Below are 72089 nucleotides of genomic sequence, written 5' to 3' on the forward strand. Positions count from 1 at the left end.
ATTAGGGTTTTGCATGCGCACATAGGAAAGTTCTTATGGCTAAAACCCATCAATCATAACATGAAATGCGACGAAGTGCACGATCAAGCCTTCACCTTTCTGCGATCATCTGAAGTACCTGAAACACAACAAAAAATGGTCAGCCCAGAGCTTAGTGAATGTTACCCAAAATACCACCACATAACATACAGACACCAACAAGCATAAATGAGCCTTCAACCTGACTGGACCGCCTGACAGGGCCTTCTGCCTATCTGGCCCGCTCTCAAGAATTCAGCATGACTGGAATGCCTCATAGGGCCTGTAGCCTATTTGAACCGCTCGTTGGGCCGTCGGCCCGACTAGACCGCCTCAAAGGCTTGTAGTCTATTCGACCCGCCGTGGGACTCTTGGCCTTCAGCACAAAGCAGGACTGTCTCAACCCTACCACACACACATGTCAACATATACATAACTCATAAGCATATAATCAATCAACAAACAAACACAGATCAATAAGCATAACATCATCCTATCTACCAGGATACCCATCTAACAGATCGTAACAACATAATAGCATCCTAAGATAACCAAGATGACAATCCAAAAGAGTCGACATTGGTGCCTTCGACCCATAAGTATAGTGAGGAAAAACTCACCTCATAAGCAGCTGAACTGATATTATCTAACTCCAAATACCAGCTCCCGACCCAAATCCTACAAACAACATGACCAACCCATGAAAACCTCAATTACCTAAAATGCCCTCAAAGTCAAACTTGGTTAACCATGGTCAAGGTCAAGGTCAACAGTCCATGTTGACCCAACTCATCGAGTTCCTTTTATCACTTAGAGAAACGGGGAAAAAGTCCAGCCAACTCATCGAGTTATCAAGACAACTCGTCGAGTTCCTACAATATCCAGAATAACGGGAAAATTTGAGCCAACTTGCCGACTTGCCAAGACAACTCGTCGAGTTTTCCCCCACTTAACGCATTCAGTCCCTTTTTCGTTCCTTCCAATGCTCAACAATGCAGATCTGTGACACGTGAGCTGGAAAACCACGTAAAGTTGTTAGCTTTACATCCATGCATAACACAAAGAGGCTAAAACATTCAAAGAAGGCCTAACAAGGGCCTAAAGCATGAAGGGGGGCCAATAACATGATAAAGCTTGAAGCTTTAAGCCCAAAGAGACCACAAGCATCCAGATCTGAAGTGGCAACTTCAATAAACGGCCAACTCAAGAATAACCCCAATATGAGCCAAAAATAACAATAAACTTCCAAAGTGAAATATCTAAGCAATGAAAGACCAAGGCATCGAATTTATACCTCAAAATGGTGCAATAACAGAAAAGATACTAGATCAACAACCTTCCTATCAATCAAACCTCTTCAAACTCCAACTTCCTTCAAAAGATAACCAAAAACTCACTCTTTAAGCTCACACACACACACACACAAAAATGGGGAGAATGAATGAATTAGGGTTTCTTTGGACAGAGGGGCGGACAAAGAGGCCATCCAAAGGCCATAAGGTCTTTAAATAGGATGTGACACCCTAAAAATTAGGGTTTCATAAACAGTCGCCAACTTGTCAAGTTTTCCTCAACAACTCGTCAAGTTTTCCTCAACAACTCGTCGAGTTGGTTCAAAAACATGTGCAGCCAAAGAGCTTCCAACACATCGAGTTGAGGCTATCAACTCGATGAGTTCAAAAGGGAAATTATCTTTTAAGCCATAAATCTCATACATGGGAGTCGGGATGTCACATTTGATTTTGGTGTTAGATTAGTTTTAGAAATAGCTAGTAACTGTAAAAAGAGAAATTTACAAATATAGCATTTTACCTTAATTATTTTGCACTAAATAACCAACAATTAGCTTTTACTAAAAATAGCTACTGAAACTGCAAACGAGGCTAACTCGCTTTCGGTTTCATTACTCATTTGCATTTTCGTCCTAATCTATAAAAAAATATTTTTTCCCATGAAATGGTAGATAACTTATGCCATCTTAGTTTTCCTCTTGTCTTATCTTCGGTTTTGTATGTTCTTTTTTTCTGGGATGCCGAAGAATGAAACCACCGACGAGCATATCCCATATGTGATTGCTTCACCCGACTTCAGTTTTGTAATTTTTTTACTACGATTTCATACAAGTTGACTACGATTTCTGATATATTTGACTACGATTTCGTACATATTATTACTTGCACATATATAAAGAGAATATTTTTTTTAGAAAATAAAATTGTAGAGTTATTTTTTTCTCTTAACTATCGAAGTATGAGTTTTATTGAATATTTCGTTTTGGTTATTATTGACGTGAGATGAAAATTAGTTGGTTCCTAACTATCCTATGTATGACCATCGGGTTACATTCCAAGAATGTTCAATTACGGTGCAACATTTTATGAGACCACCAAATTTAGTGAATTTATGTATTTGATGAAGACTGGTTTGGAAGATAAATTAAAGGTTAGTCTTTTTTACCAACATATTGAGAAGAAATATCATTGCGCCACAATTGATGATGCTTATATTAGATAGTTGATCAAGGTAATCAATGCGATTGGAGCTAAAACTATGTATGCGTATGTGGTGGTTAATGAAGGTGATGGTGCTATCAAGTCGGCAATAGAGGAAAAATATCTAGAGCAAATACATCCAACAAAAAAGGGAGCAATAACCAAATAGATACTTTTTGTTGGGTTTTATTAGCATCATTACACTTAATAATGATTTCAAAAACAAAGAAAAATTTACCTCAGTGTACATACATCCTAAGATCTCGATTTTACTTGTTATAGCAACGAACTTTAAAACAAACTGAAAAGAAGATTACAAACCTCTTGTTTTTTCTTCGATTTAGACCTTGTGAATGCAAAACTTCCATTGGATGATGGACCTAAAGTAGAACCCTCTAATGTAGTCAGACCCAAACACCAAAAGCTAATAAGGAAAAAAACCCTTGGAAGGTTTAATCAAAAATCACTAACCCTAGGAGAGAGGTTATGATTTTTGACTTCTAGGAGAGAAAGTGGGAGAAGTAGAAGAAAATAGAGATGGAATCAACATCTAGGGTTTGACCCCTACGAGTCTATAAATCCTTAAAAGATTCGAACTCTTCAGGATAATCTTTATTTGATTCAAAACTTGTCTGATCCCTATTTGGGGCTTCTCAAAACCATCTATATCAGGCCTCCAAGAGTTTCTTGAATATTCAATTTAATCTCTCGAAGCTAATCCAGGCTCTTTAATTAATTACCAAAATAATTTCTAATTAATTTATTAATTACTTAATAAATTAATAACTTGTTTTTCTCCATTTCCTTGTTGCTAGTTAGGTTATGAGGCAACCCAAAAGTACCCTACTATTATTAGAAATATATTAAAATAGTTAATGACCTTATACACTATTTCCAAAAGTCTTCCACTTGGACAAGTCGTTAACATATAGGATTAAATATTTCACTAACAATCAGCAGAGAGTAATCATTTAATGACACCATCAAACTCTTATCAGAATCAAAATTTAGCCATTAGATAAGTGATCAACTATTCATTTGTTCTAGATATCTCTATGAACATGATACATGAACGCCGATTAATGATTTCTAAAAATTACATCTAACTTCTAAAGCGAACACATCATTTTGGTCAGGGATCAGTCGTTAACTTAAAATGTCAGTACCAAATCATTGAGGGGTCCATAGATACCACTTCCTAATTACGACAAGGAACAAATAAACTTTGACTACATAAGTTTTGTCTACTCGTATAATCATACATGGGCATACCCTTTATGACTACAAGTTATGAATGACGTTGGAGCAGCCTAATGCACAACAACTTTTGCAAAAAAAACCTGATATGCATATTGGTTCGAAGAATAAAAAATATTGTCATCTTAGAATTACTTATGACTAGATCCATAAAATAATCTCTAAGTTAGCCAAACAAATGAATGTACATAGACGGATAAACGAACGAGTTTTCTTGTTCATGTTCATTCGTTTAACAAATTAACTTCTTCATGTTCGTGAACATGCTAAACGAACATAAACGAACAATGATATAAAAAAAAAATTGAACATATATGAACATCATCGATAATATAATATAATAATCTTATAAATAACAATTAAACATATATGACCATAAATAAACTTAAATGAACGAATGTAAACGAACTACATAACTGAACGTTCATGAACACAAATGAACGAACGTAAACGAACTACACAAACTTTCATAAATAAGAAGCTAGTTAAAGGCTCTTTCCCTCTCATTTGAAGGAGATCATAATTTTGAGAGGGGTGGAGAGAACATATGGCGATTTTGATGATGGAACGAAAGATTTATAATTAAATTGAAACCATCAAAGGATTTGGAAGCTAGGGTTTAAATATGATACTTGAAGGTATCATCTCTTACTCTCATCACTTCTATATTCAAAACTAAGGGTTGGGTTGAATCCAAAATCCGAAATTGGTGATTAATTTGATGTTAGATGCTTGATTCATGGATTGATTTGTTATTAGAACTCTCATCCTTTTATTTGATGTTAGATTCTTGATTGATGGATTGATTTGTTGTTAGAACTCCCATCATTCATTGCATCAACTTCCATTTAATGAAGCTTTGGTTGAGATATAGAGCTATGGTCTCCACTATTAGAGGAAAAACTCCATGAACCATGAATTATGAGGTTTTTGATTATCAACCTATTGATTTTAATGATTAAAATCAATCATTACTGATTTAGAGTATTATTAGTGCTTTTGTAGTCGTGGAGTGAATCAACTGATACATTCTTTAATAGATCTAGATTGTGAGATGGTTTATATGGATGGAATTCCCAATTCCATTCCATGGATTCTAATGAATTAAGTTCCATGAGTTATTTAAATGTATGTATATGGTTGTTGATGAAATTATAGATAGATAAAGAGTTTAGATGAGTCATTATTGGTGATTTGATCATTAGTAACCAATAAGACCTTAGTTGGTATTATGTTTTTCATATAAGCATCCTTAATGCTTTTGTGGCCTCTAAAGTTCTTAATGATTAAGGAATCAAGATGATGAGACTTTATTGAGAATATATAATGTTAAGGACCTTTATTTGGTCCATTAAGATGTTTAGGTGAAGTTTGATGAACACTGGAAGTCACTAGTGCAAAGTACATATCATACAAGAGAAAAACTGCATTTTTGGAACCTACACTAGTGTAACATCCTCTAATTTTCAGAACCAATTAAAAATTTTCTTTACGCTTTTAAAATCATTTATTTATATTTTCAGAAAATCTCAGTAAAAAAGATCATTTTGATTACAAATGTTTGTTTCCAAAATCTTAAAACCCTAAGGATGTCATAATCAATATAGATACATATTTACGATGTAAAGACTTGATGGTCCTGAATACTATTGCAGGCTGTCTCTCAATCACTCGACATTCTAATCAAGCTCCAGTAGCTTAGTTCCTAATACATGTGATGCATATGAACTGAGTGGGTCAGGTTGAGGAAACCTAGTGAGATACATAAGGATTTCAATCCAACAATATTGATATGAATAATATTCCTTAAATATCAGACCTACAAACCAATCGTTACCATACAATAACCATTCCTATCGATCCTCACAGATCCTAGACTATCTATTTCTACTGATCCTCACATATCCTAAACCATGATTTATTAGGGAGAAGTAATCTCTCTTGATGAATCATTTAGATCTACTACACAGCTAGGGGCTTCCTTTATCGGTGTAAGTCATAAAGGCATATGGGCCGTCAGAGTATTTGATGAATATAGTTTTCCAATTCATCTACGTCTCTGAGTAATGAGCTCACACTAGCAATGTAATTCACAAGACTGTCTAGAATGATCAAGTTTTATCACCTACTTTGTGGGGTGACCAGACATACCGCTAATAGTTTCCTGATCGGGACCCACCATTTTTTGTCATCCTGTACGGAGCTACCGTACATCGACACCTGATACTATCATGGAACAGAACGTTACTCTCCGTTACTAGGTTACACACATTCTCCTAGTGAGACTACCTAATATAAAACTTAATTGAGCTAGGTATCTTCCATGAGTCTAAGTTTATCCCTAGACTAGATTACATTGTCTATAACCAACCTTAATATCAACTCTATTCTTGGGTGACACTAACCTAATTATAGTGCATTTATAATCCCTACAGACCATTAGGTATTATTATTCTTTTATCTTCTTAGCAATGCTACTTTTAATATTATTATATGATGTTATCTATTAAATCCTAACATAAAATAGAACCATATTTGGTTCATAGCACAATATATATCCTAACATATAATCCAGACAATAAGCACATAATTCACATACGACTTCCAACAAATATTGAATATTTTAATTTAATACTAGTATTAAATCATGTTCATGAAAGGGACTATGCACTCACTTGACAAAGTATATGGTGATTGGTGAATTTGGCAGAGCTTCGCCTTACACCTTTTTCCTACATACCTAAATGTACATAACACTAAGTCTTAGTCTAATTTCATACTTCATGGAACTATTATCTTAAGGGTTCGGATTTCTCAACAATCCTAAAGTCTATTTCAAGATCTAAATAAGGAATAACTAGGTAGGATCATATCGGAGGTACGGTCCGTTTGGTATACAGAGTATACTGTTTGGAAAACACACTTTAAACACCTCACTAAATCTAGTCTATCCACCACTCTCGTAATTAGATCAATCAGTATAAACACATGGAATTACTGATTAATCTTATTTATAGGTTTATAATAACAACTTATGACCATAAATATAAGTTGCATTAAAAATATAGAATGTATCTTAAATTACAGATGATTTCTTGGACAAAAGTCTGGATATTACACTAGCAGAGCTTTTACTTGCTAGCTATTACTACTTCAGGGATCGTAGGGATTCTCCGAAGGCTAAAACTAAGGTAAAATGGGCTGAAATCGAAAGCAACTCGAGGGAATGAATGGAAGAGGTGTGAGTATTGAAATGAGGGAATTGTCGCCTATTTATGGCCATTTTTGGGGTGCACGACGTGCAAAATTTCCATTTTTGGTGTACACCGCCACTACTTGTTGTTTCTTGGCGGATTCCTGGGCTGGTTGGTTTTTGGTGTACACGGCTACTGTTACGGCAACTTAGAACATGGTGGGGTCAAACTGTGGAGGTGGTGGTGGTGGTGGTATGTTGTGGGAAGGCCTGGGATTTTTCCACGGTGGCATAATTCTGCCACAAATTTGAAAATTTGGTAAGCCTTTAATAATAGGGATAAGTCAGTTATTATTGAACTAAATTTGTCTGTATTATGTTCCGAATTTTAAAGCATTTTTAAGCAACTTTATGTTGGAGAATTCATATGTTTTGAGCTCATGATTTTAGTAGCAGTGTCTTAGTGAAATCTTATGAGTTGATCCATGCTAGGTCCTTTTACAATCGCTTAGTGTATGCTTGTTATATGTAATTAAGATCGAATAGATTGTGGATTCTAATGGATCTGCCCTAAGCCCACAACTAAACAAGGAACAGGACCTAAAGTGGAACCACCATTTCTAAACTGACAGAATCTTAATTATATACAACTTTATTTCCTACACCAAGTAGTTCTAGACTCACCATAAGCAACGACATATCTTGTTTATGAATTTAGTGATAACACGCCCAATGAAATATAATACGCATGCCAATTTCATCGATATGACTTTAGTACATAGAGTTTGGAAAAATTTGACCTTGATACAGGTCTACATCACATCAATACAAGGAAAAATTTTGACAACATTACGCTCCTTTGATTAGTGCAACCACTTAATCACAAGACTGCGCATACAAACAGAGAAGAGAAGCACCAACACATACTCATAAACCTAATCTATAAAGATTTGTGGGTAGTGTGGACCCTACTCACGGCGACTAGTCCCCTGCGATCCCTGAGACAAAGTCGAGGCGTCCTGTAGTTTTGCTAATTGATGCTCAGCTATGGTCACTCTCTCTTCGAGAGCCATGTGCCTTTCCTGATACTCCCTTACCTCCGCCCGTACGGGGTTAAGGTCCTCAATAAGTCGGTCACTGGGATAATGGTCTATTTCCAAGTTTCGAGTGCGCATGTTGGTGACTTCCACAGCGGCACTCAGCTCTCGAACTCGATTCGCCATTTCCCTATTCTGATCCCCAAGGTTCGTGATTTGCTGGATCATGACTAGGAGGACCCTGTCAGTCGGTCCTCCATGGTTGTGGTCATAATAATTGCATTGATCGCCAAATGGTGATTGTTATCGCCGATGACGACTCCGCCTCTCGATTTCTGATGCCCAATGGGGCATAAGTCCGTTGTAGCCAAAACGGTTCGCAGGAACCCTGGCTATATATGGAGGGTTGATGACCGCCGACTTCTCTTCGTCTTCTTCTTCCTCTAGTTCTTCTTCAACTTATTCTTCTTTGAGTTCTTCCTCTTCGACTTATTTGGGGTCTTCATTGGGATCTTTGTCTGGTTCTTCTTCTATCCAACCACTGTTTCCCTGGTTCGAAAAGTAGGGGTCTCCTGGTAAGTGGAATCCTATCATGACGTTTGTGCGAGAATAGGGGTGTAAGAGACACATAATGAATCTATAAATATGGTGCTATAGCCACATAAAATACTCCTATAGTATTTTAAACGTTTTGTTTGATTCTTAGTGCAATTCTTGTATGGGTGATGATAGGTTGATAGACATCTTGCCCACTACGACTATCCCCTGGCATATGCTAGTTACTTCTCGGACCCAGACTTGATTACATGTCCCAAGGCAAAAACATAGTGTACAACTCTTCCATTTTTACTTTTCGAGTTTTTCCTAGATGTGACACTATACCATCATGCATGTATGTACCTATACTTTTCCTAAAAATATTGTTTTATTTTTAAAAGTATAGTTGTATATAAAATGTTTAGTCAGAGAATCTTAGTCCCATTATGTTTATAGTTTGTATATCTTATGTGGTTAGACATACTTAGTTCACTATAAACAATGCTCTGATACCAATCTGTCACACCCCCAAACCAAGGATGGCGGAAACGTACGGGGTGGAGGACTTCATGTATAGTATCACAACCACGAGTATAATAATGATCAAAGTAAATACAACCATCATAAATATAATCGAGAGAGTTACATGGTTTTAAGAGTTCATGTTTCAAAATCTATTACAATATAATGTTAAAATGGTTTGTCTAACGCCGAAGCATTCCATCCTCAAAAAGCTGGTAGTCACCTGTTTTTATTGATTACCTGACAATACAAGTAAATTTTGAAAGAGTGTCAACAATTACGTTGGTGAGTGCATAAGCTTTTGTTCATAAAGTTGAAAACCATTCTTTGTAAATGTAGTGTATGCACAAGAAAAATCTAATATTTTCCTTATAAAAATGAGTTGCATTCTTAAGACCCTAAGACCGAAATGTACAAGTATTTTTCCATACTTATAATAGTGTATGCAATTGTATATAAATAAAACCTATTTAAATGTAGAGATACTCGTAAACTATGTGTGTCGTTATTTTCCTATGTGAGTTATTATAACCATACTGATTGACATAGTAACCTGTTACGACGTTCTTCAAGCGTCGGGATGTTATGACATTTGTCACTCCAGACTTGCCGGTCTAGCTATTGCATACAGCTAAGGTGTGGGCTGTCAATCCCTATATATATATATATATATATATATATATATATATATATATATATATATATATATATATATATATACATATACAAGTATCACACTCTCCCTACAAGTGACTCTAGTTATAACTACATTATTTTAAGCAGTACTCTAAGAGTACAATAAAGTAGCGCCTCACAACCGGATTTAACGAGTTTACGTGTAGTGTAATTGAAAATCCTTTTGTAGTTGGAATATAACCTTCCTTAGTAAGTTCATAGAGTTAGTGTAACATAAACTATACGTATTATAGCTTATCATGTACGTACGTAGTAAATGAAAAACCCTTTTGTACTGAGAACTGAACCTTTCATAATGAATTGTAATGTAACGAAAAATAAACTATACTTATTATAGTTTATCCTATATGTTTTTGTAGTGAATAAAAACCCTTTTGATGGATGAGTATTTATGTTTCATAAGTGTAACTTAACAGGAAACACAACTCAATATGTAGTCATCATTGATAAACACTTTGCTACAGGAAACACAAGTCAATATGTAGTCATCATTGATACACACTTTGCTCAACAAATTACCAAGTTTTAGTAAGCTTGTAAACTGTTTGTAACTAGTTTTACTTTCTATCATTGTTTTTGTAAAAATCACAGAAAAATCATCAGGAATCGAAATCTAAATCCGTAAACTCCAAAAGTTTAGAATATTTGTCTAGTATATTCAAAATTTTATTATGACTTTTAATGGCCCCTAACTAGAGTGAAAATGATTATTTTCACTGACTGGTCTGAAATCTTTGTTGTAGTGATAGGCAGTTTTGTAAAAATCACCATAAATTGTAGAAAAATCATATGAACATGTGTAAGTAGTCATTTGAAATTTATAAACCTGAAGTATTTGCATATTGAACTATTTTAAAAGTTATGGAGTTTAAGATGGTCAAAACAGTTAGTGATTGAGCCATAATTTTTCTGTTGAAAGCTGTCATTTGAGTTTAAGTGTGTTTTGGTGTTGTAACTAGTATTCTCCCCCTTAAACCTAGAAGAAAACATGAAAAATGGGGTATAAAATCACCTTGAGTGATTTCTTGAGATGGATGGTTGAAGAAAATGGGGGGGGGGGGGGGGGGGTTCCAAGTCAAGAACACTTGGAGAATGCTTAAGGATTTGAAAATCCTAGGAACAAATATGACGATGTTTGTGTAAGAAATCCATGATTTGACTGATGGAGTTAGAATATTTAAGAGTTCTAATGAGGAACTTACCAAAAGTAGGAGAAGAACTCGTGACCTCCTGGATGTTTTTGGTTCCAGAGAAAAGAAATAAGAAAGAGAGAGAGAGTGTGTGTGTGTGTGTGTGTTTGATTTTGGATATGGCGAATGAAACTTTTTGGGAAATGTGGAGAATATAGATTTTTATGTGGATTTGGTGTAAGAAAATCTGTTGGAGTGTTGGGAAGTGTAGAAAAGGACAATGATTTGACTAGGTAAAGAGTGAATAGTGACATAAAGTGGGTATGAGGATAGCTTGATGTCATAACTTCTTGGAAAAGTCAACAAACTCATAGATAGTATCTTGTATAAAAGATATGATCTATAATAAAAAATTTCCCCAAAATAAGAATTAGATATGAGTTTATTGGGTCTAATATGTCAAAATACGAGTTTAGGTGAAAATCCCCCGTCAAAATCATCAAAAGCGGGCTTAAAACGTGAAAGTGGTCAAAAATCGGGAAAAAGAAGCGAATCTGCGAGGGTGAGAGGGTTGGTCGCAAAGGGAAGGTTTGCAGTGAGAGTTGCTGAAGCGAGAGTGGGTTCGTGCAAGGGGTCGGCTCCTAAACGAAGGCGAGGTTCGTTCCAAGAGCAAAGGTCCGAAGCGAACCTTTTCGTCAGGAGAGAACATCCTCGATTTTTGCCAAGCAAAAGTGTCCGACGCGAGAGGAGGCTTCGTTTCGGGGGCTAGGGGCGAATCTTCCCGGTTAGGCATGAAGGTCCCATCAGAAGCGAAAGTGGGGTTTGCATAAGAAGGGTTCGCCTCAGGAGGGTTCGCTTCTAGGGAGGGTCTCGCTCATATTGTGTTGTTTTTCGTATTTTCTTCCTGTTTCAAGGGATTTTCGTTTGGGAGAGATTTGGGTGAGATTTAGGGAGATATTTGGGAGAGAGAGATAGGGTGAGAGAGGTTTTGTCGGTGACCTTATTAGTGTTTGGCCCCTAAGGCAAGGTTCATAAACCCCATTGTGCCTTGTTATGAGTGTTTTACACCACAGAAAGGTGTTAATAGTGCTTTATAAAGTCATAACATCACTCACCCTAGTTAGGGTTTAGAACTTCTAAACATTTGAAACTTCCGAGTGACAACTTGTATTATGATAGAAAGTTGTACATTAGAAAACATAGAATATACCCTATCATACGAGCACTAATTGAGTTTATCGGTTTGACCCATTGACTTTTGTTCACTTTTGACTTGACCAGAATTTGATGGTTGTCACATGTACAATCAGACCTTCGCCTTCCCACAATCCTCAGAAGTAATTGAAACACATGTATCAACAACTATAAGCACGAAGCTTAGTGAGTTCCCCAAGATACCACATACAACATAACATAAATAAACAACTATAGGTTATCAACAACCCTGGGGACTATCAGCAGTCCTAGTGGGTAAAAACACGCCCTATGGGTTATCAGCAGCCCTAGAGACTATCCGAAGTCGCAGACACACATAAACAACATAATACATAATAACAATTAGACCTAGCTGGTCATCACAAATACAATTATTCTACCACACAGGTAAGAATAAGTGAGGAGACTCACCTGATACTGATGATAGATAAATCTCACACCCAAACTACCGGAACTAGACTCCGCCTAATAACATAATAATTAACCCTAATTAATAATCACAATCCATAATTCAACTCGCGGGTCTAAATCCTACAACTAAGCCCCTTAAGGGCAAGAAGACCATTTTGCTCCTCCGATTGTCCAAAACCCTAACTTTTGACCAAAGGTCAAAAGTCAACAAAAGACATTTGCCTAGCACATACGCTGGGCGTACAACTCAAATCAGCGACCAATCGGGAACGGGCCTGGCTAGGTGGGGCGTATGCAGGAGTATGCCCAACGTACTCTGCCTGATCCATACTTTACTACTTTTACATCTTAATTCGTTAAGACACATATCCTAACTTCAGATCTGACCATAATGGAATGTCTTAACCCATAAAGTCACCGACTTTAAGCCTTTGCATGTCTAGAAAGGGCCCAATACACAAAAATATAACTTTCATCACACTTTAAGTCACTTAACTCATGCATGGGCGAAGGGAAATGATCGAACAACCATTTTTATGAATCTACAAGACTTAGAACACATGAAAGGACAACTACAATGCTCTGGACTACCTTATACCCACAAAGGTCCAAGCTTTGGGACAAAGAGCTCATAAAAAACTATCTAAAGAGATCTAAGAAGAACATAAGCAAGGTATGGACTTTATATACCTTCAAAAGATGCACAAGGTGAAGTAGTTTCTGGATCCACAAGCTTGTATGCAACACCACCTTCTTCACTCGTCTTATTCTTCAACAAAAAGGCCACCAAAATCACCACCAAGCTTCAAGATCTTCACTTACAAGGAACACACTCAAGATTAGGGTTTGGAAGGGGTGGAGGTTGATTATGCGAGGTCCAAGGGTGAGTTAATGTCTTTAAATAGGGGTGAAACCCAAAAGTTTAGGGTTTAGAGGTTGGGCTAGTACGCCCGGCGTACCACATGTACACCCAGCGTACTAGCATGGTTTCCGCGATCCAGCTTCTCACGAATATGCTATGCGTACCCCCCTCACGTACGCCCATCGCACGGGCTAAAATGTGGAACTTAAACAACAAGGTACCAAATGTGCAAAGTTTGATTAGGTCAAGGGCTAAAATGAAAGTACCTTATAATCGAATGTTACCGTAGTTTCATATTGCGTTGTATTATTTCCATTATGATGAATTTTAAATAATTATAAATGTTTTACACTTTGAAGAAAATAAGATGAATGAGTTTCAAAGATCTTAAAGATGTTGCTTAAGTGTTTTAAAAATAAATCATGAATTTGAGAAGATTTCGGGGAATTCACCATGGGTCAAGGATTGAGTTAATCCCTGACTATAAATGTGGTAAAGTTCTGATATTACTCACTAGGCATTTTCAATGAGTAACCTACTACTTTTAACATGTATTCATGAAGTTCGAATAGCGACTGAAGGTTTGGGGACATGAGACATTTTGTAGGCCATTATATTGTAGTGGTAATTTGCTTATGTAATGATATTTAAATTGCTAACCTTTCTTTATAACCTTTTGCGATTCTTAAGCTATTTTGAAATGTTCTTAAAAACTTTTGGGACTAAATTTTGCAAACGATGATTTTTACTTAAAATGTATTTTTTTAATGATTTTAAACATTTAAAAATTAAAAGAATAGTGTTTCATAACTAATTTATTTTTCGTTTTTTTATTTATTTATTTAAATTATCATGTTTTACAAAGTAGTTTATAAGCTAGTTCATAAATAATTTTAGAAAAAAGTATTTGAATAGCTTTTCAATATCTTTATTAAAATATTTCAAATATACTTTTAATTATGTTTGACACACATCCAATAGATTATTTTTCGAACTTGTGTTATGTTTTAAACCAAAACATAGGTTATAAGCTAACTCATAAGTAGCTCTATAAAAATTACTTAGACTAGATTTTTAGTCTTTCATGAGATATTTTAAATACTCTAAATATATATTTAATTAATTATAGAAAACTTATTTTTTAAATGTTATTTTATATCATTTATATCTTAGATAACTTATCAATTAATTTTTATCAAATATTATTTAAGCTAATTTATAAATTATCATCTATAGTTTCAGCTAATAGTTAGTATGACAAAGATGATCTAAATGCCAATATACATTTCTATCTCTTTTAACTATTTTTTTAACCATCAATTATACATATCTCCTCATGGTTAGGGATGAACATCGAAAACGGATATCCACTTTTAGAACTGTAACCGCCTCGGAACTGTTGATTTTGGAACTAGAACCGCCTTAAGGAGTTTCGGTTCCGGTTTCTAAAGTTATGGAACCGCCTTAAGTGGTTTCGGTTTCGGTTCTCGTTTTTTCGGAATCACTACCTGCTGGGTATCCGCCGGAACCGGTTTGATTTGATTTGGATCAAACTAAATTGCGGTTTTATCGACAAAAAATAACAAAATTAATGTAATCGGGTTACGCGCTCCCGGAACTACTAGTTCCGGGACTTGTTACAAACATTTAATAAATGCCTAAAGTGGTTCCGATTACGGTTCTAACTTTCTAAGAACCGACGGTTCCGGTTCTACCCAAATAAGACGGGTATTCGCTTATCGTCATCCCTATTCATGGTACCTTGTATGGTGGATAGTCTATCATGAAAAGTGGTCGTTTATAAATTATCATTTTGTTGAAAAGATATGGAAATCAAGAGGTTGTACGTTTGTATGATTATTTCTATGTGATTCCAAAAATCTTTTTCGTATAGTTTAGAAGGAAGTTCAAAACGCTAATGTCATAATGCACTGCCACTGCAAAATGGTGATGGACACATGTGCTTCCTGCCAGCTTCCCGCAATCACCATGCACCATCCCTTTCAATTCGTCCTCTCTAGTAACACTTACACCTACTCCTTCACACACATACACTCAAACACTCACTGATCACTCTACTTTCTACAGCTACACCATCATCACCACCACCACTACAACCACCAACCACCACCACAGCTGTCATCGATCCAGCCATGAAAACTCATCAACCTAAACTTAAACCACCACCTCGACCACTCTTCTCCTGTGGCTTCTTTCGCTACTGCACTCAATCTGTAATCAGCCCCACCAATCCCACCGCACCGGTTCTCCCTCTAATTTCAGAACCTACCCCGCCGCCGCCACCACCACCGCAAACCCACTCCGAGTCTTCTTCTTCGTCTAATACTTCACAAAGCTTCACTCAATGGAGATTCTCGCACACACCCATCTCAACAACCAATTGCCTGACAGATACGTCTCCTGAAACAACACAAATACACTACCAATCACCGGCACCACCACCGCCTCCACCTCCTGTTGTTATCTCAGACCTTCAGGAGCTTTTCCATGTAGCTGAGCTTCAACTGAGCACGGGTCTTGACTCCGACAGAGTCAAAGCTATTTACATGCTTCAGCATTCTTTGGTTAACCCACGCGCTGCGGCAGAAGGCGGAGAATCGGTGTCTTGTCCGCCGGCGGTAATGAGAGGAGTGTTGGGTTGTTTGAAGGATAAACAATTGGCGAAACCGGCGACGAGGGTGTTGTTGGCGCTTTGTTTAGGGGAGTGTAATAGGCATGTGGCTGTAGAGGAAGGGGCGGTGGGGAAAGTTGTGGAGGCGTTGGTGGATTTGGACGGTGGTGCAGTGGCGGAGAGGGCATTAGCAGCGTTGGAACTTCTTTGTACGGTGGCAGAGGGGGCGGCGGAGCTGAGAGCACATGCGCTGGTAGGGCCGATGATGGTGGAGGTGATGAGGAGGATGGAAACCACCAGGGGTAGAGAGAATGCTATCGGGATATTGGCGGTGATATTCGGTGGCACCGGTAGTGGAGATGCAATGGGGTTTGCACCGCAGGAGGAGGTGGCGCGTGTGGTGATGCTGGCGATGCAAGGAGCTTGTAGTGCAAGAGGGAGACGAAAAGGGGCCCAGCTGTTGAAGATACTTCAAGAAAATGAACGGTTAGATTTGAGCCAAGAAGTGGGATGAGTGGTCCTGATTACATCTGGAATAATGAAACAAAATTAATGGTCAAAGTGAGATTTCGAGTCATGTAATTTGTTAGACCAATTATGGGAGACGACATTGTTTTTATTGTACTTTTCTTCTTTTCGAAATAAACAAATATATTAAATAATTTCAAAGTACTTGAAAGTTGAAGCCATTATTGATCTTCACTCCAAGTAGTGAATACAACGAAAATCTCTATAATGTGCACTCATACATATCTACTACATGGACATAATACATATCTACTACATGGACATAAGAAGCTACTAGGAAAACAACTATATGATAACTTAAACACTTACTAAAAAACAGTGAGCAGGCACAAAAAAAATCAGACATGTTTAGTGACACAATTTATTAAAAGGATAATGATTTGAAAGGGTAACGAACTTTCGATTTTTGTCACATTTAGTTACTAAATTTTTTTTTCGTTATTTATTTGCCATTGAATTATTGAAATTGTTCACATTTTACCCTTATAACCGACTGTTACCGGTCATAAGGGTAAAATGTTAACAATTTCAATAGTTTAGTGGCAAATAGATAATGAAAAAAAGTTTAATGACTAAATGTGAATAAAATCGAAAGTTCATTTCCCTCTAAAAAGTTCAATGATTAAATGTGAACAAACTTCCTATTGTATTATGTTTTAGCAAAATTATTTATTTTTGTTCAATTGTAGCAACATTTGTTGATGAAGAAATCTATGAAATAAAAAAACAAAATGTATCATCCGGATTTCCAAGTATCATCATTTAAGTATTTTTCTTTTGAGTTAAGAAGAGAGACTCGACGAGTTGACGTCTCAACTCGTCGAGTAAGGTCGCGACTGATGACTCGGATTAATGAATGGACTCGACGAGTCGGTGAGGCGACTCGACGAGTCCGCGCTGTTGGCAGAAACCCTAAATCTTTGGGCTCGAGCCATATTCAAAGGCACTTATGGCCTTCAGTTGCGACTACCTTTCCCATAAGTTAGAACCCTAGCGAGCTTGAGTGTGTAGAGTGAGAGGAAGAGCTATCTTGAGCTTTTTGGTGTGATAGATCTGGACCCTTCTAGGTCCAGAGAGCCGAGAATATGAAACTTTAGTAGAGTAAACCTTGGGGTTCAAAGTTAGGAAGCATTTATGGTATATATAGTTACTTTCATTTTACACATAAATATGTATTTTATATAAATTATGTGCTATGTGTGAATATTATTTGAATACTTGCTGTCTATGCTGGATGAACGATTTTATACATATTTTAAAAGATTTAAACGGTATATTTATTTTATATCTACAAATATGTTGCGGATGAAACATGGGTAGATGAAATAGCTGGTGTGTGATTAAATAAAATGATGAGAGATAGGTGATGATAGACAGCTGGTGATAATTAGGTAAATAGATGATGATAAATATGTGATGTAGGATGAAAGGAGATACCATAACCTTTACCAGCAATGTGGCGATGTAGTCATCTACCAGGGTATAGATGGCGACCACGGACTATTCTAGACAACCCAGTGGAAACACCAGCAGACCCATAACCTGTAGGTGATGAATTACGAGTTCAGGCGATGTTGTAACTACGTATTCATGTGATGATACTCTAACCCTTTACTATGAATTACGATTTCAAACGATGTTGTAACTACATATTCATGGGATGTCACAAATTTCGCATGTCAAACCAATGGTCATAATTCACATTAGTGAGAATGGTTCATTTTTTTGTAAAACCAAAATTAGATTGGAAATTTTGATTTTTTATTTTGGAAAATGTCAAACCATTGGTTTTTTATTTTGGTTTTGGTTTTTTGTTTTTTTTTTAAATATATTTTCAGGGTTTTGTTTTGTTTTGTTTTTTTTTTATTTATTTATTTCATAGATTTCTTTATCAACAAATGTTGCTACAATTTAACAAAAATAAATAATTTGCTACAACATAATACAAGAGGAGGTTTATTCACATTTAGTCATTGAACTTTTTAGAGGGAAACGAACTTTCGATTTTGTTCATATATATATATATGTATGTATGTAGAGAAAGAACACGATAAATGAAAGCTTTACATGCCTTTACAACAATAAACTTTATAATTACTCATTTCTATCAATTTTCCTCCAATTTGTTCATGTTTACTACCTTATTTTAATTTAACTTTAGATAAACCGTATTCAATTCCCCATAGACAGAGAAACATTGTATTGATTCAAAGTTGTACATTAACGTATGATTTGATAAGAATCTAACGGTGAATTTAACTCAATATAATGACAGGAACTTAGTATCAACTCAATATACTTGATCGTTGCTGTAAACTCTTTGTACATTAGTAGTTATATAACAATAAGAACATACAAATTATAATGGGTAGGTGTGTCACTTGAAATTATCAACAATACTTTACTAATTTAAGTTTTATCAAGTCTATCTGACCATTTTCTCCTTACTTGCATACGATCGGCTTCTCAACTACTTCTTTAGGTAGGAAAGACGGGGCCTCATCAAATGCCTGTGGTTTGTAATCTTTAAACTTTTCAATATCACATTTATCCATAAGTATTTTGTCAATCACCTCTAGCACAAAAGGTTTCTAATCTCTTAAATATCTTGCTTACCAAGTAAATATAGATCAAAGAGAAGAATATAAACTCAAGGTTGTTAAGATCGGGATTCTAAGTAGAATCGTTTGTGGGTTTGTAAGATCGGGATCGGATCCTAAGATCCCACAAAATAAAATATAATTTTAAAACATGAAAAGTATTTCAAACATTTAATTTTCCATTCAAAATATTCATAAGTCACAACACAAAATGATAAACGGTAAATTGATAAATGGTAAAAGACATAAAAGTGGTAAAAAAAATTTATTTGTATACATACATATATATATATATATATATATATATATATATATATATATATATATATATATATATATATATATATATATATATATATATATAAGTCCTTTATTTGTTTGTGTATCAATCAGATCCGTTTGATGGTGCGGAATCCCAATCAAACGGATGATGTCAGATCAAATAAAAGAGAATGAGAAGAAGAATAATATGAATCTCAATGTATTGATAAATAGAATGATGATCCGGATACAAGAGATTCACACACACTAACACACATTTATTCTTCTCTCTCTCTAGGCCGTACACTCCTTTTTGTTCATCAATCTACTCCTCACCCTTTACACCTATATTTATACTTGGAGAATGTGGGCCTAATGGGTTTACGGTCGTAAATGAGTTTACGGCCGTAAACAGACCATCTGACCGTAAACTTATAAACATTACATAAAAATACAATTTCCTAGAAAAGTAAAGTATAAACCATATTTTTGACCCAACAAATACACACACACACACACACATATATATATATATATATATATATATATATATATAATCATGGGAAGGTAGGATCGGATCGGATTCCGATCCTACGATTGTACCTACGATTTTATGATTCTACATGCGATCCTACCTCAAATACGACCTGACTCATTTTTTATACCTACGATCATAGGATCGTACGATCCTATGATCAAAATCGCGATTTTAACAACCATGAATAAACTATTAGGAGCAAAAATAATTACCTTTTCTCGGTTGCTTTAGCATTGCACTTTTCCCAAAGAATTCATATAAAAAAACCCTGTTTACCTCAATTTCATGAATGGATTTTATGAAATTGATTTCATGAATCAATCCATAGAATCGAATAAAGAGGAAGAGGACCGTGGTGATGGAAGGAAAAGCGACCGATTGAAGATGATGGAGAACCTGGGCAAGTTCGTCAAGTTAATATTATATATATATATATATATATATATATATATATATATATATATATATATATATATATATATATATATATATATATATATATATAAGAGGAAGAGGACCGTGGTGATGGAAGGAAAAGCATTGCACTTGTTAATTAATATTATATATATATATATATATATATATATATATATATATATATATATATATATATATATTGAAAAACATATTTCTAACGTAAATGAATAATTTTCAAATATATTCAAACTAAAGAAATATTATCACACTACATAATGAATACAATATAAAAACAAGAATAATGAAATAACAATAGAGTTGTTCAATCATTAAAAATAGTATAAACACCACATAATGAATAATGAAGTTTACATAAAAACATGGAATAAATTAATTGTTGGCACGCCCTGAACTCCAATCAGTAAACATGGTATTAACAAGAAGATCTCGACGGTCAGTCCATCCTTGTTAGGTCTCCACGGTAGAAATAATGTTGTCATGTTCGTCTCCAAATTGGGTGTGATTTGTAGGGATTTCTTGATCAAGGGGGTCTTCCGTTATGTTTGTACGTATGAAGTTATGCATCAAATAACATGCAATGATTATGTGTTGCATAAATTCTATTGGATGGTATGCATTATCACGTAAAATATCCCATCCAGGTTTAATCAATCCAAAACATCATTCTATTACGTTCATTGCTGATGAATGTCTCATGTTATATAAATCTTTAGCATTTGTAGGAGGTCGAGACCAATCGTTAAGATGGTAACGTTGCCCACGATAAGGTGTTAAAAAACCTCTACCATTTGTATAACCAACATCACAAATGTAGTATGTTCCTACAATAGATTCTACATATTTAGTTAGACTGTATTGATAATATTATGTAGCTTTATGTTTTATGTATATCATACCATGGGGTATTTTAAGACCATGTGGTCTACTAATAGCATCTTGGAGTACTCAACTATCTGCTGCGGAACCCTCCCATCTCGCTAGTACATATATGAACTGAAGATCTCTCGAACACCCTCCTAGTACGTTAGTACAAAGCTCACATTTGCGTATTCGAAAAGGTTTTCTCTTTGCTGCAGGGACTTTAACTTTGATATATGTTCCATCTAATGCCTCTAGGCAACCCTGTACATAAAACAAATTCTTTAATTAATATTGGAATTAAATAAATTTATACTAACTAATTACTAACCTTAAACCACCTCCACCTCTCATCGGTTTCGTCATCAGGTATTGGCACAGTTTTCTTGTAGAATTCTATATGTAATCGACATACCGCATCTAAAACTACCTTGAAATATCGCCTTACAGTTTCACCTGACCTTTTGAATCTTTTTACTATAATCCTATTTTTTTCGTTTTGTACAAGTACATGTAGGAACATAGCAACTTGCTCGTCAACTAACATGTTTTTGCTATTTTTCAACCCCCCCCCCCCCCCCCCCTTTTGTTCAAGCATGTCACATAGTATTGTAAATGCATTTCTATTCATTCTTATGTTAACCACACTTGTTTTTATCACTTTTATAAACCATATCGTGAATACTATCATGTCCATTATGGTAACTCATTAAGTATTTTACCCGAAATATTGTAACTTTTTCTAAATGATTCATTGCAAAATCATAGATCATCCACCAACGAATCATAACATACATTGCATAAAATGCTCTTACGGCGGATGTCCTAACAATTTGTCTATTTCTTACAATCTGTTGTTGCAAAGGTGTTTGTGTCATCTACGTATATACAAACAAGGAAGAGTTAGGACAAAAAAGCAAATAAAAAATGATGAAATATTGTACAAAAATCCTAAGAGCCAATGTTTGGAGTTGTATAACTCAGCCAAAACCAAACCAAATAAGCTATTTCTTAAGACTAAAATGTAGACAAGACAGGGGACTACAATCTGGAAAAAAAATTCGCCTCATTCCGAGTTCGTATGAAGATTTTATGATGGTTCAAAGTTGGACAAAAAATTCTTAGAAGTGCTGAAATATTATGCAATAATCTTAACAGCACCTGTTTAGGGTTGTATAACTCAGCCTAAGCTTATCTAAATAAGCTATTTTTTATTCTAAAACATATACAAGATAGTGGACTACAAACTGGGAAAAAAAATACCTCATTCCGAGTTAGTATGAAGATTTTATGACGGTTCAAAGTTGCAGAAAATATTCTAAAAAGTGTTGAAATATTATGCAGTAATCTTAATAGCACATGTTTAGGGTTGTATAACTCAGCCAAACTTAACCAAATAAGTTATTTCTTGATTCTAAAGTGTAGACAAGACAGAAGACTACTATCTAGAAAAAAAAACGTATCATTCCTAGCTAGTATGAAGATATTATGATGGTTCAAAGTTAAGAAAAAAACTAAACAATGATGAAATATTAGACAACATCTCTAACAACCCCTGTTTAAGGCTGTATAACTCAACCATATCTTAACCAATTAAGTTGTTTTTTAATACTAAAGTGTAGACAAGACAAAGGACTACAATCTAAAAAAAATGCCTCATTCCAATCTCGTATGAATATTTTTTGATGGTTCAAAGTTGGAAATGGCAATCTAAAAAATCTGAAATTGTAGTATTTTTTGTGTGGCTTTTGTACATACAACTGAAGCACAAACAGTAAGAAATGACAATCTGTCATATCATTCAACACTAAACTACAAGCTTCAAACTCCAGATTTCAATATAGCAAGATTCAAACATGTACAAAGAAGAGATTCATATAGAATTCAGAAACACAATTCTTGAACTAGAACTCAAAAACATATTTCATAGCAAGATTAACTAGAATCGTTTAGTCATACCTTGTATTGAAGAATGTGGTGAAAAAATCGACAAGAATAGGCAACCCAGAGATCGTAAGGTCGTGAGGCTGTGTGAAGTCGTGAGACTCGGTGAAATTGAATATGTAGTAGGGTAAACGAGAAGACAACATGGGCTGATTTCATGAAATTGGGATGAAATCTTTGAATAAAATCCGATTGCATTTATGTAAGAGGGTTTGAATGGGGGTAGAGATGGCAAAAAAACCCGTACCCAATGGGTACCCGAAACCCTAACCCGAGTTGACCGGATAAATCCCCGAGTTGACCGGGGATGGGGATGGTTCTACCTGTCGGGTACCCATACCCGTACCCGAAACCGGCCCCGATGGGTACCCGATATATATATATATATATATATATATATATATATATATATATATATATATATATATAGTATTAATTATGTTTTTAATTTTAATAATGCATAAGCAAATGTTCAGTAGACAAAATAAGGTTTTCTAACAATCAAACGTATAGTTTTGGGAAGAATTGTTATGTCTTTTTTTGCAAAGAATGATTTAATTTGTAACCTTGAATGTTATTGTTCATGTTTGAAGACATTCAGTGATTATAGTGTTTTATATTAGTTCGGTTAGTTTTGTTTTGTTGGTTAATATATAATTATGAATTATTTTTCATAAAAGTTCATAACTTTGTAACGGGGAAAAATCCCTGATTACCCATTGGGGATGGGGATGGGGATAGATTTCTAATCCCCGATGGGGATGGGGTTGGGTATGGGGATGGGTATGGGGATGGGAAACACGAAACCCGGTATACCCGTACCCATTGTCATCCCTAAATGGGGGTGAGATTGATTTCTCCACTTTTTTTCCGATTCTCGTCCTATGCGTGTGTTTTATTTCTCCAATTTTCTCTATTTTTAATAGTGAATTGTTTTGATGGAAAAGGAATTGATTTATTTCTCAATTCATTCCTTTTTTTTATTAACCAAACAAGGGAAAAGGAATCTATTCCTTTTCTCTGATTGTATTTCCCTGTACCAAACAGCCCCTTAGTATTGATGTTCGTTGTGATGATTATAACATCAATGTCTTCTCTGACTTGTAATAACATTAAATGGTTGTTTAATATGTTTTTTATTGGATCTAACAAGAGTTTGGGTTTGATTATGTTAGATTTTAACTCTAATGTCCCAAAACTATTAAGGTAAAAATTTTAAAAGAGTAAATTAATGAAATCGTCCCTATGTTTTGGTTAAAATTGCATGTTTGGTCCCTAACTTTTTTTTTTGCACTCGGATCGTCCCTGTGGTTTGATTTTGTTGCGTTTTTCATTCCTATGGTTTGGTAAGAATTGCATGTTTGGTCCCTAACTTTATGTATGTAAGGGACGAAAAATGCAACAAAATGAAACCACAGGAACGAAAACGCAACAAAATCAAACCATAGGGATGATCCGAGTGCAAAAAAAAAGTTAGGGACCAAACGTGCAATTTTGACCAAACCACAAGGACGATTTTAGTAATTTACTCTTTTATTTTTTTAATTCAACTATAAACACCATTTAATCATTTCAATCATTCAAAAGTATATTAGAGTAAAAATAGTTATTAGCGTACAATTCCAAAATCATAAAGCACAGAAATATGGGTGGATGAGTTGCGATCAAGTCGGGTCCTTCCCTCTCGAACCGGGAGTACCTGAAAACATTTTAAACATAACCGTAAGCACAAAGTTTAGTGATTTCTCTCAAAATACCACATACCATACATATCAAACATGCAGTAGGTCATGCCTAACAGCCATCGGGCCCCGCCCCGCATCGAGCCCCGGTCAAAATAGATCTACTTGTATCATGTGATGGGTCGGGCCCCGCCCGACATATATACAATACATACACACATGCAAGGTCATACAAACAACTAGCATACATATAACCATAATCCATGGTTCGGCATTGGTGCCTTCGACCTGCTAAGCATTGGGAGGAAACTCACCTAAATCCACTGATAACCAAATAACTGCCCGGGTCGCTAAACCGGATAATCTCGCACTAACTAACAATAAATACAACCCTAATTAATAATTAAGATAATACCCTACGAACGATTCAAATGTTCCAAAAATGGGCAAAATACCATTTTACCCCAAATAAGTACCAAGCCAATCTACAGTTGACCTAAAATCAATAGGTCAAAAAATGTCAATGGAGTCAAACAACTAAGTACGCCCAGCGTACTCAATTTATCCCCAGCGTACGCCGCCTTTGGCTAGTATGCACTGCATATGAGCTGGTTACACCCAACGTACTTCATAACACTCCAACCTTACCATTAAGTGCTTAAATGGTTAAGCTACTAAGTCTACTTCTAAAATCTAATCCTAAATAATGTCTTAACACGTAAAGTTGGAAACTTTACTACTTTGCATGTCTTAATGGGACCCAATACTTGTTTTTATCCATCTAAATCCATAATATGAACACCAACTCTTGCATGGTTCATCAAAATCCCTCAAGGTGACATTTTTGTGACTTAATGACCTCAACAAAGACCAATATGAGGCTCAAAGGTTCTGGAGTAACTTCTACTCACAAGAATCACAACCATGGGACCAAAACATGACAAATCATAACACAAATGAAACATCCCAAAAATAAGACCCAAAATTTTTTGTTTTAATATTACTAAAAATCACATCATCAAATGTCATATATACTAAGAACCATAGGATGAATAACTCAAAAGTCAAAGCAACTATGTCAAACACAAACTATATCAATCGTATCAAAATATATGAATAAAATCCCTAGGATAAAACTGAGTATGTGGTGTGTGCGATGCCATCATCTCGAGCTCTTCCCCTTACTAGCGAAAGTACCTGAAACCAAAACTAAAATTGTAATCACGAAGCTTAGTGAGCTCCCCCGAACTACCACATACCATACAATAACATATAAACACATACTGGGCCTTGTCCACTGCATCATATCGAAATCCAGAAACTGCATCGAACCAAAGTCCGAAAACTGCATCGGACCAAAATCCGGAACTAACCCGGGCCTTGCCCTCTTCATTAGACCGAAGTCTGGAAACTAACTGAACATAGCATAGCATAATCATAACTACTAGCATAAACATATATGTTGCATACTGCATAGGACCGAGGTCCGGAGCACATAACACAAAGACATGCTTGAATCACAAAGACATCAAGTACACTGATCTACTGCATCGGACCAAAGTCTGGAACTACTGCTGACTAAACGGGCCGACATTGTGTCCGTAGACCCGTTCCTACTGGAAGTAAACTCACCTAGCAACGCTAGCTGCTGAGATGCTAGATCTGAAACTGTCTGACTGCTGCTCCAGAACTCCCTGGCTACAAATCCCATAAACACTAAATCAAATACTGATAACTAATCTCAGGGTAAAATGACTATTTACCCCTAGTCAAGTCAACTTCCAGGTCAAAGTCAAGTTTCAGTTGACTAGACTCGCCGAGTTGGGCCACCAACTCGCCGAATCCCCATCAACCATTCTAATCCTCTACTCGCTTCTACTCGTCGAGTTTGGAAAAGACTCGACGAGTTCTTCTTTGATACTAACACCGAGTCTAATTTTCATCCGACTCGCCGAGTTTTATGAACAACTCGTCGAGTTCCCCTTCAACATAAGAACACACCCAGTCTTTGACTCGCTGAGTCGTATGAATAACTCGTTGAGTCCGACTGCTTCCAGATCCAAGTCTTAACTCACTGAGTCCTTACTCTACTCACTACACAGGCTCGCTACTATTGAACCGGGAAACTAAGACTCGCGACCTGACTCGTAGAGTCAGAAGGACGACTCGTCGAGTCCTTAGCATGCAGATTCCATACAGTCAATCCTAATCAACTTTAGTGCATCCAATTCGTAGATCTAAGCTTCTGGGACTATCTGAACACGTAAAGTTGCTAAATTTATGTGTATCAAAGATGCAATGAAGCAATAACACTCATACTTTGCTATTATGGAAGGTTTCTTGACTAAAACAAAGCCATGGCTGCCAAAAGGTGGTCTTCTTGAGCTTCTGGAGCTCAAGAGAGGCTAGATCTGAGATATGACTCGACCACAAGGCTTTATCACAAAGGATTTGGGGTTTTTGAGCTTAAAACCAACAATTTGGGGGCAAACTAGATTTATTAGCACAATAATCAAGATGGAAACTTCATTACCAGAAGGGATGACCAAAAAGGAGTGTATTTTAGATCTATTTCTTCTTCCTTGAGTTCTTCTACCTTCTCCTTCTTCTCCTTGCTCCAAAATGCACCCAAAAGTTCCTTCACAAGGCAAAGATCACTCACACACACTTCTAGGAGGCTAGGGTTTCGGGAATAAGTTTTTGGGAAGTGAAGGAGGCTGGTTTGGGGTTATAATGACGTTTAAATAGGGTGCAAACCCTTGAAATTAGGGTGTCATCCAGACTGGCAGACTCGCCGAGTTCGAGAATATGGACTCGTCGAGTCGCCAACTTAAACCGCGTGCAAATCCCGTCTCTACTCGACGAGTCGGGCTACTGACTCTCCGAGTACCTCTTAAGAAATGAAAATTACTTTATTTAAATCACATACCAAAAATGGGGTGTTACCAAACTAGATCTTCAAGAGAAAGACATCAAGATCAAAACTTTATACCTCCAGAAGATAGATCAGTGCGAACAAAGTCTGGATCTACAAGTTCCAAGGCAACACCTCTCCAAAGAGCTCCTTCTTCTCCAAGATGCACCAAGAATACTTCAAAGCACCCAGAAAACTCACGGATTTCACAAATGGAGGCTATGGTTTTGTATTTAGGGTTAGAGAGGATAGAGGTTGAAGATAAAAATGGTTCCCAAGAAGTTAAGGTGTTTAAATAGGGTTCAAGACCCAAAACTAGGGTTTCGGTCTGTTTATACGCATTGGCGGAGGTAGTACATGGATAAGGTAAATGCTCTGTCCCCCTCAACATTTCTAATTTATATACATTACTTCTTTCAACTTTTCCAATTTATATACATTACTCCCCTCAACCTGATTAAATTCATAAATATTACTTCGAAACAATTGCATATCCTTTATCAACATAAAATAGATTTACCTTAAAATAAAGGATTTACCATTGAAACAATTGCCTTTTGACAGCTACTCACATTTCTTATACAATTTTTACTGTGTTGCTAACACATTGATAATAAATAATAAGAAGTTGATGATATTAAGTCTTATAAAATCATATTTTATAAAACACTTATTTAATAATCTATATATTTTTGTGTTTTCTTGTCATGTAAGTAATATTTATCCGATGATAAGTTGTGATTTATTTATTTTATTTACTTTGTTAGGATGATAATTTTTTACAACTTTTTTGTGAGTTTTAACTTTATTATTGATAAAATAATTAATTATTACTTTTAGGTTTATTTTTAACTTTTCTATTGCTTTTTATCATTAAAAATTTTGATTTGGATACAGTAGGTATGCACATATTAATATTTTTTAGATTCACAATATGTATTAATTTTTACTTCAAAATTTCCTTAAAATTATATAGTATATTACATTATCTGGTTATAAAATATAGGTTAACCTTATTATGATGTAAGCCTTTTCATTGTAAAATCCTGACTCTGCCTTTTGTATAAGTTTTGAAACGTATGTTAAAAGTTATAAAAGCATTACCCAAGAGGTTTTGTAAAATGATGATGTTTTAAACAATATTTTATAAAATACATACAATAACTAAAAATGTGGTTTTAATGTTTTCTTAAAATTATAAAGTATATTACATTATCCGGTTATAAAATAGGTTAACCTTATTATGATGTAAGCCTCTTAATTGTAAAATCCTGGTTCTGCCTCTCTGTATAAGTTTTGAAACGTAAATTAAAAGTTTTAAAATCATTTACCGGAAGGTTTTGTAAAATGATGATGTTTTAAACAATATTTTATAAAATACATACAATAACTAAAGATATGGTTTTTTAATTGTCTTTTTACTTGGTGTTGGTATGACTATATTTTTGTACTTTGTAATATGATACTCTTTTTCTTTCAGCCTCCCACGGGTGTTTTTTTAGAAAAAATTTATGTTGTGAAGAAAAAAAAAGAGTAAATATTAGATCATTTACAACATTATTAGGCTAGTCGGTGTGGCTTCGGGAACGGATTCGACATTCTTTGCGAACACCGGGTCGAGGCCGAGGCATGTCGAGCTCAGCTTGACAACTCGGCAAAGAATTACCGATGGGAGAATACCATTTCATTTTTTTTACCATTTATTATTCAAATTTCAATGTAAAAAAAATACTATCTTTCAAAAAAAAAAATACTCAATTTAAAAAATATAACCGTTTTTTTTTCTTCAAAATTTTAAATTTTAAACCCTCAATCTTCAACTATAAGTACTATCATCCCTATTCACTCTTCACCCCATTCAAATCTTATTAATTATATTCCCTTAACTTTCTTATTTGTCAATATTTTTCTACACCTCATCGTTAAAAATGGCTACTGTTTGGTCTATTAAAAAAGAGATCTTACTCGCTCGTTTACAGATCGATGTGGTAGAAGATCCAACTAGGGATGGAAATAAGGCGGGTTTGGGCGGGGTTGACCATCCCTGTCCCCATCACCAAGTGTCTAATCTCGTCCCCATCCTTGATGGATGCGGAAAATCAAATCCCCTCCCCTTTGTATTTTGGGTTTTTCCCCAGCCTATCCCCAGCCCATCTCTAACACATTCCTAATCTATCAACATAATAAACTCAATTTACAAAAAAAAAAAAAAAAAACAAGTTTAATAAGTGATCAAACCATATACCATAAACAAATTCTGTTTACATCAATCATAAAGTTAACAAGCTTCAAAACAAAAAGTGTCAATTTGATATACAGATCAACGAATAAAGTGACTATTGATAAACTCTTGGAATTTTTGGAACATAATTTGGTATATGGACTCTATCTCTAATGGTATAATATGGATTAATTCATTTTAGTGGACTTAATTCAAATTCAATAAATAATCGATATACTAAAATTATATAATATAAAATAATTCATTTTAGTAGACTTAATTCAAATTAGTGGGCAGTTTTAGTTAACGAGAGAATTCTTCAAGTTTGAAATTTTTGAAAACAAGGTTGACTTGTTTTGTTTTTTCCTTTTTCCGAATGTTTAAATATATTGGACTTGCGGACTATGAAATTATAACCCATAAGCAAAATAGTAGACAAAGATATGTTATATGTAATTCAGTTATCAGCAATTTCTTTATTTTATGATATTTCGTATGTAAATTTTTAAGATTTTTGACTAAAATTGTCTTTTTGTTTTTTAACGATACAATTTAATTATTATAAAAGAATATATAAATGTTAAAAAGAATATATGATCAAATTTGCTTGCTTTTTTTTCCTGTCTAAAAGTTAGTAACATCATGTTTTTTTTTATTTATCCTCCTTAATAAATCAAGGTTTTTTTTACCATATGTCATCTTCTTCTTCATTTGGACACATGCTATTTTCTAAAATTTTTGAATTTTTTATTTGCCACTTGTCATTTTATTGTATTTTTTATTTTATTAAATTAAAATTTCACATTTAATACGAAAGGTATTTATTAGAAAATATTTATATATGTAATGTATTCAATGTATTAAAGTCTCATTAATTTTAATAATTTTATTTTTTTTTGTTCATTTTTCTTATAAATTTAAACTTCTCAAATTGTTAAAATTTCATATATAATTTTGTTTAAAACAAACTCATATAATACATGGATCTCACACCTAGTTATTATTTAAAATTGAGCTTAAAACAGAACTTGAAGTTATGATATAATAAAAAAACTTTATCATCATGACCTTTGGATCATATTACAATCATGAGATAAATTCGATGAATAAACAATAGAATTCGGTTGTTCCATCATAATATTTGATTCATGGTGTAAAAAAAAGGTAAACCTTAATTTAAAATGTGTTGTTTATACATATATATATATATATATATATATATATATATATATATATATATATATATATATATATACAGGTTCAGGTTTATTTGAGACCATTCTAATTTTATGAGACCGTAAGACCAAATCTAAAAATAATTTTAAAATGCAAAATAAATGGAAAAATCCAAAAATTCTTTTTTTAAATATTATTTTCTGAACTTGAATTAACTAAAAAAAGTAAAAAAAAAATTAAAAAAAAAAAAATCCCGTTTTTTTTTTTTTTTGAAAAATACGTGAAATATTCTAAATAGAATATTACACTGACATATTCTAAAAAATAATTTTAAAATGCAAAATAAATGGAAAAATCTAAAAATTCTTTTTTTTTTAAATATTATTTTCCGAAATTGAATTAACTAAAAAAAATAAAAAAAATCCTATTTTTTTTTTGAAAAATACGTGAAATATTCTAAATAGAATATTACGTTGTACATATTCTAAAAATAATTTTAAAATGCAAAATAAATGGAAAAATCAAAAAATTCTTTTTTAAATATTATTTTCAGAACTTGAATTAACTAAAAAAAATAAAAAAAAATAAAAAAATGCGTCTCACGGTCTCACAAAATTAGGCCGTCTCACATGAACCTAACCATATATATATATATATATATATATATATATATATATATATATATATATATATATATAATAAACAAAGAGATTTTCTAATATATGTTAAAAACACATAACATTAATCATAGAAAATATTACCAAATGCATTATTTATAGAGAATATTCAATATAATTAATGCATTTAATAGTTTTTAGTGAGAAATATTTCATATAATTAATGAATTTTATATTTAAATATAATAATATTTTATATGTAATTATGATAATATTCCATATAAAAAAAATAAGTACATTGTCAAAATGGATATTTTTTAATGGTTAAAACAAGATTTTTGTTTGTTTTATATATTTTAATTATAAATTGAATGATATTACATAAATAAATAAATAATGAGAAAATTCGGTTCTATAAATTAAAAAATTTATATACGAAATGGTAATAGGAAAATGACTTACGAGAGTAATTATTTTTTGGTCTTGTTCGCGTTTAGATAACTTTATTTCTTTTGTACACATCTAACTATTTAACTTGTTAGTAGGTGACAATGATTATATGTGAACACATTTAACAAGTTAAATGGTCAATTATTTAAAAAAAATTACGTAAACGTGAACAACTTTTTTTTTTTTTTTTTTAATAAAAAAAATAAATTTCTTAAAATTTTTAAAATTTCTTACAACATTTTTATTATATTTTTTTTCTATATGTTTTTCTAATACAATGTTTTAAACTTTGCTTATAATTCTTTTAAAAACTTTCTTTTATACTTTCATATAATTTTAATATAAGTGTTTTTAAACCAAATATTTTATAAATGTTTTAAATATTTTTTACAAGTTTTTTAACTTGTTATTATTATTATTATTATTATTATTATTATTATTATTATTATTATTATTATTATTATTATTTTTTACATTTTCGTACAATTTTTTTATAACTTTCATACATTTATTTCTAAACTTTCTTTTACAATATTTTTAAAGTGTTTCACAGATTTTGTATGACACTTTAATAATTTTTTATAACATTTTAGATTAGTTTCGTTAAATACTAGTTTGTATTAAAAAATTAAAAGTTTATAAACTTTTAACTAAAAAGTATTAAAAAGTTGGAATAATTTTAAAATATTTACATTATATAGATTTTTTTGTCTTTTATTTGCTAAGTAATATTTTCTTTTTAATTTTTTAAAAGGCCCTCCATACCTATAGTTACATATTTAATGTATTTAATTTTATTATTAGATACTATTTGCTTTAAAAATATTGTATATGCTTAAAAACAAAAGAATATATATATATATATATATATATATATATATATATATATATATATATATATATATATATATATATATATATATATATATAGATCCGATAAGAAATTTCTTTTAGTAGAAAGGTAAGAATTTTTTTTTCTACATATTTTTTTGACAAACAACAAAAATAAATCACTAGATGATTCATTTGTAAGATGATTCACAAGAAAAAATTCTCAAAAAAACATCTATACGATTCATTTTTAAGTAAATTAAGAAAAAATTCACTTTTATGACAATTTTAATGAATAACAACAAAATCATTATATAAATGAATCATCGAGATGTTTTTTTGAGAATTTTTTCTTGTGAATCATCTTACAAATGAATCATCTAATGATTCATTTTGTTTGTTCGCGAAAAAAATATGTAGAAAAAAAAACTTTTTACCTTCCTACCAAAAATTTGCTTCTTATTTGATCTTGACTCTCTCTCTCTCTCTTTCTCTCTCTCTCTCTATATATATATATATATATATATATATATATATGGCTAGAATATAATGTTGATGGACAACTATTGTGTGAACGTGTGGATAATGCTATTTTATGAAAATTACTAAGATAATTAGTTGTTTAGTAATGTAAATACGTTCAATAAAATCCTGATAACATTCTGACAGAATGAAAATAATTAAAAAAAGTGTATAATAACCTTATAGATGATTTAATTAGTGAAAATGATTAATAATTAAAATAATTATATAAGATTGAACGTATTCATATTATCAAACAACATATTTTCTTTGTAATTTTCACAAAATAGCATTATCCACACGTTCACACAATAGATGTCAACCCACAATTGAATCTAGATCTCTCTTTCTCTCTTTCTCTCTCTCTCTCTCTCTCTATATATATATATATATATATATATATATATATATATATATATATATATATATATATATAGGGAATGTTATTTGGAAAACAAAAAAAATCCTAAAAATCCTAAAAATGCATAAAAAATACCAAGACATCACAAAACTTTTTTTTTTTGAATTTTTTTTATCAAAAAATGCAACATTTTTTACAATTTCGCTGAAAAAAAAAAATTCATTTTTTTTGTAATTTTTTTTTTCAGCTATTTTGACCTTAAAGTTGCGATTTTTTGATAAAAAAATTCAAAAAAAAAAAAAATAGTTGTGATTTCTAAGTATTTTTTTATGTATTTTTAATGATTTTTAGGGTTTTTTGTTTTCCATAAAACCTAAACCTATATATATATATATATATATATATATATATATATATATATATATATATATATATATATATATATATATATATATATATATATATATATATATATATATATAAGATGCTATATAAACTATTTTACAAAACAAAAACATATTTATTAATTAAATAATAAAGTTTAAAATTAATCAATATTTAATTAATATTTAAAAATTATGAATATTTTAAAAATAACGTGTTCACAGACAAATATAAAAAAATAGAATCAATATTAAAAATAGAGAAAATTACTTAAAAGAGATATGTAAATATATATAACAAATTAAATGGTTAAATATATATAAAAATAAAAAAGTTATCTAAATATGAAAAAATAACAAAGATGATTATACCGGTAAGTCATTTACCAATGCTAATCTCTAAATAAACTTTTAACCTTTCGAACCCAAAATAATATTACTTAATTAAAATCAGACTTAAATAATGCCGGTTTTTGTAATTAACTAATTATCATACGAAGTTTTATTTTTTTCCTTTTTGTCTATATTCTTGTTTCTAGAGAAATACAGTGGCATGAGGACTATTCATTTCAATCTGTTGACTTTGAATTTCATCCCATCCTTCCTTCATTAAAATCTCAGCCTACTTTAACTGTTTGATCTATAATCTCTCCTTTTCCATCTCCGGATTCTGTTCTCGTTTCTGGATTTGTGTTTTATCAATCCATTATTTCAAAATCTGATCAACTTACGGTGATTTCTCAAATTTCCAGTTATCCTGGATAAAAATGGTGAACTCCATGGTGGGAAGAGCCACAAGCGACATGCTTATAGGTCCTGATTGGGCCATGAATATTGAGATCTGTGATATCTGCAACCATGATCCTGTGTACGCCTTTCCCCCCCTTTTAACCGTTCCTTTTCAATTTCTAGTTTATTTGATTACACAAAATGTTCTAGTTTCTTTAATCGTCGTCTCTGTTGTAGAAAATAAGTAGATATATGCCTTGTTTTGTATCAATTGGAGTAGGTTTTCGATCAGTTGACTATCTCGAGCTGCAACTTGTTTAGAGGTGGAGAATTTAGGGTTTTTCTGGTTATAATTAAATTACTTTTAACATGTTGACTAGGATTTAAGAAATTAGGTTAACTAGACGATAAATTGAAGTGCAATCGAAGAACTTTAGGCTGATTGTTCTAATTATATATGTTTATTACATGATCAAGAGTACAATTTAAGAAACTATTTTACAATTGTTTCACAGGCAAGCTAAGGAAGTTGTAAAAGGCATAAAAAAGCGTCTAGGAAGCAGGAATCCAAAAGTCCAACTTCTTGCTTTAACAGTAAGCACAAACAAAACTACTTTGATTCTTCTATCTTTGTTCTTCAGGGTCATGGTATTATTATTTTAAATAAAACTAAGATTGGGATAATATCTATCTCCTTATATAATATCGTTTATTTTGGGGCAGGGTAAACAACTAGGAAGTGTAAACTTCCACCTTTTGTGTGGCACCTCATTGGCAAAGTATATCATACTAACTGAAGAATAAGTATGCCACACAATATCAGTTTTCTTATATCTAATTTCCCACTTTCTTTTTCTTGTTTATCATGTTCAGCTATTGGAAACAATCGTGAAGAATTGTGGCGATTTTGTTCATATGCATGTAGCTGAAAGAGATGTTCTTAATGAGATGGTGAAAATAGTGAAAAAGAAGGTTAGATTTTGCTCAAATATTGTGTAAATAACTAATAATCATCTTTTTGTTAAAATCAATTAATGTTATGTAACATAATCTTGTTTAACTGCAGCCTGATTTTCATGTTAAAGAGAAGATATTAGTTCTAATAGATACATGGCAAGAAGCTTTTGGAGGGTCAAGAGCAAGGTATCCACAATACTATGCAGCATACCATGAGTTACTGGTAAGTTTTATATAATTGTTATATAAAAATTATATTTTTTATATATTTTAGCTCAATATATTACATTTTTTCAGCGTTTAGGGGCTGTATTTCCACAAAAATCTGAGAGAGCGACACCTGTCTTTACACCCCCACAAACACAACCTCTATCACAATATCCACATGACACGCGTAATCTTGAAAATGGAAATGAAGCAACCGCGTCTTCCGTAGAGGCTGAGTTTCCAACCTTGAGGTATATCGTGTGTGAAAAGTCCAAAATACCCTTTTCTGGTTTTCATGTTAGAATTATGGTTATTAACTTATTTTGTTGCTTGGATTTTCAGCTTGACAGAAATGCAAAATGCACGTGGTATCATGGATGTCCTTTCAGAAATGCTGACTGCAATAGATCCAGGAAAGAAAGAGGTAAATTTCTTTTTTGTGTGAAATGACTAAATTGCCCTTTTCTTTAAAATGTTGTGTCTTGATTGTGTATTGGGAGCAGGGGCTTAGGCAAGAGGTTATTGTAGACTTGGTGGAACAATGTCGTACATACAAAAGAAGAGTGGTCCACTTGGTCAACTCTACTTCGTAAGACCATAATTTCAACACAATTTTTACTTTTTTTTTAAAAAAAAAATTTTATTTATATATTTTGGGTTGTGTTTTAGGGATGAATCACTATTATGTCAAGGATTAGCGATAAATGATGATTTAGAACGAGTTTTAAGCAAACATGAAGCACTTCTTACAGGAATTCCTCTTTCATCTGAAAAGTCAAAGCCTGAAACTAGTCAAACTAAAGCATTAGTACCTGTTGATGCTCCTCTTATTGATGCAACAGAAACCAAACAAAAAGCGTAATTAAAAATTAAAATTTCCTTTTATCTGTTTGTCAAATGTCCAAAATACCCTCCAATAATGATTTATCATGTGCAGATCTGTTAGTGGTGGATTAGATTTGATATCACTTGCTCCTATAACAACTAATGGGACATCAACAACAACTCCAACTAGAGTTGACCCTAAGTTTGACCTTTTGAGTGGAGATGATTTCAACTCACCGACAGCTGGCAACAATCTAGCGATTGTACCCGTGGGTTCACCGCAACCCGCTACACCTGTTTCACAGCAGAACGCACTCGCCCTTGTTGATATGTTTTCACTAAATAACAATTCTTCTTCTACTCAAATCCAACAACCTCAAAACATGCCACCTCAGCAACCTGGGTTTTATCAAAATGGAAATTCTGGTTATAGTCAAGGGTCAAATCCTGCATGGAATGGTCAAACTCTGACTTTGTCTGTTAAGTTGTTCTTTCTGTAATATGGAATAATTTAATAATTTATATTGTGGTTGGTTTTATAGGTGGTGGAAGTGGAAGTGGCGGTGGACTGCCGCCACCGCCATGGGAAGCTCAGCCTGCCGACAACAACCAATCAGGCGGCGGCCAGCAATATTCTCAGCCTCAAAATTTACAATCCGCCGGAAACAGCAATATCCAGGCGATGCCGCCAATGCAACAATTCTCAGGCAGCCATATGCCGCCAGTGAACCACCAGCCGGTGTATAATCAGTTTCCTCAACCACAATTCCAAGGAGGTGTAGCTCCACCACAGCAGCAAATGGCTTACTTGAATCCTCAACAAATGGCTCAGCAAATGGCTCAACAAATGTATATTAACCAAATGGGACAAGCCTATGGCGGTGGTGGTGGTGGTTATGGTGGTGGTGGTGGCGGTTATGGTGGTGGTGGTGGATATGGGTATGGGTATGGATACGGGCAGCAACAAAATGCACAGTATATTGATCAGAGAATGGCGGGGATGTCTGTGAGAGATGACAGTTATCTGAACAGCACTGTGTACACTGGGCCTTCAATGGCGAATGCGTCCTATGTGCATGTGCCATCTGGCAAGCCTACAAAGGCAGAAGATAAGCTGTTTGGAGATTTGGTTGACTTTGCAAAAGTCAAACCTAAAACGACACCTGGTAGAACCGGGAGTATGTGACCTTATCTATATATATGTTGTTTGGGTTTGATAAATTGTATTTTTTTTTTTTTGAGAAATAATTCTTATTTTGGGGTTTATATTTGTATGCAATTATTTTTTGAGTTTATGTACATTATGTGATGGAACTTGAAGAAGTTTTTCTTCCTGAGAAAGTCTATATGTATATTGTTGTGCTTTGTTCGGGATTGCCAATTATCTACATTTTTTTATGACATCAAAATCACCTACAATAGGTGATTGCATGTTATTTCTAATTCTACAATGTTTTTTTTCTTCATTTTCTTTTGTAAACGGCAAACGAATTAAACGAAAGCTTATTCGTAATATTTCAGCGAACAACCTCTGTGTTCGAGCTTCTTTACAAGACAAATCCAATCTTCATAGAGATTTTAAGGGAAAAATTTCTCACATGTGTCACTACAAGAGATAGTTTAAGGGAATCGAACTTCCAACCTAATGCTCCAAATGGGTATAAAACCCGGTGCATCAAACCTGCTAATTTGAATGTCACTTGCCCACAATGTTTATTAATAGGGAAAATAGCACAAAAGTTATTAAATTTAGATCAAAATTCTAATTTACTACTCTGTTTTCCAATTTGTTACTTGACCGATCAAATCGGTTGTCTGTTGACGTGACACGATAATGTGTTAGTTTTGATGACGTGACATGCTGATGTGTCAAAAATGTTTTTTTTTCACAAAATATACTAAGTTTTCACTTTTTTCAAATTTGTGATTTTTTATTCAAATAAAACATTATTTTTTCTAATTTTGATAATTTTCCATTTGAAACCGTATAAATATTTTTTTCATCTAAATAAACTAATTTGATATCGGGAACAAGAGGGTCTGATGTTTGCTTTAAAATGAGTTTGCAGATATAGAGTGCACAATCAAATAAACTAATTTGATCTCGGGAACAAGAGGGTCTGATGTTTGCTTTAATTACCAAGGGACCGCTCGTTATACATAACATTATGGGTTGAATGTAAAAACCTTTTATTTATACAACATATAATTTTTTAATAAAAAAATATATTTATATGATTTCAAATAAAAAAAGAAAATATTTATATGGTTTCAAATAAAACAAAAATATAATATCCGATTTGGAACAAAAAAAAATGGAATGTCATGTCATCAAAAGTAAATAAAATTGAAAAAATGATGATCAATTTGAAACAAAAAAACTAAGTGTCAAAATTAAAAAATTAAATAAATAGATTGGCGTTAAAATTGAAAAAAAAAAAATGAAAATTTAGTCTTTTGTAACATTTTTTTTCCAGTTTTGACATGCCAACGTACTATGTCTTTAAAATTGACACGTTATCATGCCTTATTAGCAGACAACTGGTTTGATCGGTCAAGTGATCAAAATTGTAACAATTTGAAAAACGCAGTGTCAAGTTTGAGACAAAAAAAAAAAAACAGTATCTAATTATAATTTTGATGTAAACTTAATGATTTTTGTGTTATTTTATTGACAAATTTTCATAAAAGCTATTGTTTCGTTGGTTAACCAATATAAATTTTTTTTTATTTAACTACTGAAAATTTGATTTTTTTTTATAAGAAAACAACATTGTATAAAACATCGAATTTCACAAGAACCGTTGCAATTTGAAATTTGTTCAGTTTAACCACCCAAATAACAATTTTATGATTAAAACAATATTCAAAATCACACTCATAATAATAAATGCTTTACATGGATGTAACAGATAAATAAACAATAACCTGTGTTGGTAATCATTTTTTAGTGATGAAATTAATTTTTTTAAAAATCATATTCATAATCTTAGTGTCATAGCATTACTATTCATAAATATAAAAAATTTAAAGTTTTTTTATAAAACAATTATAACTAGAAAAATAATTTTCCCAAGGTCTTTTCTAACTCATTATCAAGAACTTTTACAGTGTTTTCGCAAAGGGTTTAGGTCATTTTCACGCACTTAACTTTTGACTTTGTGTTTATCTGGTAAATTAACTTATTTTAAGTTTTAAAAGGTCATCAAAGTGTTGGATTTGTGCTCATTTAGTCATTTAACTTTTGGTTTGATCACTTAACTTTTGAATTTGTGTTCATTTAATCACTTAACTTTTAAAATTGTACTCATTTAATCACTAAACTTTTAAAATATTTTAAAAGTTTAGTGACTAAATGAACACAATTTTAAAAGTTAGGTGATTAAATGAGCACAAATCCAAAAGTTAAATGATCAAACCAAAAGTTAAGTGATTAAATGAACAGACAATCAATAGTTTAATAACATTTTAAAATTTCAAAAGAGTTAAGTAACAAAATGAATACAAAACCAAAAATTAAATAACAAAAGATATCTAAAGCCTAGAAACAAACCCTCGGTATTTAAATAAGAAAAAAAATGGAAAACTGAAAAAACAAAAATATAATGGTTTTATGGAGGAAATTACTAATCTAGCTAAATTCCCTAATAACTTTTCTATTTTTAGCCAAATTTAAAACTTATTCCAAAATAGATATCAAAACCGTAGGCTATTTAAATCATCTACTGTTTCACCTATATAGTGTATGGTTTCAGGTTAAGTATTTAAGGATTTTTATTTCATTTTTTATTTTCGCAAAACAAAACCGTAGACCATAAATAGTCTATTGTTTCCTTTGATTGTTTCGGGCAAAAATCTCCGGTTTTATTATTATTATTATTATTATTTTTTAAGTTTATTTATTTATTTATTTATTTTTGTAATAAAAATTACAACATTGCATTATATTAGATATTATAAATATATACAAATACAAACTTCTTGTACGCGTGCTACTACTACTACTGTAGCTAAAAGTATAAATTTTTAAACACAATGTATAAGTATGCTAATACACGTTGTTTAACTTCAATCCTCTAATTTTGTATGATCATTCACTTTCGACCCCTGTATTTTGTAAAATGATATTTTTCATCCTTCTACTTTTTAAAACATTATCCTCCTCCCCTCTCAACCTTCAACTTTGTAAAATATCATTTTTACCCATTTGTTTGTTAGATATTTGTGATTATCCTCCGTCCCTATAGTATATATATACAATATGATTTTTTCTCATCTACTTTGTAAAATTTATTTTCCACCCCTTTATTTTTTTTAAATGTTAGTACAAATATCCCACCGGTATCAACATTCAATTTTATAAAATATAATTTTTACCAATTCGTTTGCTAGATATTTGTGTTTATCCTTCATCTTTATCTCCTTATCGTATATATATAATATGATTTTTTCTCATCTACTTTGTAATTTTTTTTCTACCCCTTTATTTTTGTTAAATGTTAGTACAAATACATATCAATGCGTAAAGTGTAACTTTAATCCATCAACTTTGTGTATCCTCTTTATTTTGAAAAATGGATTTTTTTTATCCTATTGTTTTTTAAAATGTTACTTTCATCCTTTCTATCTTCAACTTTGTAAAATATCACTTTTACCCTTTCATTTTCTAAACTTTCACTTTCACTCCCTCTACCTTCAACTTTGTTAAATATCACTTATTATGTTTTCGTTTTTTAGACTTTTGCGTTTATCCTCCATCCCCGTAGTAATATATAATATGATTTTTAATCCTAGACTTTGTAAAATGTATTTTTCATCTCTGTTCATTTAAATGTTATTTTGATTTTCTCAACTTTAAATCTTGTAAAATGTCATTGGTTTAATTAATTGTCACTCTTAATACGTAACAAAAAAACATAAAAACCCAACGCAAAGCACAGGCTCAATTACTGGTTTTATACAAACTACAAACAAAAAATAAAATAAAAAGTAAAAATATTACGAAAACAATTGGTTCTTAAGATACCTACGGTATACAAGTATTTAATGCACGTTTTGTCCATTGAAAGCTTGTACACCGTAGGTTTCTTAAGAACCTACGATTTTATTTTATTTTATTTAAAAAAACATATCTACTAATTCAAATATCAAACAAGAAAAAAAGTTCAAAATTCGGAGTATCACCTGTTGTTATTTGAAGCTCCATTGAAAGAGAATTTCAATCTTGAAACACAAACAAAATATCAAAACTGAAAATTTGAACTTTATATATTATGGGTCGATAGGCTAGTGGCAGACCTATGTAGAGCATTTGGGTTCCTGGATCATTGCTCCGATTATGCCCCGTAGTGTAAAAAAAAAATCCAATTAAGTGCACCACCTTCTTATACGAGTGATACCCTCTCCCCCCTTTTCAAATCTTCTGCGTCCGCCGCTGCGACAGACCTGAGAATAGATAGTCCACCAGACAGTACACTACACTGATCCCAAAGAGTAGTCAACTAGCCGTTGATCGTATCACATTTAATCATTTACGTTTTTAGTGGTTATTTTTTTATAAATTCTAATTTTTGACTAAAAATAAATAAATATTTAATTAATGATTTTGTCTAGTTTTGTAATTACCTCTTTTTATTGGGATTTGGACTATATTATAATTATAAATTTCAAATATCACAAGTCAAAACCATATAAATAAAATATCTTTAAAAGCTAACAGGAAACCTTGGGTTATAAACAAATTCGGATAGGAAAAAAAAGGGTTTATTGAGCTAAATTTAAATGTTTGAATAGAAATTCTTAAAAATCAACTTACTAATATTGTGATTGAGATAACATAAATAAGTTGATTTTAATTTAATTATTTCCACAGAAAATAAAATAAGCTAAGGAGTTATCATCTAAATAAATGGCGCAATGCATGCTCTTTGAAATGGCGCAAACTTTTCTATATTGGTTTTTCCTGCGAACCAACGTAACTAACTTCCATTAACGAATCGATCGAGTTTACTTTACATTTACAACCCCCAATTGCTAGGGCCTAGGGTTTATACATTATATGAATCTCAAGATATGGCGATCATAGGAGATGCTCTACGACAAGCATTCATGCCGAAACACGAGTACCAGAACCTCCGTGACGAAGACAAAGCATGGATTAAGCTACGACGGCCGATCTTCATCTCCATTTTGGTATTCTTGATCTTCTGTATTGTCATTTCATCTGCAATCAGCTTCAAAATGGTGTTCCCTAGTGATCTTCAACACCGCCCTTTCTGCAAACATCATCGTATTGAATCGACAACAAATAACGACCATGAGGATAGAGATTTCAATTTTACGGATCAACAGCTTGTTTATTATTACTGGAGGATTGCGTTTGTTCCTTCGGCTATCCTTTTCTCGACGTCTGCTGTTTACCTTGTTGCTGGTGAGTAACTCAAAATTTTAGAAGATTTTATCGAGATTCAAACGACTACTATTGGATAGAAGAATGATTGTGTTGAGTTTTAGATGATATTATACTAATTTTAGGAGAATGCGATTGAGCCATATATTTCTTGATCCTTTCTTAGGTTTCTCATCTGCTTAAAATCTTCATCTTCAAAATTTTGCTTATCTGTATAGTCTTCGAAGAATCAGTGTTTTAATACTGAATTAGTGTCATATGTTTCAGCAAATCATCTTTTATTCAATGCTTACGTTATTAATTTCTCTACAAAAAGCACAGAAATTCAGAATTTTGTGTAATCAGAAAAGAATAACTGATCTACAGGGATGTCTGTAGCTTATACTGCTCCAACAAGACATGGATTTTTAAAAGTGGTCGAGAATAACTACTGTGCTCCAAACGGAGGTAGGTCTTTTTCTTCTCTAAATCAAATAAAACTTCTTAGGGAGTCAAAATGACCATTTTACCCTTACATTCTAAAAACAAATTTCATCATATTCAATAATGTTAATGTGAGTGGCAAAAATAGGTAAAAAGTTAGTGTCTTAATACATTAAGCCATGTTTTTTTTTTGGCTTACTCATTAAGTCAAAAGAAACAACCATGTATATTTGTACACGTTAAGTACACAGAAGAAGTTTATATTAATTTTTGTGTTTTTACAGGAGGTGTGCGATGTCTATACATTTTGAATTCAATGTTTGCAATAATGTTTGGTTTTGTAGCAATATTTTTTGGTTTAGTTCTCCTTACAAGTGAGAGCATTTGTTCATTACCATTGTTTTGGTGTTATGAGGTTCAATGGTGGGGCCTAGTTACTCTATATGGGGCCACTGCCTCCTTGTTAAGAAGGAAAGCTGCCATGATTCTTGATGATGGTGACATTGATGGGCATAACCAGATTATTGGAATAGAAATGTTGGAATTTGGTGATGTGGAAATGACACCGGATGTTGAGAGACGAATAAATCAAGGGTTTAGATCGTGGATGGGAACATCGTATTTGTCTTCTGATGATGAAGATGAAGATGAAAATGGTTAGATTTTGAAGGCAAAGAGTGTTAGATTCATAGATATGTACAAGAAATAGTAATTATAGAGACCAAAATTAAACCAAGAATTTGTATCATAACCGAAAGTTGCAGCATAGTTTTGTAGAAATTGAGAACCCTGGTATCAGTTTGATTTGATGCTATGTTTATCGAAATACCGATTATAGTATGATACAATAATGGAATATGAAATATAGAAAAGTTAATACATCAATTAAGAAAAGAAACTAATATGAAAGATAAGATCATAAAAAATGAAAACCGACTTGTGATTTTCCAAGAATTCATTGGAACAAGATAACGTTTTTTAGGTGCATTGAAACCAAATGGGAGCACTCTTGTTTCCACACAACAAAACAAAAAATTGTCAAAAACAGACTAAACCAATTGGGTTTGGTAGGGCCTGGTTTTGGCAAGTTTCAGGCCCATTACGAGTTGGGCTGACAAACCCGGTCCCAATGTACACCACTAATTACAACAATAAAGAAGTTAGCGGGTTTTGTGTAATGACTCGAATATGTTGTGTCATGTTGACCGAGAAGACAGAATACCATGCCACTAGTTAGATTGACATTGAGATGAAAAGGGCCGCCTATGTTGTGTCATTTTAATAATTTCAAATTTTAAAATTTTCAAATTATAAAAATTCAATAATGAACAGGTTAAAGCAAATAGTAATTTCCAGAATATACTACATATCACCAGCAAGATGAAGCAGATGAAATCAGCTTAGAAGATGAGACAGAGAAACAATGTTCTTACACTCATCGGCAATGATGATTGATGAAGCAGATCAGATCAGAGAAGAAGATAGGATAGAGAAACAATGTTAACTAACATATTCGCCAGCAATTTTAAAAAATTTCACATTCAAAATGATATTGAACACATGAGACGGAAACAAAGGAATTACTACCTGAGCGAAGAACATGAATCACATGAGCAGATCATATCAGCAAAGAAGATGAGCTGAGAAGATGCAAATATATCAAGGAAGACGCAGATGAACTGAGAAGATGCAGCGACGAGGAGCAGATGAACAGAAGAAGATGAATCGAGATGATCAGCGAAGAAGATGAACTGAGAAGATGAAATCAACGTAGAAGATGAGTGTGTTGCTGACCGACTCCGAGGGACAACCAGCTGCTGTAGAAATGGAAGGGTCTAGGGAAGTTTGAAACTCTCTCTCTCTCTCTCTCTCTCTCTCTCTCTCTCTCTCTCTCTCTCTCTCTCTCTCTCTCTCTCTCTCTCTCTCTCTCTCGATTTCCTTCGCCGTCTCAAAAGCACTCACCAGACGAAAAGTGTCTTTAGGTAGAGCAAACCTTATTATTCTTAATGCCTTGATGTTACTCAGCAACTTGTCTTTCTCATCCTAGGCAATATTTATGTGATCCACAAGAAGTGCATTGTACTCAGCCAAGATCTTGATAGTCTTTCTTGTCGACGTATGAGAATATGTTTCTGGTGCCATAGCTTGCCATATGGTGGCTCCATGTTCTTCAAGACCTAGAACGTAGTCTTCAAAGAGCAGAGCCCATACCTCGTAGCCCTATGGAAGAGAATATGGATCCTGGTGGTAGATCCGATATTGCTAGAAAGGTTGAAAGAAAGAGGGTGTGGATCTTCGTGTTGCATGATGATAATTCACAAAAACCTGTATGGAATCAGATGTGTAAAACAATGACCGAGTTTATGGTAAAATAAGGACTCAGTCCGAAGTCAACAGTCAATGAAAACGATGATGACGACAAGAACAGATCTAACAAAAACGGAAAACCCTCATAAAACTCGATAGAAGAGTTGCATATGAGTTACACAATCTCCCGCTTTGATACCAATTGTAGGAATAATAATATAAAGATCGATAGACTCCAAACAGTAAAGTATCAATAAACAAAAACAATGATAAAAAATGTAGCGGATGCTTAATATTATCAAAGCTTTAGAAGAGTTCAATGTGAACTTTTTTGTAAAAGCTAAGTAGGGCAATACAATTGATAACCCTAAAATGATACATGCACATACTATAAATAGTCTAACCCTATTACCATAATGATAGATGGAGAGACCCAATCCGCTAATAAAGACTAAATACGTACATAATAAATGTGACAACTTAATAAATAACCCAAAAGAGATAGCACAAGGCTAGAAGCCAAATCAGAAGTTAGTCTTTACTAACTAGCCAGGTGAATACATGTGGATTTTCCCATCTGGGGTACATGGCATATTACTAATTATTTAGGCATGATTGAGTCAGTTAAGGAAAAGTAGTAACCATGAATCATATGATCAAGTTGGATAGTCTTGGAAATGTTTCCGACTTTTGAAATGTGAAATGTTGCCTAGGGGTTCACATGGGAACCAATCACGGGGCCTGCTTGATGATATGTCCACCAAAAAGGTCAGCATATGTTGTCGCTTATGCGATTGAGCCCAATTTAGGGGAATCCTTATGGACATTTTAATAGAAAAGAGTCTCTTATGCGATGCCAATTTGGGTGGTCATTATGAATATTTTATTAGAAAAAGGTTGCTTATGCGGCTAAGCCCAATTTGGGGCAGTCCTTATGGACATCAGATTTAGTAGATAGCTCATGTGACATCCCCATTTTCACGGGCAGAAAAGACCGATTTTGTTTATGCTTTATAAAAATAAGAGTTCTTCTTTTAATAAACATGTTGCGGAATTTGTTCCCAGAAAAACATGATAAATACATTATTAAAACATTTCCGAAGAAACGTACTTTATTCATTTTAAAACGTTTGGGATGTCATCGTCAATACAGGAACATAAGCATAAACAGAACTTACATTTATTTACACTAGTGATCTACATCTCTTTAAATCTCTCAGTGTAAAGTGACTTCGTATCAACACCTGTGATATAAATAAACTGAGTGGGTCAAGTTGGGAAACCTGGTGAGTACATAGGGTTTTCAACCCACAATAATATAATTATTATGTTTAAACAATCAAACAATCAACCTAATTACCCATCCCCATTATCTTCTTTAGTCTTAAGGATCTACCCTAAGAATCAGCTATTCCTCGTTTATTTATTCCTAAGGAATCAACACGAAGTCCATCATTACCAAGGCTTATAGAATATATCTGGTGAACACGTAGTCCGAAACATCTGGTAAACACTTAGTTCAAAAGTAACTAGTGAACACACTTAATTCAAAATACCTAGTGAACACACTCAGTTCAAAGATACGTAGTGAACACACTCAGTTCAAAAAAATACCTAATGAGCACCTAGTTCAAAAATACATACATGTTATGAACCTGCTATCGTTCCACTGGACCGTCTAGTATCGTCCATAGTCGTCATCTATACTCCACTAGATGACTGGATCACTGACAACACTGATGTCTCCCATCGTGTTATCACAAAACAACTATTTCATCTACCCATGTTTTACCCAACACATTTTGTAGATATAAAATACATATACAATTTAAATCATTTAAAACATGTATAAAAATCTTTCACCCAGCATAGACAGCAAGTATTCAGACAATATGCACACACAACACGTAATTTATATTAAAATACTTCATATCTATGTGTAAGATGAAAGGGAACTATGCACTCACAACACGTAAATTATATAATAAATACTTCATATCTATGTGTAAGATGAAAGGGACCATGCACTCACCTGAGAAGGTGGTGACTCGGTACTCAGACAACACTTCGTTTACTTTAAAATAATTTCCTTCGACGAAACAGCGGGCTTCATAGAAAACCAAGATTTGCTTGGAGAAGCGTTTCCGAGCCGAAAAGCTCTTCTTCTCGGAGCCGTTGAGCACTCCGGGGCTTCCGCCTCGTGCTAGGGAGGTTCCCTAGGCTTTTCGGGGGATTTCGGGGCTAGAGAGAGGTTCTAGAGAGATAGAGTAAAGAGAAGAAAGAATGGGAAAGGTGTGAAGAAAATGAGGGTGGGGGAGGTGGTATTTATAGGGTGAAAATGGCTGAACTTGGTGCCACATGTCACCATCTAGTGGCAAGACTTGGGGAGAAAGCAATGGCCAAGATTGTGCCACATCACTCATTTTCGCACAACGCACTTCCGACTTCTAAAATCCGTAACTTTCACATACGACCTCCGTTTTTGACGTTTTTTATATCCACGCGTACGTAAAAATAATATCTACAACTTTCATTTTGACTCCGTTGGCTAATTCTAGACTGATCTTAAATTTAACAGTACGAGGCGTTTAGATTGTTAAATGACCGCGAAGAATTCGTAACTCCTTCATATGGACTTCGTTTTCGTCTGTATTTTTACCGTTGAGTTCCTATTAATGAGATCTTCAACTCTCATTTAGGTCGCATAAGCCAAAAACCACTCGAACTAAAATTCGAGTTTCGGGCTGTACACTGCAAAGCCGAATTTTAGAAAAATCATAACTTCTTCATACGAAGTCAGATTTGGGCGTTCTTTTTATGGATTTTATCGGTTTAACATATTTTACGACTTTTGTTTAGATTACTAAGGCTAAATATCGCTCTATCGTAAATTCACTTTTTACGCTTCACGGTGCCGTGCCGATTCCGTCGCGAAACTTCGACGAGTCATAACTTCTTCGTTATAACTCGGATTTCGGTGTTCTTTATATGTACGGACACCTTGTGACATATACTACAACTTGGTTCAAATTATTTATTCTAAATAATATTTTGTCAAAAAGTCATTTTTGACCCCTATTATCTCTAAATTGACTAGCCCGGATCTACGGTCGTTACAGCTCAGACTCGGGATGTCTCGATAAGTCTTAAATTAAGTGAGTACATGCATATCATGATTTGCATTATGTTTATAAATGCATGTCAAATTAGATTTTTATCATACGATTTTGATAATGTGTATGTGTCTAAACCCATGTAGCTCACGAGACAATGATTGTCTTATGAATGTGTTTAAATTCCATGTATTACATGTTGTGAGATACAACTTAAAGAGCTGAGTTAGGAAAAATAGTAGAGATCCAATGGATAAAACCGAGCATAGATTCCCTGACATAAGCAACCTTGTTGCTTTACTCTGGTTTATTGTATCAATTGTAATACCTAAAGGAATATTTTTACAAATGTATTTATAAATGAAATGAAAAAAAAAATATGGGACCATATTTTATAAATCAGACCCCATGATAGAAATTGTTTTAAAAACTATAATATTTTAATGTGTAAAAGATCGATGTTACAATATATGTCTCTAAACCAATGTGCACACAAAAGAAAAGCATTTAAATTGACCGTATCTCTATGAGTATGCTCAATTAAACATGAATTAAACATGTCCAGATGAACAAATTCCAATATAGTTTCATCTATTTTCACAATCAAAACAAATGGAACAAAATTAAGGGTTTTAGAAATAGAAAAAAGACATATATTGATGTAAAGAGGAAGAACAATCTTGTATGGATGTCAGTTTTAAGTGCTTAACCCATGCTTATGTTCTTGGTGAATAATCTCATTGGCAATCTCCTACATTACCGGGATCAATTGAAGGTAAATATAATTTGAAAAAAAACCTAAAATATTTCCAATCCAAATAAACAATTTGTGAAAGACAAAAAGACACAATATTACGTTGCGATGATGATTCTCATCCGCGACAAAGTCACCGATAAAATGAACATACATGCGTGAGGTCTATGTATGGATGGTTGCGAATAGGGTTAGAGAGGAGGGAAAGAATAGGGTATGATTCACAGTGGTGGTGAGGTGATGTGATGTCCAACAGTGGTAAGGGCCTCGATGGTGGTGATTTTATCTAGAGAAAAGGAGAAGAGAGAGGTATTATACGTGAAATGATAGAGGAGAAAGAAATACTTTAAGCATAGTGTGTACTCTATCAAGAGTATAATAACATCTGATAAATAGCTCCACCATTGCCATTGTCAATTTGTCTAGCAACATACATATGTCTCTCTTTATCTGTTATTACTTGAAATTTCACCATCACCGTTCTTCATCTAACTCGTAATGGTCAAGAAATGATCAAAGTATTTTGTTCTCTATAAAGTGTGACCAGTTATTTTGTATTAAAAAACCGAAAACAATACTGTAAAGTCGGGTAAATTTAACAAATTAACAAACAGTAACCTCTAAACAATCCAAAATCCATTCATTCATAAACATATTCATCAAAAACTTTGTAACAAATTACAACTTTAATATTGTCTCCAAGTAAGATTTAGTCGACTTGGGAGCAGATTTGTTGCTTTAAGAGCGACTTGGGAGCAGTATCAGATAAAATACAAGGCACGCCATGCAATACATGTCTTGAACCCCCTCTAAATATCAAAACATATACCGATTCCAAATCAACATTTTTTGCTTTCTCAACATCCCTATCATTTCCATATAAAAACTTGATAGTTTCATCTACTGAAAATGACACAACAAGTAAACCTTTATCCAAACTCTCCACTTTCATCTTTGTCCTGAAAAAATAAAACATGATTTAAATGATGCGATTTCCTCATAAATATAAGAAGATACCAAGAAAAAAATAATTCTAACCTGACGAAGACCAAGCTTTCCGATTTTTGTGTAAAAATTAACAATGCAAATATCAAGTAACATGAAAGGAATGCTATTTTTTTTAATATAGGCATTTGAATCTTGTAATGCTCTTTTCACCGTATTATGAAAAAAAATCAGAAAATTTTGGAGGTTTTGAATTATCAATTGGTCATGTACCAATGTATCCACTACTCTAAGAATCCCAATTCCTACCAAGACACATCGTTTTTAAATTTAGTTTTCCTCCATCATTATACCCAGGTTGGTAAAAACCTCCTTCTCTTATACCTAACTCCCTACAAGTTTTTACTATTTTCACCTGGGAGATAAAGTCAAAAAAAGTCAAAGGGTATGATAATTGAAACTTGAAAATATCTTTTCATAATCCAGAATGCAAAATGTACCTGATCATCAGAAGAAATATAACCTTTCATGAGTACCATTCCAAACCTCAACATATTGATTTTTGGCCAATCTGCTTTGCGTTTAGATTTTTTTTTCAGAATGTCGTGAGACAGTTCGGTACATGTCCGATATGGGCGTTAGAGCATTGAGAGGACTTTTCTCTAGTACGAGAGGACCGGGAAGGATACACCTCTGGTGTAGCAGCTATCGTGCCCACGACTCTGTTTGTTGAAAGTAGTGATGGTTTTATCTTTACAACCCTAGTTTTAACCTTCTTTGGACAGATATCAAATCGTGTTATACAAGAATGGTCATTATCCTTTTGTTTTCCATCTTTATGCCCAACTTGCTTTCCTTTCTCAACAATTCCATCATGTGATTCCATTCCTTTGTGACTTTTTGAGGGGATTGGATTTGGATATATATGATATGAATTCTTTGAGTTAGAATCGAAGGTAGATACAAATTTTGGTTATGTTGAAACATTATCTGACCTCTGACCTAAATTTGGGATTGGCTTGAAGTTCTTCAACTTCATACTAAAAGATGGATTTTTGATAGGAGACGATGGAGATTCCTCTTCTAATGGAGGATTTGAATTTGGTTCATGAGCTGAAATTGACATTTTCTTTGAGGTAGAATCACCACTAAGTGAAGAATCATCCTTATGATAACTGGAAGCACCACCACAAGATTCATCTAATGCAACCTCAGAGTTAATTACTTGAATATTGATACAGTAAACTTAACACCGTCTATTAAGAAATAACCATCAGAATAATTTTTCAAATCAAACAAGGCAGATCCAATTATATGAACTACGTACAGAGAAACATAAAGAGATTGATTAAAGAATCTTGAGAAACTATAATCTTGCAGAAGAAATAGCCCCACCAATGACATTTATATCGTCTTTCTTGATTTCTTCCATGCCTATAGAATTTAATTCGTCAAGTATTTCAAAAACTACTTTGTGAAGATTGAATATTATCTGATCTCTAACTAACTGAGGGTAAAAATTGAGACCAAATAATACCATTGTCTTTAGTTTCCAAGCATTAGTTTGTTTCCTCCCACCACCAACAAGAAAGCTATTGTCTCGCCCACGAGAGTATCAGGAGGACATCTTCCAATACAGTTCGTGATTATGGAAAAACTATCATAAAACAAAATATATAAATAGTAGAAAATACATATATTTCATACTATTTAAAATTTAATGTAATAAATACTTTTATTTAAGATTATGCTTTTGAAAGTAACTACACACTCACTTGGTTAAAGGTAAAAAGACTTTTAGTTAAGTTTGCGCTTCTCCTAACGCTTAAGCTCTTTTCTTTTAGAAGAACTAAATATAAATATTACTACATTTCATTTATCATTTATATTCTTCGTGACTAAAATAATAGTTTCTTAAATTTATCAATAATCCCAAAATAATACTAACTTATAGTTGATAATGAACGACCAGGTAAGATCGTATTGGAGGTAGGATCTGTTTGGTATATAGAGATACACTTTTTCTTCAAAACCGAAAGCTCTATTTCTTTGGGATCTCTAACACTCCAGAGCTTCGCTACTAACACCTAAAAGTCCTTAAGTTGGGCCTCGAGAGTTTGGTATAAAATTGAATATGAAAACGAGGGAATATATAGGAAATTCATGGAGGCGTGCCGCACCTTGCTACGTGTCAGCATTCGCTTATAGGCTTGGGGAGGAAGGGTTGCCTTAGATTGTGCCATGTGTCGGCCGTCCAATGCGCCAAGTGGCGTGATCTAGGACGTCCGGATTTCTAAATTTTCTAAAAATTATAACTTTCGCATATGGAATCCGTTTTCTATGGTTTTTATATCCCTAACTTCGTATCGACGAGTAATACAACTTTCATTTAGACTTCGTCAGATAATTCACATTTTATTTTTCGTTTTACGGTCTGAGAAGGTTTAGACTGTAAATAACGCTGAAATTCTTAATTTCTTCATACGAACTCCGTTTTCAACGTTTTTTATGTTGCCGATCTCGTGTTGAAGAGTACTATAACTATTGTTTAGTTTGTTTTGTCCAGGAACAACCAATCTTTAATTTGATTTTTATGACACATATCGTTGTATCGTCTCGAACGCGAAACTTTGAAAAATCATAATTTTCTTATATGAAGTCAAATTTGGATGTTCTTTATATCGACGGTTTTGTATTGACGAATACTACGACTTTCGTTTATATCTTTTATCATAAATACATTTTTATTTTTAATTGATATTTATAGATTTTCGTTACGTTTTTAACCGTATTTTTTATACAAATATTATATCACTATAATATTTATCCATATAACATAAATACAATATCATATACGAATAACCCTTTTGTAAACACGCAACATGTAAGAATATTTCTTATTTATTTGTTTATAATAAAACTTTACATTAATTCGTCAACATACATGAAGATGATTTGTTTAACGAAAAGTGTGGGCGTTACATAGTGGATGAAAAACGATTTTTTGTAGTCTGGAATATTGGTCCGGAACGTGTGTCAAGAATTAGTGTCCATGACTTCGTATTGTCACATCAAAGTATGAAGCTGACAATCGTTTCGTGTTTCAGATAATCTTACTCGGAATGGAACTTCACAAAGGAAATATTATTGTTTTGGACAAAAAACTATGGAATGAATACCTTGACTTCGGAATATATATATATATATATATATATATATATATATATATATATATATATATATATATATATATATATATATATAAAATAAAAATAGTCGTTTATAAATTTCCTTTAAAAATGTAATCACTATGATTGTAGATATAATAAAAATATAATGAATACACATAAGTAACTCAAACCATTTCAATAATTAACTTTATTTCGGTTGATATCAAATTGATTGTTTTTGTCGATTAATTGTAGACATGTTTATTGTAGACAATTAAACATAATACCAAACATTAAACACCCGATTTAATAATAAAATTATTACTTTATGCTTTTATTGTATATCTTCTCTATTCTAATAAATAAATAAGTTTATTCTCCTATTGACAAGTATTACAATATTAGAAAGAGATAATGACTTAGGATGGTAACTATCTTTTATCCGTGTTCACATATTGATAATTTTTTTTTTTGAGCATAATAAAACAACTAAATTGTTTTAATTGTTTAAATTATATCAATATTACCGGCTAATACATGTTTTAACCGGTAACTCAAAGGGAAAATGACTACGGATGGTAACTACCTATTATCCGTGTTCACGTATTGGCAACTTTTTATTTTTTGTACATAAGATAGAAACTAACTTGTTTTAACTGTGTAACATCCCAAAAATCATGATCAAAAATTTCTTTTTTAATTTAATACTAAAACCATAATTGTCAAACCATTAATTTAATACTCCGGCATCGGGCCTCGCCCGACATCAGGCCCCGCCTGGCATCGAGCCCCGCTCGGTATACAAATCTGTCTCTCTTAGGCCCCGCCCGCTAAACACATACAATCATCTAACATGCTAACACATAAAGAAACACACTCTACTGTATCTTTGTCCTAAGAAAGATACTCTGTTAATAATGAGATACGGAACTTCGTCTATACTCAGCTAGTTCCAGCCAGGGCTTCAGCAGTGCAAGGTGAGTCTCCTCACTATATGAATGGGTCTAAGGCCACAATACCAGCCCATGTAGTCTATGAGTAGGACGACTCGGGGGTTAGCCCTAGGCATTGTATGCTAGTATGTTATTCCAGACCAAGGTTTGATGTCGGGCGGGTTGCTGAGGAATGTTTTCATGTTAGATTATACTTGTTGTCTGTATGATACTTGTATGTGCCTGGTAAAGAGGTGAGTGTGGGCGAGCTCCCATATCTCATCACTAGTTGAGTATGAACGATGTTCCGTATCTCATTATTAGCAGAGTATGTATAGGACATGGATACAATAGAGTATGTTTCTTTATATGTTAGCATGTTATATGATTGTATGTGTTTAGTGGACGGGGCCCGGAGACAGGCGGGGCCTAAGAGAGACATATTTGTATACCGAGCGAGGCTCGATGCCAGGCGGGGCCTGATACCGAAGTATTAAATTAATGGTTTGACAATTATGGTTTTAGTATTAAATTAAAAAAGAAATTTTTGATCATGATTTTTGGGATGTTATACAGTTAAAACAAGTTAGTTGCTTTATTATGTACAAAAAATAAGAAGTTGCCAATATGTAAACACGGATAAGAGGTAGTTACCCTCCTAAGTCATTTTCCCTTTGAGTTACCGGTTAAAACATATATTAGCCGGTAATATTAGTGTAATTTAAACAGTTAAAATAAGTTAGTTGCTTTATTATGTACAAAAAAGAAGTTGCTAATATGTGAACATGGATAAGAGGTTTAGTTACCCTCCTAAGTTATTTTCCCTATTAGAAATCTTTATTAATATTAGATGACACCTATCATGCTACATGTCAACCTATTCAATCTCCATTTTAAATTTTAAATTTCTTACTTTAATTACATTAAATTAATATTTGATTCTTTATTTTAAATTTCAAATTTTAAATTCACATTTTAACTACATTAAATTAATAACACTAGAATAAAAAATAAGATAAAATAAATATATATTATAAGGTGATATAATTTCATACATTTATTTAAATCAACGATTATAATTTTATATAACAAAAAAATATCTCTTAATTAATAATTTATTTGAAATAATTAATTCATAATTCTAAGTTTTTACTATGAAAATTTAATTAATTTATAACCGCGATTCTCACAGGTTATAAACTAACATAACCAATATATACCTAACGATAAATGGTCACTACAGCGGCTACACCAGCTGCTATCATGGACAAGACGGGCACCACGATGATTTTATCTATGATTGTTTGAAGCTTCATCATCCTATTTATATTCGCAATAAACTCAGCCACCATGATTCCTATGGATGTAAGCAGTGCGATAAAGGCGAAGACCAAAAAGACGTTGAATGAAGTTTTCATTCCCGGTTTATACTTGCCGGTTGGTTTATCAACTGCTGCTGGCATTCTACATATAGCAATAAGCATTATTACTACTATTATGGTCGCCAACAAGAATATGGTGTTTGTTTTACATTTTCGACGCTCGTTCGGATCCTCATTTTGAACCTCCATTATATGAAAATAAACCTTCAAATTAAATAAAACGTTGGTAAATAATACAATATGAGTTTTAATATTTGTTAACATAGAAAACCATATTGTGATAAACTGCACATCACATGTACCAACAATCTCTTTGTTTGTTATGATAACAAACATGTTATGCTTCGTAAATAAAATAGAGATAACATAACAACAAAGCTGATAAAATAGAATAACAACACTACACAAACCCGTTCTCAACCAAACTCCCTTTGAAAACGAGCTCTCTTTTAAATGGAAAATGGTTTTTGAAGACAAGATGTAGGGAATGCGCTTTACTATCAATATATATATTGTTGGTGCATTTATCTAGAATATCTTTTTAATAAATTGGATTGATGGTGTTTTTATTAAAAAAAAATATATCATTAAAACATTAGAAATATGATATATATGGTAAAAGAAAATTATGAAGTCTTTGTTGTTTATGAAATGTAACCTTGCTATTTACATTTTGGATGTAATTATTGTTTTAATTAGTGATTTTTACTTACTTTTTGGATGTTGGTGTCGAAATTTAAAAGAAAATATACATGGTCACTGTTTATTGTTTGTCTTTGTTCCCAACCCTTCTCCACCAAGTTTCCCAAGAAATAGATATTATTAATAAACTTATGTTCATATGTTCTTGTTGAAAAAATGATATACTATCCGATTATGATCATGTGAGGTATCCAAGTCATATACCAACCTCATATCAGGTCACTTTTAATTTACTTTCCCAGTAGTTAGATCTTCGTAACTTTATATTTTCATATTTTTCATGAAATTTATGATAAAGATTTCCAACTTTCTTTATATGTATAAAATCCTATATCGATCTAATTTGAATTTAGTTTCCATTGGTTTCCCTGAAATCATATCCTTTTAGCAAATTATGCTCACATATAATGATGAAATTATTGATTGTTTGATGCCTACATCTTTTAGAGCAATAATTTCAATTGAGTTTCATCTATATTTAACTTGAAAACATGCAACGGGATCAAATATATAATGCACCTTTGACATGTGGTTATAACCTTTTTTTTTTGGAACAGAGGGAATTAAATAAAAACTGCCTAAGAGAAAAAGGCAAGAAAAAAAACAAGAGTATACAATACAAAGGGAAAATTACAAAATTATGAAGGGGCCAAATGCACCAATCCATCTGGTCCACCTCCCAAAATTCACTCTATGTTTAACCCAAAGAAAAACTAAAGAAAATATATTATCCGCCAATCTAGAAGTTGAAGTGTTTATCCTGTTGAAGATCTTATCATTCCTTGCCTTCTAAACGCACCACAGAAAATCGTAAAGGATAGCTAAAATCATCTTTCTTTCTTTTTCCAGATAATTTCCCCAATTCGCCGCAAATTCGATAAAACTCAGCAACCATGGAGAAGGGTTTAGCCGGTAAACCATACTAATGAAAAATCCAATCCAAGAGTTGTGTATCTAACTCAGAAAGCTTTTTAAAATTAGGATTCAAAAATGCAGACGTGCTCCTTCTAGTCTCATGGAATTTAGAACTAAAAGCTCCAAACTTCCTGTTTAATCACATTTTCCTCAGTGATCCAAACCACATTTATCATTAAAACATGTATATTGGATCTTATGTTTTTCATCTTCATAGTATTCTGGAAGAATTTCTTATTATCATCTCCATTCGTAAGCCAACAACTTTTTTTTTTAATTAAATCCAGCCGCCTTCTTTCTTTAATATCTAAAATCTTCTGTTTGTAAATACTCTTGGTGTTGATTTTCTCATCCGAAAAATATAGCATCCCAAAAACCATGATAAAAATTTTCATTTTTATAAACATTTTCACAAAAACCATAAGATAATCAGCCATTGTTTTCAAATCAAATCCATAGAATCAGAGTATCAAATAATATATCAAAACATAAATCAGCAGGAGGATGTATATGATCACGCTTTCACCTTGCCCCGATTATTTAAATTACCTGAAAAACATTAAAATCCACAATTATACGCCAAATCTTAGTAAATTCCCCTAAAATACCCCACACACCAATATATATATATATATATATATATATATATATATATATATATATATATATATATATATATATATATATATATATATATATATATATATATATATATATATATATATATAGACACACACACAATGCATGGACATATGCCAAATCTTAGTAAGTTCCCCTAAAATACCCAACAACTAGATTGCCCTCTTGACCCTCAGATTATGACTAGATTGCTCCTAGGTTTATTAGATTACAACACAAAACAATATTTCCTTAACCCAACCACACCATGTCAACATATGCAAACAATAATCAATAGCCAGCAAGTACATGTAATCATACATATCTACTAAATCTAATAGATCACTACAGTATAAGACTGGATTGCCCTCCCGAACCTCAGATTATAACTTTGATTATCTTTTCCTTCAGTCTTTTTAAATAAGGTCAGACGCTCCATTGAACTTAATTCGTATATTTTTCGGACTCAATTTGATATGATCGCTAAGGTCGGAATAACAATCATCTTCTTTAATCTTACCGAAATGATGGTAACGACGGGCATGAACAACAATTTCTTTTACTAGCGCCTTGGTACCTTGTGACTCTTTTCCATCTAAGTGTGAGTCACGTGCTTCAGGTAGTATAGGCCTCTACTATCTTTCACACCTACTCATAGTTGTTCCAAGAATTATCTCGTAGTTACCAAGTTCTTATTCCTAAAATCACAAAACGATTTAACACATATGAATGTGTCCAAACAAGCATATAAAATTCCCTAGACTCCATTAGGACTTCTTCCATACATATCTTTAATAGTAATTTTGCTTTAACTTGGTTGATGGTGGAAACGCTAAATGATGGGACGACTTCACGAATTATACCAAAAGTTTTATCATCCCGCCAATTGAAGGTGTACTTCTCTCTAACCACACATATTATTTATCAAACATATTCTAAAGGAAAGATACACTCTATAAGTATTACTTACAATATCTTCAGATATGTATCATTCACTATCGTAAGGCGTTGGATTTATCAAGATGAGAATATAGATGGAGGAAGGTTTAGATGCACAATCCTCCTTATTATTCCGAAATGTTATATGCCAATTATAATACTATAATTAAATGTTTAGAAATCTGAACACATAAATTTCTAATTCTAGGTTGGCAACAGACCTTAAATGTAACACTTGAATTATGGTAAGTTTCTTTATTGCCCTTATTGTTGTTAATGTTGCACTTTTGCTCTTTGATTTGTACATGGGGCGCACTACATGGTATGCTTAGCGTACAAGTTGTAAAGCGAGTACGCGGGGCATACCACATGGTACGCTTAGCGTACTCAGGCGAGGCGGGATCGGGACTCCGAACACGTACGTTGGGCATACGTGTATGTACGCAGGGTGTACATGAGTCATTTAGAAACCCTAATTTTCAGGGTTAGGCACTATATAAAAATCATTATAGACCATGAAACCCTCATTTTTCAGCCTCCATCGTCACTATATATTGAAGCATGAAACCCTAGACCTCTCTTTGGTATTTTGAGCTCATTGTGTCCATTTTTGGTGTACTTTGGTCCGTATCTTGAAGAAGAAGCTTGGTGCAAGGTGGTTGATCAAGGAAGGGCTTGTGGGTCTTGGTTCTCTACTCCATTTCTAGCTTACTTGAGGTAAAAAGTTGTGATCTTGATCATTGATAGCTTAGATCTATTTTATTTGAGTTTTGGTCCCTTTTTGCCACAAGAATGGAATCTAGTGGTTTGATGCCACTCCATGAGCTTTGAGTTGCCACTCATGGTATTTATGAAGTTCTAGATTCATAAAGTTGTCACCTTAAGGGTTTAGAATTCTTCATGCATGAGTTTGTGCCCATTTTGTGAAAGTATAATGCTATATCTTGAAGTTGGGATTGAGGTGCAACAGTTGGCGTACAACCCAATTTGTGTGTACGCTTACCGTAAAACTGAGTACGCCCCGTGTACTTACTCTGTTGAGCTTCGCATCTTTTAGGCCTCGGTTAGGTCATTTCATTGGACTTTGTTGTTGTGGTCCTTAGTGGGCCACCTGGAATCAAGATTTTGGGCTAAGTGAGGGATATTGTTGGGTTTTAGGGTAAGGCCCATATAGGATATTAGGCCCAATTTAGAAAATTAGGCCATAAGTGGGCTTTGGATGATTTTTTAAATTTGGGCCTTATAGATATTGAGTTTAAGCCTTAGTCTTGGACCAAACTGAGTAAAGGGTAAAATGATCTTTTTACCCCTAGTTTAGATTACTAAATATAGATTGGAACCCAAATGTTAATTGGGTGCTATTTTGTATTGATAGCTCGGGGATTCGTCAAGACATCAACTTGGGATTTTCAGTGAGACTTTGTAGTCGAGGTGTGTTTCCTCACCATGTATAGCGGGTCGAAGGAACCTATGCCTACCCATGATCTGTTATGTTAGAATACTCATTGTCTGCGTGACACTACTATGTACATGATCTTGTATGCTTACTGGGCGGAGCCTGATGATTATCATGTATGCTATTACTTGCTATGTAGCATGAACTGTATCTGGGAGAGGCCCGTTATACTCCTTGGGAGGGGCCCGTTATGCGAGTTAGGGTGAGGCCCGTTATACTCATTGGCGGGGCCTGTTATGCGAGTTAGGGCGGGGCCCGTTATACTACTGGGGTGGGGCCTGTTATATATTATGTTTGGTATGCAGTATCTTGGGGAACTCACTAAGCTTCGTGTTTACAGTTTTTAGTTTATGTTTCAGGTACTTCCAGTTCCAAGGGGAAGAGCTCGGGTTGACTACATCACACACACCACATGGTTTCCGCTTGAGATATTACTCTGATTAATATGATGTTTGATACACTTATTTTCTTTTGGGTTGTATGGATAATGCTTTGGAATACTGATTTATTAAATGAAAAATGAAATTTTAGATCATATTTTTGTGGACGTTACAATGTGGTATCAGAGCCTTGGTTTGAGGGATTCGGGCACACTCTCAGGTGTGTCTGAACTGAAACTGAGGATTTGGTATAAAATTTCAAAAAGAAATATATTTTTAAGAAAAGGGTTTTTCTAAAATAAGATGGGGTGTAGTGCATGCAATCAGCCAAACTCAAGGAAGTTTTCCCAAAATACCCATACATGTTATATGTTATGCTTTGATCTGTGAATCTATGAATCACATGTTAGTTAGGGCTAAGGATCTGCTCAATTTTTTCATGATAGAATGCTAGGAGAGATGCTTTACATGTCTATTGTATGAGCTTGTAGATTTGCATGCTAGTACTGATTAGTCAGTGATAGGGTGGCCTGGTTAGGCAATGTTTGAACCTGGTTACTTGATGCTTGTATGTTGCTTGCTTTGTGCTTTATAGGAGTTCTAACTAGATTTAGCTTACTAGTAAGTGAATATGCTAAGTTACATATTATAAGAACTAAAAATAATTTGACAAGGCTAGGTTTTAACTCTATTGTGCAGCTCTTGTCTGAGTCCAACCGTTGTAGTGTGAGACCTCTCATTCGAAGAATTAACTGGTTTTTGTAATATGTAACTGTATTCGTGAGCTAGCTAGAGTAAGTTAGCGAGAGTTCCTTCTGCAGCTGATGCGGAGAGTGGTGTGGAGTCTACCCTAGGAAAACCTAGGATGATATCTATTGTTGGGAGCCTTGTATGAGAGGGGTGATTGTATGGATATAGAGTGATTTGGTGGAGTCAAGGAAAACCTTGAGAAAAGTAAGGATATATGTGGAAGGTAGAATGAGTCTGTACTACTGAAAGAAGAGGATCCTTACTCGATTCAAGGAGGGATGCAATGAAACCAGGGAGTTGTCGAGTTTGTGATTCCCTCGACACACACACACACACACACACACATATATATATATATATATATATATATATATATATATATATATATATATTCAATATGGTAGTGACATTGAGAGGCATACATGTTGGCAGTTCTGATGTCGGAGAGGGTTCGTGCATAGGTTCTGCAGTTGGGCTGCTTGATGACCAGACGAGGGAGTTCATCTCGTCTAAGATTACGAGCAGTATCCTTGAGGAGACTCATGTGATCTTTGGCACGATCAAAGAGGGTATTCTGGATAAGCGGTTGAGCGCCTTTCGCGCAGAGATGGTGTCTTTGGGTGGGACGTATTCTTTGACCTTCAATGAGTCCCAAGCGTGTGGAGCTCTAGATTATCACGGGGCGAGGGACCCGATTGTGACCAGGAGGTGTTTAACAGATGTTGGTAACGCCTTCTGTACCAGCCGCTCTCCCAAAGGGGTACAAGGTCACAATAACTTCCTGCCTTTTGAAGGACAGGGCACAAGATTGATGAAAGGAGGTAGGACGTCTGGTGGGTGTTGTTGATGTGATGACTTAGGATGATTTCACAACCAAGTTCCGAGCTGAGTTTGCATCAGTGATTGAGGTGCAACAGGTTCCGCCTACTGAGATGGTGGCTGAGATCACCGCACTATGTTTAGGGACGAGGAGACGAAGAAGGCCCGATATCATGAGATGTTGAGGAGTGACATTTGGCAGTTAATATTTGATTTTGTTAATGGTTTTAATTGGTTAATGATTATGATTAATGGTTAATATCGATTAACCAAAATGGTGCATGATGAAATAAAAATAAAAATATTGTTCTATAAAAATTGAAAAACGTAAAGTGTATCATAAAAGGTGATAGCCCTGTTGAAAATACCCGATACCCGAATTACCCGCCCGATTTTTTTCGGGTATCGGTAAATCGGGTAGGGTAAATCGGGTATCGGGTAAATTTTTCCGAGTAATCGGGCAACCTGATTTTTTTTTTCAGGTCGGGTAAAGAGTACATTTGTTGGGTTTCGGGTATACCCGAATTATTATAAAAAATCTTTTTTTCGTAGAGCTTGTACTCTATAGCAGGTATTTGATCACGCTTAAATTATCATTATTATAAAAATTCCTGTAACACTCCAAATCTGGTAATTACTCTTTATACCCTTGAAATGATAATTTGTTGCATAATGGTCTCTTCATACGCTGGGCGTACTCTTGGAGTACGCTTAGCATACTAAGAATGGCTGATTGCGGAGGGTCAGCACGTATGCTGGGTGTACCAAAGGGTACGCGGGCGTACTTGACGAATGTTCAAAACCCTAATATTCGGACTTGACACCTATTTAAGCATCCTTGAGTCATTGGGACTAAACCATATCCAGCCTCTAGAGCCTTATTTCGTTCCTTTACCTCAGATTTCCTTGTGAGTGAGATTCTTGAGCCTAGAAAATGTGTTGGTGGCCATTTTAGTGAGCATTCAATAAAGAAAAGGCGGTGATCAAGCTTTGGGTGACACTAAGCTTCTAGATCCTGCATCTAGATCATCTTTAGGACCTTTTGGAGGTACAAAGTCATAACCTTGTCATCTCATTCATTATAATGAGTTAGGGTTTTGTTATGGAGTCCCTTTTTGGCTTTTGGACCTTCTCTTGTGAATTGAGTAACTCCAGAGACTAGAATAGATAGATCTAAGCTCCTTGAGCGTGTTAGATGCATAAAGATGATATCTTGAAGGTGGTTTGGATCCCATGTATAAGTTATAAGCCTTAAATGAGGTATTAATGGAAATGATGGACTATTGGGGCCACTCATGACATGCAAGTGTTGGGTTATGAGCATTCTAACACTCTTAAGTGTACATGCAACCCTAAATACCTTGGATCTATGTTTTCTCTATTATACATGCAAATATGAACATCTAAGGTATTATCCTAATCTAGCATACAAAACTATCAATATAACAAGATAGAATACATACCTCCTTGATGTAGAATGTCTTCATGAAGCTTAAGTGCCTAGTGCCCCAAGTGTGACACCTCAAATAGTTCACACAACACCAAATACACTTGGAATAACTTGAGAGAATTCTACACTTCATGAAAATCGGCTAGCCTTTTTTTAGTCTCTCTAGTGGCCGATTTTGATCAAGAATAAGATGCTTATATAGTTATACAATTAGGGTAAACCCTAATTGTCATGACTTTCCATTTCCTTGGATCCATGGGTAAAAATACACCATGGAGCATCCATGGAGCATCATATGGGTTTTGGCCCAACTAGATAATCCATGGAGCATTAGCCCACTATATAAGTATGGATGATTTGCACAATCAACCCATATATTTAATTAGTCTTCTTTTGATCACTTAATTAATCCTAGATTAATTCTTGATCAATACTAATTAAATAATCTTATTATTCTTATTATTAATATACTAGAACTTATAATATATTAATAACCATAAGTGTCTTATTTCTCTCATTATAGTCTATCCAAGTGCATGATGCCATGCAACCCAAATGGACCATGCCGGGTCGGGTCAAGTCTTACCAATTATAGTTATGGACTTAGACATTAATCCAACAGTCTCCCACTTGGATAAGTCTAAAACTATTATTGCGTATGACTTCAGGAACCAACTGGCAATCGTAGCTCTCAAAAGCTTCTGTCGAACTTTGACCTTGTAGATGAACTCTGACCTTTGTCAATGAATTGTCCATTAGATAAGGGATCATATATTCCTCCATTCTAGATATCATATGGACTGAGACATGGATTATAATCATTCTCTCTGTCCATTTGTTGTTTCCCGATTTCCGATTTATGACGACTGACTAATTGAACAAATCAAATCAGTCTTGGCCCGGCCGAGCACTTCCATTTGTCATCATCAAATCATCGAGGGGCCCACAGATATCGCTTGTATCCCTGAAGGTAAAAGGAATGGATAAACTTCGACTCATATGGCTTGTTCTACTACTTGTTGAATCATACACAAAGGCACGTTTTATAGCACCGAGTTACCAAATCCGGTTTCGTGCAATCAATGTACAGCCAACTCATAGTAACAACTCATATCTCTAGGTTTGAAGAATATAAGATATTATCGTCTCATGATCACTCGTGATAAAATCCATGAAGTGATTCCAATGAGCGCGGGTTGAATCCAATACTCAGAACTTATGAGCACTCATAAGTGTTATAGCTCTTTGTCCAACATCTTAGACCTCTACAAGCCAACCCATGACAGTCTTAATTCATATCTACTTCCAACATATGACCAACTGTGGATGGTTTGAATAACTTAGTCATTCCGGAAGAATAACCTAGTTTATTCGGGAAGTCAAAACATGCAAAGTGAAACACAATAATAATTGAATCCAATATGGTATCAAAACCTATGAACATAAATAAAACACCTTTTATTTATCACCATATGATTACACATTATTCATTGTATACTGTTTCAGCTATCAACTTTATTCTTGAATTTAAAACAATAGTTGTTCCATGCTCCAAGCATGTACACTATGTTTTCTAAACACTAGTCATGTCATACACCAAGTATGCATACTATTTTTGTCTATGATCTTTACTTTGTGAACTAGATCAATTGAACATAACTTCAATGATTCTCTTTTCATACTCCCAAATCCTTACTGCAAATACAAGAATTCCAAATTCATGTCATTTACTGAAATCTGTTAGATTCTAAACTTGTATGCATTGATCCTCTTGTAACGATTATGCACAAATTCACAAAGACTTGGCAACAATCATTACAGAGTATTCCAAAGGAGATCAGCTCCTTAGAAACATCCTTCTTGCATTAAGTTTCCTTAATCTTACACAGATTGAAATTTCTGACTTTGAAACATTTCCAGATTCATTTTGACTATCACTTCTGAACAAGAGTTGCCTCCTTACAGATTATGTCAATATGGTCCTTCCAGAATTATCACTATACTTCCAACTGTCCTTGAGCAACCAATCTTTGGTAAACTTTAGATTGTCCTCGACAATTGTTTAATCCTTTTAGTCATATCCAGATCTAAACCTTTTTCCCTTCTTAATGCCCCAGTCATTTGGAAAATTTTAGAAAGGATGAATATAGCACATGTAATCGATCCTATATCCGAAGCATATGGGACACGATTCATGATGTATCACATAAAGACTAAACCAGTCTTTTGCTATAACATTTCCATTTCTATTTGCCAAGTTCTCATAATTCAGATTATGAAAAGGGATGCCGTAATCATAATCGAATTTTAGAACACAAATAATGGACCCATATACAGAATTTCCTTATGTTGAGCCATTCCAACATGAAATTCATATATATCCTTGACTAAATGATTAAAACCTCACGATCTAAGCTTATAGATTTGAGATGAAGTATAATTTCCTCTCCCTTAATTATAGCAAAACAACTTTGTCCCAATTGAAACCTTTTGTTTTCTATAATTAACATTGCTAACTTGCAATCTTTATCATAATTATCATGCTCCCACTAACATGATGATCATTAGCATAACACTTATTCTCCCACTAGCTTTGACATGTACTCAGAAATCAACTGGACTTCTAGAAATCAATACTTTATTGACTTTCTTACCAAAGTTTAGATTTCTGATACTGGATTGTTTTGATAGAACTTTATCAAAATCATACACCTTCCCTTAGATAGCACACTTGTGTGTCTAAACAATTATGAAGAGGGATGCCGTAATCATAATGGTTAGACCTTTTTGCCACTTCTCACAAGACCAGGTTAGTGTGCCGGTAAACCACACACGCTCCACTAACGACTTTGAGAATGCAAATATCACAATTGCTATCTAACTAAAATCTACTTAGTGAAAGTGTTTCCTCACCATCATTTTCATGAATCGGAGAGAAACCTTATGACACTTAGATTTAATGGTGTATGTGTTCTTATCCATGTGAATTGTCAAAACCATAATCACAAGACAAGGATAATGACAAATCCAAACTCATATGGACTGAACTCAATCTTAACTTCTTGCCACCTGGCAGCTCAAGGGCCTGCCATTGCTTCCACGTTGTTGTGCAACCAATTGAGAACTCTAAGAACTCAACTTTAACTGGAATGGGCACAGACTATGTCAACACGATAGGTTATAAACCTCAAGTCGTGTGCTAGTGAAGAACTTTAGGTTTTATTCTTGATTAGTTCTTGAGACTTTCAAGACCTTTAAAACTCCCACTGTCCTCTTGACCTATAAGACTCCCTTGTCAAACATCCAAGAGATAGTATGGATTCTAATCAAGACAAACACTTCACACAATTGGCCTAAGTTGGTCTTTGTTTTATCCAAAACATCACAACTTACCAATTTCAAATGTACAAGAGTAGAAAACTTTTACTCTTACATTTGACAAGTGTTTTAAACCTTTCTTTAAGATATGTCACTCAAATTACAGTCTTGGAGTATGACTCTAAGACTTGTATTGGAACGAAGTATGACTCATCTTCTTGATTTAACCATTTCAACAATTCAAGATCCCTTCTTCTTAGTCATAAGAATGCACTAAGACTTCCTTAGAGAACTAATTTTGATATGGTTTCTTAATCATTAAGATGATCACAAAAAACCGATACTAAAGTACTCTCCCATCTTTTCAGATTTGAGAAACTATTATCCTTCTGCCTAATTTGATTCTTCTTATTCGCTCTGTCATACATTGGAACCTTTTTCCGATGTCTCAGAGTTACACCTAAGCATGTAAGTATAATCATATTTATTGAGCTTTAGTAAACTATGATGAATAGTCTTATCGATCTTTTGTGGTGGACTTGACCAGTGCACAAGAATGTGTACTCGATCCCTTAGTCGTTCACTTGACTCACACATCCATGTGAACAAGTAATTAGTCTTAATTTTCCAATACTTGAAAGTTCTCATTCATCATGCTATATAACTTGCATGATTCCAAGTCCTGGTCCAATTGAGACTTTGGATGATGAGAACCTTTCCTTATTTGGTAAATTTAGACATTACCACAAATGAAGGAATCAATTTCATATTTCCACTCTTGCTATTACTGGAATCATATAAGCAACAATTTTTTTTCCTCAAATGCCATTGTAAGGATATTTTAAAATAAATAAAATCAAAAAATTTTCTTTTATTTTAAAACTATGCGGAAAAACTTATCCTTACAATCCATATGAAAACTTGTTGTTATCTATTCCTAAGCAATACTTCATAACTCCTAAGAAGTAGCTCAAGAATCCGATCTTCAAACTACGCGATAGAAACCCATCTATGCGATCAGATTCAACATATTCTTTCTTTAAGTTCCTTCACTTTTCTTTGATTCTTAAAACATCAACATGTGACCCAGTCACATCATGTAATAAGAATCTCAGAATAGAAACTTAGCAGAGTTAGATAGTGGACTTTACCTGAAGTGGAGTCAAACTTATTGACTTTAACATCCTTAGGTAAACTTAGCAGCTTTGAAACCAATGCCCCTTCCTTTGGCAATATAAACATATGGACCCTTTGATAATGGTACACGAGACTATCACAAACTTAGCTTTTCTCTTTACCATTTGGTCAACCGAGTTGACTATGGCCGATCCCTTTCCATTGGGAAGAGAATGCTTTACTAGATATCCAATGTCATCATTGTCAATGTCCATTAAGTTTTAGGAAGTTGATCTTAGCAAACAGATAAGATCATTAAGGGTCTTGTCATAGTCTGTTTCATAGGTGTCCCAAAGGAACTCACTATGTGACTTAGAAAGTAGTTGAACCACCAACTTTCTCAAGACTTTGACACCCAACTCTCCCGACTTGTCAATATGTGACTACATCTCCAAGATGTGATCACACCTAGACCTTGCCTTGCCAATATGGCTTGAGTGACCTTAAACTTTTCAAGAACTTGTGGGTTAGGGAGAATAATTGGAGGAGGTGAAAAAAGTATGATTTCCACGGGACATCAACTTCATTTAGGAAAGCTTGTTTCAAGAGATTTGGGAAGATCATAAATATCTAAACCATACATCTTTTGGGAGATATTCAAGATAGTTGATATTAAAGTCCTTAATATGACACCCAATATGAAATATTAAGGCTAGGACCCATCAAACTATTTTATAACTTAGAAGAGGTATGCCGTAATCCAAGCTATAAAACAATTTGAAGGTAGGTGAATGACGATTCACCAATTTCCACCAAGATAAACGAAATGTATTATTAGGTTTTAATTGGTTTTGAAACTCCTAGATCTTTTGAGATTCATTGAACTGTTCAATGGCATGTTTCAATCTCGAGTGTGCCCTTCAGGTTTTGTGACTGGGATGCCAAGGATCACAAAACAAGGTGTGAAGTAACCATGCAAATTACTTGGTACCCTTAAGTGTTTACCCCTCAATCGATGTGCCGGTTAACCACACACGCTCCATCGATACTATGATAAACATTAAGTTACCCTTTGACTACCTTGTTAAATACGAGTTAGTGTGCCGGTTAACCACACACGCTCCACTAACCGACTTAAACAAAGTGCAAAGTGTAATTTCATGGATTAGCACCTTATTCACATTTTCCTAAGTAACTAAGATTGGGTATTATTAAGAGTTTAGTTACTTAGTATTTATCATTAATACTTTTAATGAAGGGAGAATTATAGTCCTGTCAAACCCGTTCGGCTAACGACCCTCCACGAGTCAAGCAAGCGGTGGGTGAGAGTGGACACCCATTAAGTTGCCATTTTATAGGCAACAACCTTATACCCACCTTATAGACCGGCTTCGTGAATGAGGCGTACTAGCGGTAAGACCGACTTTACTCTTATACATATATATATATATATATATATATATATATATATATATATATATATATATTATTAACTTATAATATTATAAAGTATAAGCGGTTGAATTTTAACTTTTAAAATTCTAAGGGCTAACTTGGAATTAAAGTATTCATAAGAGAAAACTTTACAAATTCCAAAACTTGAGGGTAAGTTTTGAAACTATTCAAAACTAATTAATTCCATAACTTATGTGTTTAAAGTAGTTTTAATCCAAAAAAACTCTTCAAGTTCCATAACTTATGGAAGACTTTAAACTAATAAAAGAATTAACTTTTCTTTATTTTTATAACTTATGGAATTAATTAAGGTTACACTTTTACTCTTTAATGAAGTGACTCTTGAACTTCCATAACTTGAGGACAAGTTATGGAGTCATAAAAAAAATATTCAATGACACAAGACTCTTCATTTTGTAACCATTACCAACTTTTATGAGTTTTATGAGTCTTTAATGTGACTCTTCATGTAACTTGAGGACAAGTTACACAAACACATTTTATACTCAACTCTTAGATTAAAATGGATTGAAAGCAACTATTTCAATTAACTTTTTTATTAATCTAAGCAACTCATAAGAACAAGATAATTCAAATCAAACTTTTTCATGTAATTAGTCTAAACCTTAAACTAATACAAAACATGAATCTATTGACAATTATCTTTGAAAATGGATTAGCATGAACATTACCACATTAAAAACATGTTTATAAGTTTAAAAACAACTTAGGGTAATGTTCCTACTCTATTTCTAGCTAAAAACCTCGAAAATATGTTGTCTGGGGGTCCAACTCGTCGAGTGCATGAACCAACTCGGCGAGTTGGATCGAATTGATCACATTTTAGGTATGGACTCGCCGAGTCTCCTGATGGACTCGCCGATTCTGATGATCAGACAACAACAAATTCGTTTTTTCAGCTTCTATTGCAGGTATAACAAGAAAACAAGCCTATGCTCTGATACCACTGTTGGGTTATGAGCATTCTAACACTCCTAAGTGTACATGCAACCCTAAATACCTTGGATCTATGTTTTCTCTATTATACATGCAAATATGAACATCCAAGGTATTATCCTAATCTAGCATACAAAACTATCAATATAACATACCTCCTTGATGTAGAATGTCTTCATGAAGCTTGAGTGCCTAGTGCCCCAAGTGTGACACCTCAAATAGTTCACACAACACCAAATACACTTGGAATAACTTGAGAGAATTCTACACTTCATGAAAATCGGCTAGCCTTTTTTTTAGTCTCTCTAGTGGCCGATTTTGATCAAGAATAAGATGCTTATATAGTTATACAATTAGGGTAAACCCTAATTGTCATGACTTTCCATTTCCTTGGATCCATGGGTAAAAATACACCAAGGGGCATCCATGGAGCATCATATGGGTTTTGGCCCAACTAGATTATCCATGGAGCATTAGCCCACTATATAAGTATGGATGATTTGCACAATCAACCCATATATTTAATTAGTCTTCTTTTGATCACTTAATTAATCCTAGATTAATTCTTGATCAATACTAATTAAATAATCTTATTATTCTTATTATTAATATACTAGAACTCATAATATATTAATAACCATAAGTGTCTTATTTCTCTCATTATAGTCTATCCAAGTGCATGATGCCATGCAACCCAAATGGACCATGCCGGGTCGGGTCAAGTCTTACCAATTA

The 72089-nt window shown here is 33.5% G+C and overlaps 4 protein-coding genes across 5 annotated transcripts; 3 read left to right on the top strand and 1 right to left on the bottom strand.

Annotated features, from left to right (window-relative positions):
- The first annotated feature begins 15234 nt into the window (after positions 1-15234).
- Positions 15235-16674, top strand: LOC145033228 (ARM repeat superfamily protein). The gene has a single exon (XM_078981988.1). The coding sequence runs from the start codon at positions 15524-15526 to the stop codon at positions 16514-16516; it is 993 nt and encodes a 330-aa protein (XP_078838114.1). The 5' UTR covers positions 15235-15523; the 3' UTR covers positions 16517-16674.
- An 18204-nt stretch (positions 16675-34878) lies between these two features.
- Positions 34879-38409, top strand: LOC145033244 (TOM1-like protein 9). 2 transcript variants are annotated; one of them, XM_078981989.1, is made up of 10 exons: positions 34879-35194; positions 35571-35649; positions 35929-36027; positions 36122-36235; positions 36310-36470; positions 36562-36643; positions 36723-36808; positions 36889-37077; positions 37157-37503; positions 37587-38409. In XM_078981989.1, exons 1-10 carry the CDS (start codon positions 35094-35096, stop codon positions 38228-38230), a joined length of 1902 nt encoding a protein of 633 aa, XP_078838115.1. In that variant the 5' UTR covers positions 34879-35093; the 3' UTR covers positions 38231-38409. The 2 variants fall into 2 exon arrangements, with proteins under 2 accessions (XP_078838115.1, XP_078838116.1); XM_078981990.1 differs by lacking the exon at positions 34879-35194 and adding an exon at positions 35779-35834.
- A 4592-nt stretch (positions 38410-43001) lies between these two features.
- LOC144997373 (uncharacterized) lies at positions 43002-44663 on the top strand. Its single transcript, XM_078957271.1, has 3 exons — positions 43002-43474; positions 43820-43900; positions 44161-44663. The coding sequence occupies exons 1-3, from the start codon at positions 43117-43119 to the stop codon at positions 44535-44537; spliced, it is 816 nt and encodes a 271-aa protein (XP_078813397.1). The 5' UTR covers positions 43002-43116; the 3' UTR covers positions 44538-44663.
- Positions 44664-50759: 6096 nt separating this feature from the next.
- LOC145005026 (DNA N(6)-methyladenine demethylase ALKBH1C-like) lies at positions 50760-51881 on the bottom strand. The gene is made up of 4 exons (XM_078964075.1): positions 51665-51881; positions 51496-51566; positions 51349-51410; positions 50760-51009 (listed from the first exon to the last, which is right to left on the bottom strand). Exons 1-4 carry the CDS (start codon positions 51879-51881, stop codon positions 50760-50762), a joined length of 600 nt encoding a protein of 199 aa, XP_078820201.1.
- Between the last annotated feature and the right edge of the window lie 20208 nt (positions 51882-72089).

This window comes from Lactuca saligna, chromosome 1 (assembly GCF_052625555.1).
Source record: "Lactuca saligna cultivar CGN05327 chromosome 1, ASM5262555v1, whole genome shotgun sequence".
Taxonomy (NCBI): domain Eukaryota; kingdom Viridiplantae; phylum Streptophyta; class Magnoliopsida; order Asterales; family Asteraceae; genus Lactuca; species Lactuca saligna.

Excerpts from the sequence above, each read along its gene's own strand:
- LOC145033228 (XM_078981988.1), top strand. The coding sequence starts at position 15,524 with ATGAAAACTCATCAACCTAAACTTAAACCACCACCTCGACCACTCTTC.
- LOC145033244 (XM_078981989.1), top strand. The coding sequence starts at position 35,094 with ATGGTGAACTCCATGGTGGGAAGAGCCACAAGCGACATGCTTATAGGT. Across the intron at positions 36,028-36,121 it reads TGAAAATAGTGAAAAAGAAG|CCTGATTTTCATGTTAAAGA; the intron begins GTTAGATTTTGC and ends GTTTAACTGCAG. Across the intron at positions 36,471-36,561 it reads GCTGAGTTTCCAACCTTGAG|CTTGACAGAAATGCAAAATG; the intron begins GTATATCGTGTG and ends TTGGATTTTCAG.
- LOC144997373 (XM_078957271.1), top strand. The coding sequence starts at position 43,117 with ATGGCGATCATAGGAGATGCTCTACGACAAGCATTCATGCCGAAACAC. Across the intron at positions 43,475-43,819 it reads TGCTGTTTACCTTGTTGCTG|GGATGTCTGTAGCTTATACT; the intron begins GTGAGTAACTCA and ends ACTGATCTACAG. Across the intron at positions 43,901-44,160 it reads CTACTGTGCTCCAAACGGAG|GAGGTGTGCGATGTCTATAC; the intron begins GTAGGTCTTTTT and ends GTGTTTTTACAG.
- LOC145005026 (XM_078964075.1), bottom strand. The coding sequence starts at position 51,881 with ATGGAATCACATGATGGAATTGTTGAGAAAGGAAAGCAAGTTGGGCAT. Across the intron at positions 51,567-51,664 it reads GTATCCTTCCCGGTCCTCTC|ATTGGCCAAAAATCAATATG; the intron begins GTACTAGAGAAA and ends AACGCAAAGCAG. Across the intron at positions 51,411-51,495 it reads ATATTTCTTCTGATGATCAG|GTGAAAATAGTAAAAACTTG; the intron begins GTACATTTTGCA and ends TTTATCTCCCAG.